Source organism: Diabrotica virgifera, chromosome 2, assembly GCF_917563875.1.
Source record: "Diabrotica virgifera virgifera chromosome 2, PGI_DIABVI_V3a".
Lineage (NCBI taxonomy): Eukaryota > Metazoa > Arthropoda > Insecta > Coleoptera > Chrysomelidae > Diabrotica > Diabrotica virgifera.
Window position 1 is genome coordinate 139,036,639 of NC_065444.1, and position 72,089 is coordinate 139,108,727.

The window sequence follows — 72,089 nt, forward strand, 5'->3', positions numbered from 1 at the left end:
GCATTCAATCTAACATTGGAAGGAATAATCAGGAAAAGCAGAATAAACATGCAAGAAACGATATTTAAAAACGGCCACCAATGCATAGCATTTGCAGATGATCTGACGCTATTAGCAACAAGCAAAAAAGAACTACAAAAGTTAATGAAAAACATAATAACAGAAGCCAAAAAATTCGGACTTAAAATCAATGAAGAAAAGACAAAGTATATGATAATGGGAGAGATCCAAAAAGAAAAAGAGAATAACATCATAGTACAAATAGATGGAGAAAAAACATACTCGTTTAAAAGAGCCAAAGAAATTATTTACCTGGGAGCCAAAATAGATGAAAATGGTCATGAAGAAGGGGAGATAAAGGCAAGAATAGCTAAAGGAAATAAAAAATATGGAGCATTACGCACATTATTGAAATCCAAATACGTATCAAGAAAAACAAAAATAAGAATTTATAAGACTGTTATCAGACCTACAGTAGCATACGCAAGCGAAACATGGGTGCTCAAAAAGTCAGAAACAGACCTGTTAGAAAGATGGGAGAGAAAAATGCAAAGAGCAATATATGGAGGTGTGAAAATAGAAGGTCAGTGGAGAAGAAGAACCAATAAAGAATTGGAAGAACTATATCAAGAGCCAACGATTACGACGACGATCAAAGCACAGAGAATACGATACTTGGGGCACATAGAGAGAATGGGAAGTAAACGAATGCCAAAAATGGTACTTTCACGAAGACCAATACAAAAGAGGAGGAAAGGCAGGCCAAGGAAAAGATGGAAGGACAGTGTATATGAAGATTTGAAGAAAAGTAACATTGAGAGATGAAAAGAACTAGCATTGGACAGAAGGAGATGGAGAGAGGTTGTGAAGGAGTGTATAAAAAGACTGAAGTGTATTTAAATAAAATTTATAAGTTATGTAAGTTATATTAAGTTATTTACTATATTATTTATGTAATCAGAAATGTAAACATTTTAGCCCTAGGCCTACAAGGCCTGTTGCGCTTAATAAATAAATAAAGTTGATTTTTATTTAAATGAATGAGTAATCCGCAAATTTTTTTCGGGAAAATAGCTTAAAACAATGTATATTTTCATATTTTCCAAAAAATTTTACCCGATGCGAATGCCTACTAACTGCCACGGCACCCCATGTTGTATTAATGAAACTTAAAAGCATATTGGAGATTTATAGATGCATTTATTATACAATTCTTGTAGATACAACCTAGCATGAGCACGCTGTGATCTAGGGCCTCCTAACCTCTCCAAACCCCTCTGTCATCCTTCTAACCTCATGGCCTCTACCAACCAAGCCAGCCAGGAACTAACGTGTGGGGTGTTGCCTAATGTAGGAATACCTAACACAACAGCTAGAAATACTTAGTCCTTCCTAACAGCGTAGACATAAATGCACTGGAAACTATTTTCATATTTTGCTCTTTTGTTACCTACCCCCTTCCCTTGTGCAGGTATAAAATGCAATGCAAGGGTCAGAATGACAATGAATGGCCGTTTCCGGATTCCCGAAAATTATTTTACTTATGGTATAAACTCAAATCAAAATGGTATATTCATTTCAACTGAAAACGAAACGAGAATTTCTCATTTTTCTTCACAATAGAATTAAGTTTTAAACTTTTTACCATACAATTAAAACGGTTTAAAAAAAATGAATTAGATAGTTCAGTAGTACCTACTAAAATACATAAATTTTATTAATTATTCTTAACGCGAAGTTGATAATCTATAGGCTCACATATTATTCTTCTTCCTATAGGTACGTACATACAGTATATTATTTTTAGATATTTTAAAAGTATATACAAGTAGGTATGTGTTAAGTATATACTTTTGCATATACTTACGCATATACTAAGAATATTCGATTAAGGTATATTCTAAGAATAAACTTTTACGAACATTCCGAGATACTACGTACCCGAATGTGCTCAGTATATTCGGTGCAGGAATATTCTTTGAGGCACATGCAAAGAACATGAAATTTAGAATGTTTTTTATGGTACATGCTATGCTTGTACTACGCATATACTAAAAAGGATATACTTCGACGAATGTTGGTAGGATATGCTTAGAACATGATGCGAACATCATTGTTATGTGGGCAATATTATTATTAACAGTAAACAGGCATAAATAACATTACACCATACACCAATCAATAATTATTTATTTACACCTTTATAATGTATTGATAACAGATGAGAAAAGTATTTATTGTACAAAATAAAAATATTTTATAGAAATAAATTCCACAAAATTTTGTGAGTTTAGTATACACTCCCATTATTTCCAACAATTATTTTTTTTAGTGAAAGATTAAGTTGATTTGAGCAGTTTTGGGTAGGAATTTTTGTGTTGTAAAGACAACACATATATTACGATTATAGATATTAAAGCTGCTTTTGATTCTATAAATAGAGAAATAATATGGTCAGTAATGGAAGACCTGGAAAGCCCACAAAAGATAATAAGCGTGGCAAAAAGTACATATAAAAGTATATAGAAATGTACTGGCCAAAGTACAAATAAATGGAAACAGATCGCCAATAATAAACCTAAGAAGAGGAATAAAACAAGGGGACAGTCTCAGCCCAGTTTCATTCATATTATAGTAATGGATCGAGTAATGAAGAGTGCTAAAAGAAGGTCAAGGCAAATAGTCAACAATAGGGTATAGGAATTTAGTACCAGTGAAAATGGAAGGATTACTATATGCAGATGACCTAGAAATAATAGCAGACGATAAAGAAAAAATGCAAAAATTAATGAATATATGGGTGGAAGAAATAGAAAATTTGAAAATGGAGGTAAATGTAAAGAAAATCAAGACCATGATAGTAACCCAAAAGAAAAGGGAAGAAATAAACAAAACGTTATTTAGTCGCAAAAATGAAATAATGGAATAAATCTCGACATTTGAATACCTGGGAGTAATAATATCAGAGGATGGACAGGTAGACAAAGAAATCACATACAGGGCGAAAAAAGCAAATAAGATCTACTATGCATTAAATAAAACAATATTTGGAAAGGAAGAAATAGAGAAAGAAATAAAACTAAAGGTATACAATGCAATATACGTACCAACTTTAATATTATGCAAGTGAAACATGGGTAAACAATGCAAAAATAGACAGTACAATAAGCGCAGCGGAGATGAAGCAGTTGAGAAAAATAGCAGGAAAAACAAAATTGGCCAGAATAAGAAATGAGGATATTAGACAAAGGCTAAAACAGCAATCTATAATAACGAAGATCCAAAAAAGAAACTAAATTGGTATGGACACATTAACCAAATGGACCAGGGAAGACTACCAAAGCAGGTGATGGAATCAAAAAGGTATGGTAAAAGAAGGAAAGGAAGGCCAAGAAAAAGCTGATCGATCAGATTATAGAAATTGGGCAGGAAAAACACATAAACAAATGAAAGTTAGCAAGGACCACAAGAAACGGAAGAGATGGATAGAGGATGAAAAGACCTCCGACACCCCTGAGGGGCATAAGGAGTTTCGAGAAAGAAGAATTTTTATTAAGAATTAACTCGAATAAGTCGATAACTCAAAAATGCAAACTTTTCGGTATGGCCATTTTAAACATTTTATTAGTTTTGAGGAATATGTAAAAAATTTAAGATTTGACTTATCCACTTATTCACGGATGGTACAGAACTGTGGTGGTAATTCAATGGCTTCTCCAAATAACGCTTCAACAGGAGTGGATCTCATGGCACCTAGACAAACAATCAATTGAATTCAGCAATTGATCGTTACATTTATTTTCTTTAATAAATTGGTGCCAGCAGATGCATATAAGATGCTGGCATAGTCTATGATCGACCTTATGTATGATCTAAAGAACAGCTCACTAATAAACAATTTAAAAAGCGTTATATTTGTTTTTTTTTCTCTATACCTACCATTAATTCCATCATAAAAGTTAGTACGACTGTTTATTTTATGGCAATTCATTAAATTAAATTAAATATGTACTGCAGTTTAGGCAGGGGAATAGCCACTCTCGTATTAAAATTTCCTTCTGAAGTTCTTACAACCCTTAAACTTTTATATGTTAATACTTTGTTCGCCTCGGAGCCAATTTAGTATTAGTCTGAAAGTTAATCATACATTTTTAACACACAAATAAATATAATATTATCTCTTTTATAAGTATAAATTATAGTATTTAATTTTCTACCCCCCTAGTTATATAATTTTTGCTGAATGTAGATCGGAGAAAACTATAAGTACTTAATAAAAAACAGCATACAAAGTACGTAAATACTCTGAAAAATATTAACTTTACATTTATAAATATATTTATTGTAGAAGAACTATGTTACAAATAATTTAAAATGTAAATATGTATAACCCATGTATACTCCATCTAATTTACTTACCGTTGCACGTCATTCGCGTCATAGCCCGTGACGTCACATGATACCAACACGAAATATTTAGGAGGTAGTTGTGTTCTTTTTTAGAATCACTTTGCCGAGTACACTGGCATTACAGCCACTAGACATATTTTGTTATATACGCGTAGAAATAATACTTAAAGAGTTCTATTAATGATAACTTAAAGAAATACACAATAATATGTTTCATTTAATTTGTATAAATTGATTAAAAATCGTTTTTATGAAGCACATTTGTTAGGAATACACTGTAACTATAATCGAACGAAGGTAATATTTTGGCATAAATTGGTAACATTTATTTGACAGTTGCGGTGATGACACTTCATATTTGTTTATATTCTTTATTATAAGTATTTGTTTCATTATATTTACTGTTTTTATTATGTACTTTAACGTAAGATTATAACTTAATTCGTGTTTTCTATTTCTAAAGTTTTTATTTATTTACATTGAATATTAATTTGTTTTGCTGTATAAACCACGTCCGCAAAAATTCAAAAAATTGTGTAATGTATTTGATTTAAAACGAATTCAAGAATTTTTTGTAATTGGGCAACAATGTCAACTTAGATCTCTAACGTAGATAATGACGTGCAACGGTAAGTAAATTAGACGGACTGTATAACCTTAAAACTGCAACTGTCCTTCATTTGAATACGACCAATCACAGCCCGTAAAATCCGTCCATAACACAAGTCTAGTGGAAACTCAAATCATGCGGACGGTCGATATGTGTCATCCCCTCCATGTCAACCCTCTCAGCGGATTGGCGATTCGGATTAAGATCGCAGCGCCAATGTGGTATCAAATTAAACCAAGCTAAGAGCCGTTGTGAAGTTAGTCGTATATTGATGACAGTTGAGGTTATGGTTTCATCAATGATTTTTCATTGTTTATTGTTTATCCTTGTATTTTATTTTGGATTCATTTGGATTTCGTTTGCTGTTTTTTGTGAACTTTATAAACTTTACCACAATGCAAAGTGATTCTTTAAGGAAATTATTATTGGAAACTCTAGATGTTGGAGAAAGGTAGACGAAACCAAGGTTCATAAATAGACAGGTTGCATGGTAACTTTCCACCAATCAGCGTCGAGAATCTAATGGCGGGAGTGACGTCACCCAGAATGCTGCATTCAAATTCATTCACTTCACTCATTGAAATGAACTCGGAAAGTAGGAATGTATTGAAAATGTGTATATTTAAAAAAAATACGTTTGGATTTTTAATGACTATTTATTTCATATATTCTTTAAAAAAATGTGGTAGATACCTGTAGAGTTACAAAAATCATAGAATATAATTGTAATTAAATATATGCAGTAGAATAGCATTACTACTTAATTAAAGCAGAAGGAGATTCTTTCTTGTGTATATATGGGACTAAATCATTCAAATATCCTAGGTATATTAATAATGGGTTGAATATAATTTACTTTTTTTAAATGATTTTGAGTAGGTATATAATAATTTTGAATTGGGGATAATGCATGTAAAATAGTACATTATTATAAATTCCTCCTAACATGTAAACCATGGTGAAAAAGAGATTTAACTAAAGATTTATGTATCAAAATTAGTAGTTTTTCCCTTAAGTTTAACATAAGAGCATCTGATTACGTTGGGTACTGGATTATAATATCTAAAACTATTAAAAAATTATGATTCCATTCAATATAGGTACCTGTGAAGTTTTACATTAACAGTAAATTATAAAAAAATACAATTTCAGTGCAATAAAGGGAATTTTCCCCATTTTATATATTCATTTAATTTATAATTGTTTATTCAAACTATCTTCAGACAGCTGCAATATTGGTTATAATTTTATATGAAAGAATTACATATAATAGATCTATTATCTATAGACTTAATTAGATATATTGTTCAATAAGTCTAAGCAGATTGTAACCTACACAGATGATGTAAACTTGATGTGAAGAACCGCAAGAGACATTACAGAACTGTAATGTCTCTATACAAGAATGTCCTTTACTATACAATACAGCAGAAAGAAAATCCAGTAAGTAAGTAGGTACTTAATACAACCACATTAAAATGTATCTTAACACTTATAAAAGAGTTTTGGGTTTAAGTTATTATATTAAAAACACTTAATGATATCTATAGATACATTATATCTCAAGATATAAACACAAATTAAAACACTAACGATATTTAATAACCAAATATAGCCTCCAGACCACGTATCACGTATCCTATTATATTTACAAACAATTCGTAAAATTGATCGTCTGGGTGACGTCACGATGACAATATTTCATTTGTCAATGTCAAAGTTACCATACAACCTATGGTATAGGGACCTTGGACGAAACAATTTTTATTTACTGTTAATTTTTCCCTGTTATCAATAATGATGAATTCTGTAAGCGATAACATTATTTCTTTTGTTTTAGATATTTATTGAAGCTGAAAATAATTGGAGATTTAGATCCATATACAGTTCAGTCAGAATTGGATTTTACAGTAAAGTGCATTCCACCAAATTACTATTATAGATATTTATACATATCTGGTGGAGGCTCACAGTTACTACTCTAAGCAGCAGATGAAAGCATACAAAAGCCTTCCAGGCACATAAATATTTTACAGCTGGATTTGTTTTGAAAGCTGGAGTAAAAATTCTTAATGATTTCTATATTATTGTTGGAAAGGTAGGCCTTTATTTTATTTATTCACCATTAAGAAATATATGGGTAACAGTATTAGTGTCTTTTGGATAAATTGGTTCTAAATATTAGATTTATTTACGTTCATACAGTAAAACATCCGTTAACCGAACCCTTTTTAACCGAAACATCGTTTAACCGAAACGTCCATATAAGTAATAAACATAGCTGCAAAACATAATTGTCAAAAGAACAGAAATTGTTTTTTAAAACATTTCAAACATGTTCATTTTCCTTAATTTTATTGTTTTGTTCTATTTTACAATAAAGAAAACATTACGAATTCACCTCATAGTATGTTTTAATACCAACTTTGACCAAGAACTATGTAATTTGATACAAGAAGAGTACAAAAAGCAATGTTATTTTTAACCAAAATTCTTGTTATCCGAAACGCACTTCCCCCAATTATTTCGGTTAACGGAGGTTTTACTGTATATCTGTATGAAACAATATTAAATACTCATTAAACAATATACAAATGTTAGTGATATGTGAAAATATTCCATTTTAGCATCCTATCTTTTAAAATTGGAGGTACATAGTATTCGCATTAGTCATATTTAGAAAAATAGTTTTTTGTGTCTCCTGTACAATTTGGATAAATGGAGTTACACAGTTTACAGATTAGGTTGACGACATGTAATGGCTATGATAGAAAAGATAATCATAAACAGTCATGATTGTTTGTTCTAAAATTATATTATATGAATGTCTGATTTTAAATAAAATATTTTCAATCATTCTAAAGAACGCAAATACTGTAATAAAAATAAATTTTTGTAGTTGAAACAGGCCAAAAAGCTAAAATATTTTTTTTAGATGAAGGGTTCCCAAAAAGCTATTGCTAAATCACTAAATGTTTGGGTGGGGTGATAGCCAGTTATGATGACATAGCAAATGCACATTGTATGTGTATGGCCGGTAATAGTGAAGTTTGCAGCCGAGTATGCCCAAAGCAAGATAGAAGAAGAAGAACCCAATGCATGTACATATGTTAGTGAGCTCGCACACCAAAGCACTATCCTACATCACATATGGCATGAATTGCGAAAAGATATGCACTGAGTGGTCACTCGAAAGTCACCGAAAACCAGATGTGACACTCAGTGCGTATCTTTTCACAATGCATGCCACATGTGATGTACTATATTGCTTTGGTGTGCGAGCTCCCTTACAGCTACACGGTTTGGAGATAGCAACATGTGCATTATCTGATGGAAAAACTAATGAGTCTTGAAACTGTTTGGTCAGAGTGCTTATTGTGCTCTCTAAATGAACTGAAATATAATAAGACGGCTTTGTGATGCAGCGATATGAAAATGGTTATTCATTTTTAATTATAATGTACTTATTCATCATGAGTAATTATGTATTGGTAAAAATAAAACGGGATAATACCCGAAGGTTGGCTGTATACCATCTAGTTAAATAAAATTAACATGAAGTAAAACTCCCTAGTGTAGTCGGTATATTTAATAAAAATTCTAAAAAATTTTTAAAAATCCAAACGGATTACGTTCAAAACGTTTTCGGACTTATCAGTCCATCATCAGTGAACCTAAAAGTAAGTAATCTCACTTAGTAAAATTGAAAAGGGTGAAATTTTGAATGTTAAAAATTGAAAAGTGTGGTTACGATTACTTACTCTCTGTCCTTGCTAAATAGCCACAATGCCAAACACTGGTCAAGATGTATGTTCTAACTACATGGTGAAATCTGATCTACAATTTGGCTTACATTGGATGCCAACGGATTAGTACTAGGTACATGATGCTCTACTCCATTAATTAAGAGATTTTTTTATTATTAGGTCTACATTGAACTACGTTTAAGGGCTATTTATAAACTCGACGTTGACGTTAACGTTGCCGTTCGACGGTGACCTTGACGTTCGACGGTGACTTTGACGTTCGACGGTGACCTTGACGTTCGACGTTCGGGGGTGCATTTATAAACTTTTCGTTGACGGTGCCGTCACAGTATAGGAGGAATCAGTAAAGTCCACTTTACATCAACAATAAATTGGACAAGAAATTGACCAAGTTATTCAAGGCCAAATTTGACGTGTAAAAGCACACTTTGACATCTAAGTTTGTTCGTTATAAACTTCACGTGAAGAAATTGACGAAAAAGAAAATTGTTCTATTTTTTCATTTTATTTGGCGTGAATTCAGTGTCACCAACCTGTGTCCATTTGGCGGGAAGTGGAAGTAGAGCTTTTTGTTTATTATTATTTGTTGAGGTTGAGTCTTTCATGTTCATGACAACCTAAAAATTTTGATTGGAAAATGCATATAAGATAAGGGGGTGGAAAAATGGAAATTAGTGGCTTTTTTTGCAGTTCTGTCTGTTAGTTTTGCGTTTTGCTCTGGCTGGGTCTCTTTTGTTTAAACAATTATGTAAGTATTATAAAAACGTTTTCAATTTTCTGTATTCTTTAGGAAACGAATTATTTATGCATATTATTACCTGTAAATAGTAGTACCTATTTCTTTTGATTTTTAATTGTAAAGAATAGAAAAATTACCATTCATTTTAATTTTTTAGAATCAGCTGAAAGTGGTCTACAAAAAAACCAGGAAGGAAACGTATTATAGCCTTGTTGTGGCTATGAAAGGCAAAAGAAAGATACCTATAAAAAGTGTATTGACTAGTTGGAAGAAACTCCACATTGTCGATGCATAATAAGATATTACTTTATAAACAAATATCAAGACCTAGGAATGGAACCTGGATAATATAGTCATCAAGAATAATTGGATAGCAGGAAGTCATAAGCAACAACAACTTCATAAGTATGAGAATATTGAGGAAATCCAGCTCCTCATATCTACTACTGGACAAACTAGAAGATTGAAGAGGACAAAGCCTTTTGAACTTGTTTGAGTGATAGGTGATAGTGAAAAGCAGAGCGTAGTGCTTGTGTGCCTGTGTATGTTAGAATAGTGCACGATCTTGTTAGATTAGATAAGAGACGCTATGGGGTAAGCTCTTCATTTTAAGGAACAGTAGTAATTTAGGTTAAATTAAAATTGCTCATTGGTCAGTTATGACCAGATTGTAATTCTCTGATGTTTGGCAAAAAGGGCTTAAGTCAGAATTGCACATCAATAATGTTTTGATGATTTCTGGACCATAAAAAAAGTGTTGCAGACTTAAACTGTATGTACCAATAAAAAGAGCCGATTTTTCTGGTCCAGAAATCATCAAAACATTATCGATGTGCAATTCTGACTTAAGCCCTTTTTCCCAAACATCAGAGAATTGCAATGTACAATTCAATACAAATGAATCATCATCGTAGTGATGATTATGGAAAAAAATATATGACAAGATTTTGTGCAATAAAAATGTTTATATTTATCAAGGATGTATTATTTGGTATGGCCACATATACTTCTGGTATATCGTCGGTGATGTGACAATACCTCCTATCTGCTTTTTCATGAATTTTGTAGGAGACGAAAAACCATTTTTAGGGTCATCTCTGTTTTCACATGTAAATTTTGACATGTTTTGTAGTAAATAGATAATTGAATTTACTACAAAACATGTCAAAAAATATCATATGAAAACAGGAGGTGACTGTAAAAAAAGTTTTTAGTCTCTCTTACAAAACGGTTAACCGAGGTGACAGTTAATACAGAGACAGATAATCAAGGTTCCACTGTATAGTGAAATTTGGACACCCGACACCCCATACAAATTTTATGGGGGTTTTGTTCGTTTAAACCCCCCCAAACTTTTGTGTAAGTTACAATTGAATTATTATTGTGGTACTGTTAAACACAATGTTTTTAAAACTTTTTGGCCTCTTAGTACTTTTTTGAAGTCAGTTTTTATCGTAATATTTTGAATATTTGTCAAATCCACCACATATTTGTATATGGTTAAGTACGATTGTAGAGACTAATAATATGAAAATTTATTTATGATTTACATTTTTAGGTATATTTTGAACCATTTTAAAAAGAAGCCATATCTTGATAAAAAGAGCTTTATCGAAAAAATATAAAGAGGTAAAAAAGTTTTAAAAACACAGTGTTTAACTAATGGTACCGCAGAAATAATTTAATTGGAACGTACCCAAAAGTTTGGGGGGGTTAAAGGGAACAAAACCCCCATAAAATTTTTATGGGGTGCACAAATTTCACTATAATTTTTCTTTAAGATGTTACTGCAATAATATTGCTTCATGTCCATTTTCAATAAAAAATCTTTAATAATTTTCGATATATTCGAAAAAATCAATTTTTATTTTGTATCTTCAAAGGGCTGTAACTTTTTTTGTGTGCATATTTGTACTAAGGTAAGTTAGGTTCATTCAAATTATTTTTAGTCCCAGAATATGTGATTTAATTTACGACCAATCTTTTCGGGACACCCTGTATAATAAATGGGATTAGCTGGCTTAAAAATTCATAATCTACGTTCTGTAGAAAATATCCAGTTTTTGGTTTCTTTTTAACTAGATCTTAATATATAACCAAGCATTTTAAGACCTTTTTATTAATTTTTCGATGATATATTCGTGTTTTTAGTTTGTTCAAAATATTCTAGATGATTGTACACTATAATAGATAGCCAACTAAATAAACACAAAAATTTTATTTTTGTTACAGCCTGTATATAAGTTTACCTATATATACAGTGCATTACGCACCACCTTAAAAATTGGGCATTTTTGATGTCTCGAATTTCCTAAACCTGTTGTCCCATCTAAGTGATTTTTTTATAATAATATAGCCTGAGGCTATAGGTTACTGCCTTATGCTTGTCATGCACGGGGAGCTATACTGTAATATATATTATATCACATCGCTCTCTATAGTAATGAGTGAGACTGCACATACGGAACCATTAGTTCCCTGTCTGCAGGCTCACTCATTACTATAGAGAGCGATATGATATAATATACATATATTACAGTATAGCTCCCAGTGCATGACAAGCTTAAGGATGTAACCTATAGCCTGGGCTATATTATAAAAAAATCACTCAGATGGGACAACAGGTTTAGAAAATTCGAGACATCAAAAATGCCCTATTTTTAAGGTGGTGCGTTAATTTCTTGGAGAAGTGTATTGTAATTTAATGTAAATAATGTAATATCCAATAATTGTAATTTAATATAAGATGTAATATAAGTTCCTTAAAAATTTATTTTTTATTTCCCACCATACATTCTCCACAGGTCTAAATATCGATGCTAGACGTCCACCGGAGGTCCTCTCAGGACGTTAGATGGACGTTCGGCAGCAAGACATTGGACCAAACTGGGACGTCCTATGAAGGTCCAATTGACATTCACTGAACGTCCCCTCGGACGTTAGGTGGACGTTTGGCAACGTGGCATTTGGACCAAAATAGGACGTCCTGTTAAGGTCCAAAGTACGTCCCTTCGGACCTTAAGTGGACGTCCAACGGACATTCGGTAGCACGACATTTGGACCAAAATAGGACGTTCCTTGGATGAAAACTGACCTCCCTAAAGTCCGTGAAGGACATCCTTGTGCTATTAGGGATGTATAGTCTCTTTATTCTATTATATTCTACTCTATTTCAAACCTATTCTATATAAGTATCTACACATTACACCTATTATCATCATCATCATTCTCTTTGCCTTATCCCTATGCAGTGTCGGCTTCCCTAATTGCATTTCTCCACACAATTCTATCTTGAGTCATATCAATGTTAATCCCCTTTACCAACATGTCCTGCCTTATCGTCTTCTTTGGTCTTCCTCTCCTACTCCTTCCAGGAATCTGCACTTCAGCTATTCTTCGTATTGGGTGATTAACGTCTCGATGTTGAACATGACCAAACCATCTTAACCCATGCTCTCTCATTTTGGCATCAATTGGTGCCACACCTAGACTTCCCCTAATATACTCATTTCTAATTTTATCCTTCTTTGTCACTCCACTCATCCATCTAAGCATTCTCATTTCCACCACATGCATTCGTTGTTCCGCTTTCTTTTTCACTGCCCAACATTCAGTTCCGTGCATCATAGCCGGTCTTATGGCTGTTTTATAGAATTTTCCCTTCAGCTTCATTGAAATTTTTCTGTCACACAACACACCACTCGCTTCTTTCCACTTCATCCATCCAGCCCTAATTCTACTGCATGCATCTCCATCTATTTCTCCATTACTCTGTAATACCGATAGTAGGTACTTAAAACTATTGCTTTTCACAATCATTTCACCTATTATATTATATTTTACTTTATTCTATACTATATATCTATTCTAATCTATCTATATATTTCATTTAATCTGTTACATTCTACTATATTCTGTTTTAAATCAAATACTTTATTAGTAAGTATCTATTGTATTATATTCTACTCTATTCTATTTCAAGTTTATTCTATACTATATATCTATTCTAATCTATCTCTCTATTTTATTAATCTGTTCTATTCTATTCTGTTTCAAATCAAACACTTTACTCAAACAAAGAAACTAACGACATTCAAAAGCTTCTAATAAAAAAATCATTGCATTGGTACTACTGAAAATATTGACATTTTTACAACATTTATTCCAAGTTCCTTCAATTTTTTTGAGGACAAGAAAATTTTGCTTTCAAGAAATTCACGAGTTTATTGACGTCAAGTTAATAACGAACAAATATGGATGTCAAATTGTGCTTTGAGAACACGTCAAATTTGGCCTTGAATAACTTGGTCAATTTTATTGTTCAATTTATTGTTGATGTAAAGTGCACTTAAGCTCACTCCTCGAAAAATTTGTTCCATGCGCGAAGTCGGCCAAAATTCTGTTTCCCGTGCGCATCCGATAACAGCGTGTTTGATACTCTCTTTCCTTGTCTAAGGTTTGATACGTTTGCTACGATAGGTCGGGATTCACGAAGCGTTAAATACCGCTATGAATTCCAAGATTTCATTGGTTAGAACTACCCACGTGATATCTGTGTTCCTATTGGTCAAATGATTAAGAATGACAGAGCGGGATATTTAAATACCAATATTGTATGCAAAGTGTCGTTTCAAGAAAACAAGTCAGCTGACTGAGGATGATGGATAAATATTAATTTCTTGTTTATCTGACAATTTTTATGATAGAAATAAGTGTGGTAGAAAATCAAAATGTATTGAAAAACGGTATTGATTAAAAAACACTATTTATTCGTTTCTACTAGTCTTCTTTCTAGACTGTACCTAGTCTCATAAAATATTTCTTTTTATCTCATAAAAAATATAAACAATTATTGTATAGTTATAATATGTACCTATTCTTTTTATTTATTTCAGTTGTTCAATACAAACACGGCAGCCCTAGAATAGATCTTATAAATTAAATTATAAATGCATGAAAATTAAAAAGAGATAATTTACATAAAAGTTAATATACTGGATATGGGGAAAAGTAATTTAGGGGAAATTATATGTTATATTATATAATAATTATGATTTTCTTCGGCATTTTGTGAAGTATAGGGCATGTTGTGTCTTGTGTCCTTTTAAAAAGTCTGAAATTTCATTTACATTTGGATTTTTAAATGTATCACGTATTAATATGTTGCTACGATTTTTGTTCCTTTGTGGAGAAAAACCGTTCCTGTGGTTCAATGTTTTTACATATTGAAACCTTTAAAACACTTTCAATTTTTTTTGCAAATTTTTATTAAATTTTTTGTTGCATGTAGGTATATTTGACAAAACAATCTAAACATTGCTGTCACTTAAATTATCTAAATCGGGTGTATGTATTTACAAGCATCGTCAAATCTTCATGATCTTTTTTATTGCAAATTAAATTGATGTTACTTAAATCCTTAAAGTCGTGGTTTCACTATCAAATAATTTGATCAAACAGTTTGAGCAAACTCAGGAAGTGACGTCACAACTGGAGTTTGTTCAAATTATAAAAATCTAGTCGTCACACTATCAGTTTGATCAAAGTTTGTATTGAGAGTTGTGGTAGTAGGTACATATATCAAAACCCACAAGCATTCCAACACTTTAGCGAATAATAAGCCCCAAACTCTCTATTGTAGAAGGGAGTTAGTAACAAACCAAAAAGAAATCAAGTCCTGGTGCGGGAGCACGCCAAATAGAATACTATTTTGCTGACGTCACAAAATAGAATTTCATAATGGGAGAATCGACGGTTGCTATGCAACGTGAGGTCACTAAAATAGAATTCTATTTGGCGTGCTCCCGCACCTGATTAGGAAAAATCTAGAAAACAAACAAGAGTAACTATTGGCTACAAAAGCTGCTGTACAAAAATCAGTGTGCACGCTGAAGAAAGCAACGCAGGAAATGATAACGAAACAATTTTAATGTGTAGCTAGGCCATGACTGATAAACATATACAGGGGCTCACAGCTTAAATGATGCAGTCACTACTCAATAAAGCTAGCTTGTGTCAGTGGCTCAATATTTATTAGAAAAAACTTACATACTGAAAGTAGGTAAGTTAGTATGAGTCTTCTAAAATAGCATAAGCTATGTTTTGGGTTTCAAATATGCAATAATTAACAGCCTTAGCGCCAGTGTATCCTTTTAGATACACACTGTCCTCAACACTGTGTACCGAAAAAGATACACATGGCTCGTTGTGTTCGATCTGTTGTGTCACCTAAAAGGACACACTTTCTTAAGTTTTTATATGTAGAGAATAATGCTATGGCCTGAGCCAATTTCCTGGTATAACTGGGTTTGGCCTTACGACATGAAAAGATAGGTTGTATGTAACTAGAAATTCATATGAAAAATGTTGTCATGTATGGGCCAAAACAACTTGCTCCAACTCATTATGCAGGGAAAGATTCAAGGAAAAAGAAGCATAGGGAGACGCAGAATATCGTGGCTGCGCAACCTGAGAGAATGGTACAGTTGTACATCAAACGAACTTTTCAGAGCAGCCATCTCCAAAGTCCTAATAGCTAAGATGTATTGTCAGAGAAATAGCAAATAATCCCAAAAAAGTGCACCAAATTTGAGAGATGAGGTGGAAAGAGAGTTTGGAAATAGATGTAACCCAGAAACAATTAGAGGGATATTACAAAAGAATAATCTACATAGCTGAACTGCAAGAAATAAATCTTCTATCAGCCAAAGAAATAAGCAACAAGGAGTTTTGTTTTCTTTATTAATATTCTCCTTTAAAAGTTTACATCATTTTAGCTGCTATCAAAATCATACACAAAATAATTAAAAGATTATTGTTATTTAAGTATGGTATATTTGAAACCCAAAACATAGCTTATGCTGTTTTAGAGGACTTGTAGTAACTTACTTTCAGTATGTAATTTTTTTCTAATATTGAGTCACTGACACAAGCTAGTTTTATTGAGTAGCGACTGTATCATTTCAGAATTGAGGCTGTGAGTCACTGTAGGTGCAGTAGAATAATTTTGCTTATAAATATTATCAGTAATAATATTCGCGATTGAAACGGAATATAGAGGGCAGGTCGAATGCAAGAAAACAGGAGCGTCATTTGAAATTTTGATAGGGGGGGGGGGCAAGCATTATATATACAATACATTTATATGCAAACATAATACAAAATTAATCTATTTTTTCTAAATTTCAGTAATTTTCAGGGTCAGGGGGGGGGCAAATGCCCCCCCTGCCCCCTATCAAATGACGCCCCTGCAAGAAAATGGCCGATATAAATGGTATAAACAAACATTCAATTGAGGAATAGAACAATACCGATTTGATTTAAAATATTTTAATGTACTCATAATGCTGAAATTTACTAAAAATTTTTTAATAGTGACCAAATTCCATTCAAATCAACAATTTTCTGGTTTGTTTATACCACTTATAGTAGTTTAAATCTATTCCACCAGAGGTCAGCTACTTTGTTTTTCATCGCGAATTTACATCAAAATAAAAATTCCATCACAGCTGATTGTCATTTGTCTTTATTGCTTAATTCTCTGACCAATACGAACACAGATATCACGTGGGTAGTGCTAACCAATAAAATCGTGGAATTCATAGCGGTTTTTAACGGCTCGTTCGGGATTCGGGATCGTCATCATAGAGTTATATATTAGCATAGAGAGAGTGTCATTCAGAACGAAGTGACGACACCATCTTTTTTATTTGGATTAGTGCTGTTTCACTCTTACGCATAGTAAAGCTGCTACAGTTGTCCTCCTCTTCCGTGCCTATATTCACACTGAATGTCATCATAGATTTCCAATACAATGTGTTAGAAAGAGATGCAGCAAACCAGTCCATGAGATCTTGTCGTCAGGAAGCGCGGAAGGTAGGCTCCCTCTATGTTAATAGGGCTTTTCATCGATTGTCATTTGTTTCGAGCTTCTGTCATATGTTGTATAATCTGTGTATAATACTAATATACACGGATTATACGACATATGACAGTAGCTCGAAACAAATGACTGTGAATGAAAAGCCCTATATATACCTCTATGATCGTCATCTGATTTTCTTTTGTGAATTTTTTGAGGTTGTGTTTGTGAATTGTATTGTTTTGATTAATTTACTACTTTATTTTCATATTAATAATAGGTAGTTATGTATATTAATGTGTGCTGTGAATGTGATATTATTTTCTTAAATCAGTAAAATGGAAATAAAGCAAGCAGAAAACTATTTTTACAACAGAAGGGTGCCGTGGCAGTTAGTAGGCATTCGCATCGGGTAAAATTTTTTGGAAAATATGAAAATATACATTGTTTTAAGCTATTTTCCCGAAAAAAATTTGCGGATTACTCATTCATTTAAATAAAAATCAACTTTACAAATTGGTTTTTTCCATACATAACCTTACTAATTTCAGACATATTTTCCCCAAATAGAAGTGTATATTTTATATTTGTAGGTACTGACCTTTTATTTATATCTTATTAATCCATATTAGTGCGGTATAATTCATTATTTTTATTAGAATACTGGATTATATTGAAAATATTATAATCCAACAAAATTTTAAATTCTCTCTGTCAACATTTTTGCAATCAAGTAATCAAATTCACAACACAAAATCACAAAATGTTTATGACATTTAGATCGACATTCGACAAGGACTGTGCTAGGTTGCCAATTTTTATCGTAAGGTTTTCTGTTTTAAATATTGATGTAATTTAAATAAATCAAAATATCTTTGGAATTTGAAAATTTGTCAAAACAAGATTAGTTGTCATTCACGTTTAGTATCGAAAAATGGATGTAACTTCTTATTTTGATATTAATAATATCACACAAAAAAGTGATTTAGAATTAATCCAACATTTGCAAAGTGTTTGATTAATTAAAAAACAGTTTAAGTGCAAAGAAAGACAGTGTCGCCGTTTATGTACGGTGAGGTCAATGGAGAGATACAAATTAAACTATGTTTATTAGGGTGGGTTGTGATTGCGCGCAGCGGTCAAATACCTCCTGCGGTTCTCTCACTCTATTACCCGTAAGTTAGGTTTGGACCGAAGGGTTAGGTCTTCCTCCTTTCTGACCGCTGCGCGCAATTGCAGTCTGCCCGTTTATTAATTGTAAACTGCCATTTATTATGTAAACTGCCATTACCATTTGCCAGCTGCCAATGTCAACAAAAAAAGAAGAAAATGTCATTGTCAGCTGTCAATGTCAAAAAAAAAGAAAAAAATATCACTGTCAGCTGTCAATGTCAACAAAAAAAAAAGAAGAAACTATCATTACCATTTGTCAGCTGTCAATGTCAACAAAAAAAGAAGAAAATGTCATTGTCAGCTGTCAATGTTAACAAAAAAGAAAAAAATGTCATTGTCAGCTGTCAATGTCAACAAAAAAGAAGAAAATGTCAATGTCAACAAAAAAAAGAAGAAACTGTCATTACCATTTGTCAGCTGTCAATGTCAACAAAAAACGAAGAAACTGTCATTACCATTTGTCAATGTCAACAAAAAACGAAGAAACTGCCATTACCATTTGTCAGCTGTCAATGTCAACAAAAAAAGAAGAAAATGTCATTGTCAGCTGTCAATGTCAACAAAAAAAAATGTCATTGTCAGCTGTCAGTGTTAACAAAAAAATGTCACAGTCAATGTCGACAAAAAAAAAGAAGAAACTGTCATTATCATTTGTCAGCTGTCAATGTCAACAAAAAAACGAAAGAACTGCCATTACCATTTGTCAGCTGTCAATGTCAACAAAAAAAGAAGAAAATGCCATTGTCAGATGTCAATGTCAACAAAAAAAACTGTCATTGCCAGCTGTCATTGTCAACAAAAAAAGAAGAAAATGTCACTGTCAGCTGTCAATGTCAACAAAAAAAAAGAAGAAATTGTCATTACCTTTTGTTAAATATTATAAATGTCATTGTCAGCTGTCAATTTTAACAAAAAAATAAGAAAATGTCATTGTTAGCTGTCAATTTGTAACAAAACATTAAACGCCAACAAAGTTGAAGAAAACTGTATTGTTAAATTTGAATTGTTTAATTACTACATAGTAGGTGGCACTAGCAATAAATATAAAAATTATGTCACACTTTAAAAATCCCTAGATTTCAAAGATAAATCGAGAAAAATCCCTCCTGTACCGATGCCCGTACGGTCCAGGTTTGGTTAGGTTAGGTCCATTTCCCCACAAAAATGCGTCAAAATTTGTTACTTGTAAAACTAAAAATTTTTATAGATTTGGCAACATCCAGCAACGTCACATGTAATTATCAATATGGCGGTCTAAAAAAGTGTATAAAATCCAATTTTCAAAGTCTTTTATTATGAAAACTAATGGATAATCCGCAAAATTTTTTTTTGAGAATAGCTTAAAATAATGTATATTTTCGTATTTTCCAAAAAATTTCTCTCATAGCGGATGCCTACTAACGGCCACGGCACCTGTTGTTATATATTAGCTCAAATCACTGCATTAAATGCGCCATCCTTTCCATTTATTTCGGTAAAATTAACCACCTTATAATACTCAAATGAGTCTGGGAGGAAGCTTTAAAAATTTACAAAATATAGGAAGCAAACAGAAAGTAATTTGTTTATTTTTTATAAATATTACTATCTGTAAACGTTCCATAACTTTTGCTGGAAATAATATGGCTGTTTAAAAATGAATACAATAAACAAGTATAAACGTATAAAATAGTCTCAAAATCCAAGATTAATAACTAAAATATCAATATTTTTCTTTTGTATAACATAAACACACTGCATCAACAAAAACAAACGAGAAAACATAGAAAAAAGTGTTGTGTGATTTGGTAGAATGCGATCTTACTCTTTAAAAAACATGACACGTATTTCAGCGCCATCTCAGCTCCTGGTTAAATGGAAGGATACTACAAATCTGGCCTCCACATAAGTGGTCTGTAGCTTCGACATGATAGGTGTGAAATTCTAAACGTTCTTGTTGTTGATTGGATAGGAAGAGTGGCGTAATCTAGCCTCCATGCTAGGTACATCATAGCCTCCATACGGTACTTCCAATATTTAATATTTTATTCAAGTGGACAATAAAGGTACAACACAAACAACTTTTGTTTCTTAATTATTTATTTATACAATAATGTGACATTTTACATATAAATATGAGTATTTAATTTGGATTAAATATATGTTTACTCGTTGAATTTTTCCACCGTCTGCACACAACACCTGATGGGAGCCATTAGACCTAACAACAAAACGCGAAATAAAATGTGGATTTTAAAACTGTTGGATAAACAGTACCTACAATCAGAAAATCTCTACCTTACAATCAGAAAAACTTACCTTTAAAAAGGTACTCGATTACAAAATATCAAAAAACACGACTGAATATCAGATCAGCTTTTTATGGTTACCCAAACACATCACATAACCGACCATATAAAATAAAGTCCACTTTACATCAACAATAAATTGGACAAGAAATTGACCAAGTTATTCAAGGCCAAATTTGACGTGTAAAAGCACACTTTGACATCTAAGTTTGTTCGTTATAAACTTCACGTGAAGAAATTGACGAAAAAGAAAAATTGTTCTATTTTTTCATTTATTTGGCGTGAATTCAGTGTCACCAACCTGTGTCCATTTGGCGGGAAGTGGAAGTAGAGCTTTTTGTTTATTATTATTTGTTGAGGTTGAGTCTTTCATGTTCATGACAACCTAAAAATTTTGATTGGAAAATGCATATAAGATAAGGGGGTGGGAAAATGGAAATTAGTGGCTTTTTTGCAGTTCTGTCTGTTAGTTTTGCTCTGGCTGGGTCTCTTTTGTTTAAACAATTATGTAAGTATTATAAAAACGTTTTCAATTTTCTGTATTCTTTAGGAAACGAATTATTTATGCATATTATTACCTGTAAATAGTAGTACCTATTTCCTATTTCTTTTGATTTTTAATTGTAAAGAATAGAAAAATTACCATTCATTTTAATTTTTTAGAATCAGCTGAAAGTGGTCTACAAAAAAACCAGGAAGGAAACGTATTATAGCCTTGTTGTGGCTATGAAAGGCAAAAGAAAGATACCTATAAAAAGTGTATTGACTAGTTGGAAGAAACTCCACATTGTCGATGCATAATAAGATATTACTTTATAAACAAATATCAAGACCTAGGAATGGAACCTGGATAATATAGTCATCAAGAAGATAGCAGGAGGTCATGAGCAACAACAACTTCATAAGTATGAGAATATTGAGGAAATCCAGCTCCTCGATATCTACTACTGGACAAACTAGAAGATTGAAGAGGACAAAGCCTTTTGAACTAGTTTGAGTGATAGGTGATAGTGAAAAGCAGAGCGTAGTGCTTGTGTGCCTGTGTATGTTAGAATAGTGCACGATCTTGTTAGATTAGATAAGAGACGCTATAGGGTAAGCTCTTCATTTTAAGGAACAGTAGTAATTTAGGTTAAATTAAAATTGCTCATTGGTCAGTTATGACCAGATTGTAATTCTCTGATGTTTGGCAAAAAGGGCTGAAGTCAGAATTGCACATCAATAATGTTTTGATGATTTCTGGACCATAAAAAAAGTGTTGCAGACTTAAACTGTATGTACCAATAAAAAGAGCCGATTTTTCTGGTCCAGAAATCATCAAAACATTATCGATGTGCAATTCTGACTTAAGCCCTTTTTCCCAAACATCAGAGAATTGCAATGTACAATTCAATACAAATGAATCATCATCGTAGTGATGATTATGGAAAAAAATATATATATATAGAAATATATATATTTTGTGCAATAAAAATGTTTATATTTATCAAGGATGTATTATTTGGTATGGCCACATATACTTCTGGTATATCGTCGGTGATGTGACAATACCTCCTATCTGCTTTTTCATGAATTTTGTAGGAGACGAAAAACCATTTTTAGGGTCATCTGTTTTCACATGTAAATTTTGACATGTTTTGTAGTAAATAGATAATTGAATTTACTACAAAACATGTCAAAAAATATCATATGAAAACAGGAGGTGACTGTAAAAAAAGTTTTTAGTCTCTCTTACAAAATGGTTAACAGTTAATAGAGAGACAGATAATCGAGGTTCCACTGTATAGTGAAATTTGGACACCCGACACCCCATACAAATTTTATGGGGGTTTTGTTCGTTTAAACCCCCCCCCAAACTTTTGTGTAAGTTACAATTGAATTATTATTGTGGTACTATTAAACACAATGTTTTTAAAACTTTTTTGCCTCTTAGTACTTTTTTGAAGTCAGTTTTTATCGTGATATTTTGAATATTTGTCAAATCCACCACATATTTGTATATGGTTAAGTACGATTGTAGAGACTAATAATATGAAAATTTATTTATGATTTACATTTTTAGGTATATTTTGAACCATTTTAAAAAGAAGCCGTATCTTGATAAAAAGAGCTTTATCGAAAAAATAGAAAGAGGTAAAAAAGTTTTAAAAACACAGTGTTTAACTAATGGTACCGCAGAAATAATTTAATTGGAACGTACCCAAAAGTTTGGGGGGGTTAAAGGGAACAAAACCCCCATAAAATTTTTATGGGGTGCACAAATTTCACTATAATTTTTCTTTAAGATGTTACTGCAATAATATTGCTTCATGTCCATTTTCAATAAAAAATCTTTAATAGTTTTCGATATATTCGAAAAAATCGAATTTTCATTTTGTATCTTCAAAGGGCTGTAACTTTTTTTGTGTGCATATTTGTACTAAGGTAAGTTAGGTTCATTCAAATTATTTTTGGTCCCAGAATATGTGATTTAATTTACGACCAATCTTTTCGGGACACCCTGTATAATAAATGGGATTAGCTGGCTTAAAAATTCATAATCTACGTTCTGTAGAAAATATACAGTTTTTGGTTTCTTTTTAACTAGATCTTAATATCTAACCAAGCATTTTAAGACCTTTTTATTATTTTTTCGATGATATATTCATGTTTTTAGTTTGTTCAAAATATTCTAGATGATTGTACACTATAATAGATAGCCAACTAAATAAACACAAAAATTTTATTTTTGCTACAGCCTGTATATAAGTTTACCTATATATACAGTGCATTACGCACCACCTTAAAAATTGGGCATTTTTGATGTCTCGAATTTCCTAAACCTGTTGTCCCATCTAAGTGATTTTTTTATAATAATATAGCCTGAGGCTATAGGTTACTGCCTTATGCTTGTCATGCACGGGGAGCTATACTGTAATATACATTATATCACGTCGCTCTCTATAGTAATGAGTGAGCCTGCACATACGGAACCATTAGTTCCCTGTCTGCAGGCTCACTCATTACTATAGAGAGCGATATGATATAATATACATATATTACAGTATAGCTACCAGTGCATGACAAGCTTAAGGATGTAACCTATAGCCTAGGCTATATTATAAAAAAATCACTCAGATGAGACAACAGGTTTAGAAAATTCGAGACATCAAAAATGCCCTATTTTTAAGGTGGTGCGTTAATTTCTTGGAGAAGTGTATTGTAATTTAATGTAAATAATGTAATATCCAATAATTGTAATTTAATATAAGATGTAATATAAGTTCCTTAAAAATATATTTTTTATTTCCCACCATACATTCTCCACAGGTCTAAATATCGATGCTAGACGTCCACCGGAGGTCCTCTCAGGACGTTAGATGGACGTTCGGCAGCAAGACATTGGACCAAACTGGGACATCCTATGAAGGTCCAATTGACATTCACTGAACGTCCCCTCGGACGTTAGGTGGACGTCCATTGGATGTTTGGCAACGTGGCATTTGGACCAAAATAGGACGTCCTGTTAAGGTCCAATTTACGTCCCCTAGGACGTCCGATTAAGGTCCAATGTACGTCCCTTTGGACCTTAAGTGGACGTCCAACAGACATTCGGTAGCGCGACATTTGGACCAAAATAGGACGTTCCTTGGACGAAAACGGACCTCCCTAAAGTCTGTGAAGGACATCCTTGTGCTATTAGGGATGTATCTATGTAGGTATATAGTATCTTTATTCTATTATATTCTACTCTATTTCAAACCTATTCTATATAAGTATCTACACATTACACCTATTATCATCATCATCATTCTCTTTGCCTTATCCCTATGCAGTGTCGGCTTCCCTAATTGCATTTCTCCACACAATTCTATCTTGAGTCATATCAATGTTAATCCCCTTTACCAACATGTCCTGCCTTATCGTCTTCTTTGGTCTTCCTCTCCTACTCCTTCCAGGAATCTGCACTTCAGCTATTCTTCGTATTGGGTGATTAACGTCTCGATGTTGAACATGACCAAACCATCTTAACCTATGCTCTCTCATTTTGGCATCAATTGGTGCCACACCTAGACTTCCCCTAATATACTCATATCTAATTTTATCCTTCTTTGTCACTCCACTCATCCATCTAAGCATTCTCATTTCCACCACATGCATTCATTGTTCCGCTTTCTTTTTCACTGCCCAACATTCAGTTCCGCGCATCATAGCCGGTCTTGTGGCTGTTTTATAGAATTTTCCCTTCAGCTTCATTGGAATTTTTCTGTCACAACACACCACTCGCTTCTTTCCACTTCATCCATCCAGCCCTAATTCTACTGCATGCATCTCCATCTATTTCTCCATTACTCTGTAATACCGATCCTAGGTACTTAAAACTATTGCTTTTCACAATCATTTCACCTATTATATTATATTTTACTTTATTCTATACTATATATCTATTCTAATCTATCTATATATTTCATTTAATCTGTTACATTCTACTCTATTCTGTTTTAAATCAAATACTTTATTATTAGTAAGTATCTACATATATATTACATCTATTCTATTATATTCTACTCTATTCTATTTCAGTTTATTTTATACTATATATCTATTCTAATCTATCTCTCTATTTTATTTATTTTATTAATCTGTTCTATTCTATTCTGTTTCAAATCAAACACTTTACTCAAACAAAGAAACAAACGACATTCAAAAGCTTCTAATAAAAAAATCATTGCATTGGTACTACTGAAAATATTGACATTTTTACAACATTTATTCCAAGTTCCTTCAATTTTTTTGAGGACAAGAAAATTTTGCTTTCAAGAAATTCACGAATTTATTGGCGTCAAGTTAATAACGAACAAACATGGATGTCAAATTGTGCTTTGAGAACACGTCAAATTTGGCCTTGAATAACTTGGTCAATTTATTGTTCAATTTATTGTTGATGTAAAGTGCACTTAACTGAACGACAACGAACGAACGAACACGAACACTGAACACAGATTCACAGATAGCGCAGGATTTGTCAAAAGTCATGTTCCACCAATCACAATGCCGACATCAGCGCCTCTGACAAAATGGAAGGAAAATAAATACGATTACATGTTTTTTATTAGAGTGCGCGGGGCATGCGAGAAAAACCGTTGTTGACGTATTTCTTTCAAAGTTGGATTTATAGTTTGACGTAGCGTAGACGTAGACGCAACGTAGACGTAAGAAACGGACTGGAGACGGAAGAAAATATTATGTCAATTTATAGATCGACGTAGCGGAATTTTTGCGCATGAGTAGAAAGAGTAAACAATGACTTAATTCTAATTCAACAACATAGCCTATAAATTATACGAACAGTAAACAAACTTTGTGTTTATTTATTTATACTTATACTATTATTTATTATAATATTTATCTGTTTTGTGTGTTACATGGATTAGGAAATAAACGAAAGTATGCTCTTTGGTGCCGCATGCCGTGGGATTTCCAACTATTTTGTTTCATTTCCTGGTCTTTAAATGTTTATTGGATTTACCTATCGTATAATATGTGTGGATAACCACGAATTAGGCTAATAAACAACTAATATTTATCTGAAATATTGAAATGACTATGATATATTTTTATTAAATTAATAACTTAACATCCATTGTATTAACAAATAATTAACAAAATTCGAATATGTTGACAATCAACTTTTTACACAACACAAGGAATGAGGGGGCGGGGCGGGTCCACTTTGAGTGACAGAACAAAATTCTGCCTTATGATTGGCCAGACGGAAGAAACGCACTGTAAAAGATGAAAGTTGGTCATCTCTTATGTTACGTTACGTTTCTCTTACGTTCCGTCAGGCGCTTGCGTTCATCTATAAACACGAGTACACAAAATTCGGTGTTGATCTTTTCCAGTGCGTCTCCGTTGCGTCTACGTCTACGCTACGTCAAACTATAAATCCAACTTTAATGTCATCAAATATGTCATTGATTTGAATACGACCAATCACAGCCCGTAAAATCCGTCCATAACACAAGTCTAGTGGAAACTCAAATCATGCCGACCGTCCTTCTCATGGTGGCGAAAATTGGAAGCTCGTCCCACAAGCGTTGCCAGAGTTGGTACAATTGTACCAATTTGATACAATTAACAACCAAACTTGTGATAGTAAAGTATCTAAAGTAAAAACCTAAAATTTTGTGATATAATAAATTTGCTTCAAATAACATAAAACGACGTTTTTTAAGTTTTTGTACAAAATGTGTTGGTGTAGTACATTTTAGTCAATATTCCAGTCACTCCAGTACATTTACAAAAATTTCTCTGGCAACACCGTCACGTGCGATTGCTTCTATAAATCAAAATAATTATTATTCCGTTAATTTTTTAAAATGCGGTTCTTGTGTTGTTTTTGACTGTCATTGTACATGGAGAAATAGTGGAATGAAATTCTTTCGTTTTCCTACATCCAAATATAGGCAGGATCAAAGAAAAAAATGGATTAGTGCTATTCATAGAGTTAAATATTAGCATAGAGAGAGTGTCATTCAGAGCGAAGTGACGACACCATCTTTTTTATTTGGATTAGTGCTGTTTCACTCTTACGCATAGTAAAGCTGCTACAGTTGTCCTCCTCTTCCGTGCCTATTTCACACTGAATGTCATTATAGATTCTCGATACAATGTGTTAGAAGGAGATGCAGCAAACCAGTCCCTGAGATCTTGTCGTCAGGAAGCGCGGAAGGTAGGCTCCCTCTATGTTAATATATTGGCGAGGAACCGCAAAGTGGGCGACGCCTGGTGGCGAAATTGAAAAGCATCAACTCAAGGAAAACATTGACTTTGCCATTAACTTGTGTACATATTTGCGGTCAGTTTATGTTGTAATTAACAATAATTTCGACTTAAAAAAACTGTTGCAGTGTTCCTCAGTATTCATTCCTATTATACTCTACGTAATGACCTAAATTAACCAATGCCAAATCACACATTTTGTTAATTTAACGTTTGTATTAAACGTAGTATTTTTTAATGTTTAAGCGACTGTAAAATTAAATAAATGAATAAAATGTAGTATATATTATGTACATAGAATGTACATTGTTGTGAAAAATATCCCGACCACTTCGTAATTTCCAGAACACAATTATTATAAAATAAATTCACCTACTTAGTTTCCAAGTTTCCAGTTTTTATTTAATTAAAAATTGTTATATGTCGGTGTAAAATAAACTGTAGTGCACCTATTAATTAAATTAAAAACAAAATTAGAAATCCTAAGATAGATTAATAATTTCTAGAACGCTGTCTGATTATTATCGGGGGCCAGATTTTTTTATGAAAAAAAGGTAAAAACAAATCAGTAGTTAGCATCAAATTTTAATGAATGCATACAGATTAAACATAATTTTGAGTCGTCTTTAACTTATAAGATGTCTTAGTTGCAAAACTTAGTGGTTACTTTGGCAAAACACTCCTGTAAATGATTTTAATTTAACGTTTTAGAACTGTGAATTCAAATGACAAAATGAAATGTTTTCCTAGCGTTGTCGTCCATCTTTGAAATTTTGAGCGCCCTCTGTTGGAATTTAATTTTGCGAATACCTCTATGGTGCTATTCAAAGACAAAAGTATGTTAACCTCACTTTTATCTATTGAATTACAGAATTAAATCATCATCGGTGACCACTAACAGCCCATGGAGAGACAAGAATCTACAGGTCGAGCAAGTCTCGTAAATTTCACGATTGCGAGCCACGCTTCACGCAACCGTGTTTGCGTACTTGTGTTTCGAGTTGCGTGGTCGTGCGGAGTTATATTTACCAAATTTAAATGTTTCTACTTCTTCTCTTCATTTGAATGGCCTTAGCTGCCAGGGCTATCCGGCCAGAAAATGTTTCTACTGATTCATACGCTGTCAAAATTAAATCAATATGGCTACTGGGTGTAAAAGATAAATCAAAATCTTCTATCTGTTCTTAATGAGTTTTAGATAATTTTAGTTGTATTTCTTTGTAATTTTGTGTTGTACAAAGATTAATTTAACATTTTCTCTGGAAGTATTAATTTAGAAAGATAATTATGCTTCATTGGTGTTGTGTTTTGAAGTGTGAAATGCAAAGTAATTGTGAGAAAGTTCACTTTTAAACTGAACTAAATAAGGTATCTGAGAGACAACAATGGTTAAATGCAATACAATGTACAGGTTTTACTAGCGAAATGAAAATTTTCCTGTCCTGTCTGCTGTAATCATTTTATATCTGGTAAGTTACAATTACAACAGTAACGATTTTTGAAGATGTTAACATTTTAATCTTATAGGAAAACCAGCCGACTTAATCGATAATAACAATCTCCAGATTGGGTTCCTTCAATAAATATGGGCTATTAACACAATGAAATAAGTTCCAGAAAATCTAAAATGGAGTGGTATCAAAGGAGAATTAAAGGAAAAAATATTCATATTGAAATTATTTATAAGGCACTGGACTGTCTTAAATTCTACAATAATACTAGGTGGGTAAATGATTTTAGACATTTTTCATTAAGAGTAGATTAAGATTAAGTAGATTTTCATTCAGTAGATTTAAGACTTGTTTACACGGGTAGAGTAATGATGCAAGTACTTGATAGAGTAGAGTAACTCTACCTGTAAAAATGCTCAGCACAGTAGAATAGCTGGTAGAGTGTATAGTTGGAGTTAAAGTAGAGTGACTAGCAACCTATGGCAAAGTAACTACTCTATGACCACCACTACTGCCAAAATGTCTACTCGGCTGCACACTCTACCCATGGAACACGCTCAATTATGGCAGAATAGAGTAGGTAGGAGAGTACATGGGGGCGCTGTCATGCTGGCTGGAATTGTGTTTTGTGTAAATAGTGAAAATGAAGTTCACTGAAGATGAAACTTTAAAACTTGTAGAGCTATAATACAGCGCTTACCAGTGTTTATGGAATTTAGGTAGTGTATACTACAGAAATAAAAGTTTGCAGCAACCTGCGGAGGATGAAATCGTCGAAAGAATGGCAAAGGGGGCTTTGGAGTAAACAAGCTTAAGCAAAAAATTAAGAATTTAAGGTGCACTTATAATCAAGAGTGTTTAAAAATACAAAAATCGGTTTCACTATACTAGCATCAGTACTATACTTGTACTCTCCTCATGTGAATGGTATTAAGCCATTTTTGGTAGAGTACTACTGCTACTCTACTCTCCTCAAAACTCTACCCATGTAAACAAGTCTTTAGAAACAGTGGAAAATGAGGTAGCTAGTAGAGTAGTAGTAGAGTAAAATATACTGGTTTAGCAAATTACAATGTTTTAAGGTAATACAGTAGCGATAAACAGGTAGCCAAAACGTGTTCCAAGATTGTCACTGTAATTTTGAATATTTTTTCGAGGCATTTGGCACACGTATTCGTAAAATAATAAAGAATGGCGGTACAGAGCCCAATTTGAAAAATATATTAATATGTGGAAATTACTCTGTAATTATACAATATTTAAAAAACGAGCCTGTACCGCCATTAAGAAGAACAAAAAAAAATACACTTTCTTCAAATAAACTTTTTTATCCGATGCCTAGATTTTGTGTAATTTTGGAACTACTAATGAAATAAAAAATTTTAGTAGTTCCAAAATAACACAAAATCGGATAAAAAAGTTGTATTTGAAGAAAGTGTATTTTTTTGTTCTTCTTAATGGCGACAAGCTCGTTTTTTTTATATTGTATTTAATTACAGAGTAATTTCCACATATTAATATATTTTTCAAATTGGGCTCTGTACCGCCATTCTTTATTATATTACGAATATGTGTGCCAAATATCTCGAAAAAATATTCAAAATTACAGCCGCAATCTTGGAACACATTTTCGCTACCTGTTGATCGATACTGTTTCCTCTTAAGATAGTTTTAATAGTTATTTATGATATAAGTATTAAAAGTACAATTTTAAGACGCGCATGTGAAAGTTAACTTGAAAAAATAATTTTATTAATGTTTTGACTTCCACATCAGATGTCATTGTCAAAATACAAAATATTCATTATTAGGTTTGTTCTAGCAAACAGTCAAACTAGTCAAAAACCATCAGCAAACAGTTGGTCAGTAAAAGAACATAATACAGTCACCAGTGCGATCCCCTCTAGTCGTGCTGGTCCACTATTCGCTGATGGTTTCAAACTGATGCTAGAACAAACCTATTATTATTATGCATATCATTATCTGTAAATAATATTTCTTCTGATTGTTAATTGTAAAGGATAGAAAAATTACCATTTATTTTATTTTTTTAGAATCAGCTGAGAGAAGTGGTCTACAAAAAACCAGGAAGGAAACGGAATATGTGGCTACGAAAGGCAAAAGAAAGGTTTACAAAGCAAATGTGACACATTTTTTTGAAATATTTAGGAATATCAGTAAATTGCATTAAAAAAATGTATGAAAAGATTTTGTTCAATAAAAATGTTTATATTTATCAAGGATGTATTATTTGGTATGGCCACATATTGTCAGTGATGTAATAATACATCCTATCTGTTTTTTCATGAGTTTTGTAAGAGAGACACTAAAAACTTGTCTTAGGGTCACCTCCTGTTTTCATATGATATTTTTTGACTTGTTTTGTAGTAAATTAAACTATCTATGAACTACAAAACAAGTCAAAACTTACATATGAACATAGGAGGTGACCTTAAAACATGTTTTTCCATCTCTCATACAAAACTCATGAAAAAACAGATAGGAGGTATTGTCACATCAGCAAGGATGTACAGTGATGAGTGCCCTAATAACCGGCAAAATATGGGCAACATATTTAGTTGTGATATAAAAAGAAATGAAACTAGTCGAGCTGGGAAATTTAGCGAAATTAACCTTTAAATTTACGTTATATTGATCCCACCTTTACACATATCGGAGGAGTATGTCAACTAAAACTGTCACTGTGACAGTGGTAGTTTCCAAACTCGTCTGATACATCTGAAGGGGGTACAAAATCAATACAATCTAAATGTATAAGTTAATATGGCTAAATTTCCCAGCTCGACTAGTTTCATGTCTTTTTATCTCACTACTTAATACATCTTTTGTGCTATTTTGCCGGTTATTAGAGCGCTCATCACTGTATTTCTGGTATATCCAGGGAATGTCTACAAAATATATTTTGAATGTCCAGAGAACATTCGTGGACATTCATGGAATGTTCCAATAAGACATTCAGGTAATGTTTAAAATGCTGACACAGGATTTTCCTGGGATGTTCAGGGAACATGTTTTCGTGGATATTCCAGGAATTTTTCAATGTCTGTGTACCTTCTATGGAATATGTTGGTGTTATTACCGCCGCACTCCACTTGCGATTTGTAATCAGGAAGATTGAACACATTGTTTCAAATATAAGTCAATCCATTTGTGACTAAATAATCATGGATTGACTTCTATTTGAAAGAATGTGTTCAATCTTCACAACTACAAACCGCAAGTGGAGTCCGGCGCTTGGGGCTACTTCCTCTTCGGTATTATGTATTATACTACAGAAATCAGGAACTTTCCTTCTAAATATATGTATGCATCTTGGCCATCAAACATATTCTTCCAAACATTTTTTTAAGGGGTTACATAGGTCTTGTGGGTAAAAAAAGTGACTTTTTAAAAAAATTATATCTCAAAAACTAAAATTTATTTTTATTTATAATTGGAACATGTAAAAGTATAGTACTTAAGGTAGGTAGTCTCAAAAAAAGTTTCAGCCAAAAATATTCATTTTTGTAGAGTTTAAGTTTTTTTGCGTTGGCAGCATAACTAAGTCCAGTCTCATCTGAAATCAAAAAGTTTCTTGTAGTTTATACCTCTGGCTAGAATATGAACGAAGGAATTAAAAAAAATTAAATTTGAAGATTTTACATAAGTTTAAACACATTTTTGACCCCAATTTTTCTCATTTTTAAAGTAGTTTTTTTTATAAAACAAAAATGACCTCATCTAATAAAAAATCCTTTGTTCATTCACTAGCCAGAGGTATAAACTACAAGAAACTTTGATTTCAGATGAGACTGGACTTGTTATGCTGCTCACCGCAAAAAAGGGCTGTTGTCGAAAAATTGCAGTCAACTCTACAAAAATCAATATTTTTGGCTAAAATTTTTTTGAGAGTACTATACTTTTACATGTTTCAATTATAAATAAAAATAATTTTTAGTTTCCAAGATATAATTTTTTTAAAAAGTCACTTTTTTACCTGCAAGACAACAACTTAACAAATTGTTGATTTCAAATTGTAGCAGTTGTTTTGCAAAGTATGCTGCCCTCTTGTATTTTCTGTGTTATCTTCAAAAAACACAAAATAAAACAAAAGTTTAACCACCTTCACACTCACACCACAGAATCAAGCAATCAAGTTACACAAATTTTCAAACACCTCACCTGACACAGCGTCTCAAGTACGATTGCGCGAATTGGTAAATATAACTCCGCACGACTACGCAACTGACGCAACTCGAAACACAAGTACGCAAACACGGTTGCGTGAAGCGTGGCTCGCAATCGTGAAATTTACGAGACTTGCTCGATCTGTAGATTCTTGTCACTCTTTTGCACAAAACACATCTTGTGTAACATTTTTCAGAACTACTGTAGAAGCAATTTTTAAGTTTCTTTTAAATGTTTCCATTAGCTGATAAGAAGTGCTTATTAAACACAACAAAACATCTGTTAAGCGACTTTCCATAACGCGTTGGAGTTCTCAGTCACTGCGCACTATGCTGGCTGCAGTTAAAGTATTGGCAGAACATTTTTATAGTGTTGTTGCTTCAATTGAGGAATTCTCTCATCAACAAGAAAATTTATACACCAGAGGTACTGCACATAACCTTATGTCCGCTTTGTGCAATTAAAGGCATAACCGTTAATCAATCATGACCAAAATAGAGGCACTTCGTCTTTATATTGAAGAAAAACGTAATCATATTATAAATAAATTAATACATAGATTTTGCCACGACAAAATATGAGGATGACGACATTCCCACCTAAAAACTAATTCGACGTAGAAAACGAATGGATAGTGAGTTAGCTACACTTCGAGTAGAACTTCAAAAAGATAATATTATGTTAAAATGTTTTGATATTCAATGTTGAACTCGAAACCAGATCAGTCCAATATGGCTTCATTGTTCGAAACTGTGCAGACACACACTTTGCTTTTCCACGAACAGTGAACAGTTGAAATTAGCTGTTTCAACATTTTGTGACTTTTAAAATGAAGAGGTATCAGAAGAACCTCCTGCTAGAAATACCAAGGCTCAGAAGACTTTTAAAAGCGGCCAATATTGCAACATCTAAATGGTTAGCTGTAGACTTTTTAAAATTCATTGTAGAATGGGATTTTATGGAATCTCTCCCAAACTTAATGGTCGTCTTAAAATTGTTTATGGCCATTTTTGTATCGGTTATTGCTTCATATGAGAGAAGTTTTGGGAAGCTAAAATCAATCAAGAATTACTTGCGAGAAACAATGACGTCAACAAGGCTAAATAACCTAGGTTTATTAACTATCGAACGGAGCGGTCAATGTTAGGAATAACTCTGCGAGACAAAATCAAAAACGAAGAAATCAGGAGAAGAATAAAGGTGACTGACGTCATCGAAAGGATAGCCAGGTTGAAGTGGAGATGGGCAGGACACATAGCCAGAACGACAGATGGGCGATGGACGAAGAGGTTACGGGAATGGAGGCCAAGAGAAGACAAGAGAAGCGTCGGTCGATCGCCTACAAGATGGACGGACGACTTAACAAAGCTAAAAAAAACTGGATCAGAGCGGCGCAGGATAGATGGGGTTAGAAATGAGGGGAGGAGGCCTATGTTCAGCAGTGGACTTTTGAGGCTGGATGATGATTAACTATCGAACATGAAGCAACACAAAACATAAATATAGAAAATGTAATTTCAGAGTTTGTCGCTAGTAAAGCTAAAAAAATATTTTAATTCATTCACATAGTGTGAACCAAAGAAGTAAATAAACTTATATAGAACTGCCGGGAACTAGATAGTGGTAGCACAAGATAGGGAGACATGGAGAAACTTAAAAAAGGCCTATGTTCAGCAGTAGACGATAGCGGTTAGACGATGATGATGATGATATACTATTTAACGCAGTTTCGTTAACTATAGGTTTGTTCCAACATGAACTTTTGGACGGTCCAGAAACCGTCACGAAACTACTTGTACCGTTTGTTGTGCGCATGTTCGTAATTGTATCGCCCAGTTATCGTCCCATGACGGTAATCATATATTTGTCATTTTTGTTGGTGATAGCTTGTGTGCTTTTAGTCGATCAAAGGCTCAAAAACTTTAAAGAATTAAATCCTAGTGCGCAAGTCAGTCCAACCAGCACATTATGCATTTGCCCGATTACTGAAATGATCATCACGAAACAGTCACCGAAAGAATACAATTCTTGTTGGAACAGTGGGAAGAACGATCCGATGACGATCATATTTTTGTTGGAACGGATTTTGTTTACTGCGCAGAAGCGTTACCGTTTCGTGACGGTTCTCGGTCGTGTTGGAACAAACCTTATAATTCTTAATTTTTTTATTATTCAAAACATACGTTTATCGGATTTTCGTTGATTTTAACAATCTTTATTTTTAGAATTTGGGGTGACACCATCGATTACCGCCCCGGGTGTCCGCAATCGTACTTGAGACGCTGTGTCAGGTGAGGTGTTTGAAAATTTGTGTAACTTGATTGCTTGATTCTGTGGTGTGAAGGTGGTTAAACTTTTGTTTTATTTTTTTGTTTTGTGTTTTTTGAAGATAACACAGAAAATACAAGAGGGCATCATACTTTGCAAAACAACTGTTACAATTTGAAATCAACAATTTGTTAAGTGTTTGTCTTGCAGGTAAAAAAGTGACTTCTTAAAACAATTATATCTTGGAAACTAAAAATTATTTTTATTTATAATTGAAACATGTAAAAGTATAGTACAGTGGAACCCCGATAAGTCGGCCCCCGATAACCCGGAAGTCCGGCTAACCCGGACCGATTTTCATCAGACAAAAATTTAACAAATAAACAATTTAACAATTTTATCAAATAAAAATGTATGTAGGCCAAATAATATTTCAGAGATAATGTGTATTTGTGTAATTTGAACACATAAGTACAATAGTAAAAATGATTCATGCACACGGCGGCAGCCAGAGCGACCGTCTCAGCTTATCGGAAAGAACAGACACCTGTCTGTATTCCTTTTTCTTTATTTATGTCAAACTGTCTTAGCATTGTTTAAAAAAGACGTGACTATTTAAAAATTCTTGTATTGTGTGTAGTACAGCCTATTAATCACTTCCGTTCTGTAATGTAATCGTGCTTCAGATTGTGTTTGCTTTGTCTACGTAATGGTAACAAAACGTAAAAATGTTGCAGTGACAATGGAAAAGAAACTAGAAAAGGTAGGATTGATAAAGACGAATCTTTAAAATAAATTTATTGCAGCATCATAATATGATATTATGCTACCATAGGTCTGGATCCCGCGTATGAAAAAAAAGTTGATTAATAGCAAGCTAAAAATTTATTAATAGCTTAAGGGTGTCTAGTCGGATAAACTTTGATATATGAGAACACTGGAACAGGGGCAGCTTTAATTGTGGAACAGGTCAAAAATTTGGAACGGTCAGAACACGAAAATGGCACATTTGTTTTGTCCGACAGAACAGACATAAACTCTCCGAACAGAGATTAAACTCTCATGCAAAAATCAGACTGCTATTTATCACCTGTCATAATTCCTGTCATTTGACATATTCTACATGTTCCACTCATTAAAACGCCAATTTGGTGATAAATAGCAGTCTGATTTTTGCATGAGAGTTTAATCTCTGTTCGGAGAGTTTAAGTCTGTTCTGTCGGAAAAAATACATGTGCCGTTTTCGTGGTCTGACCGTTCCAAATTTTTAACCTGTTCCACAGTTAAAACTTCCCCTGTTCCAGTGTTCCCATATATTAATGTTTGTCCGACTAGACACCCTTAAGCTAATAACAAATTTTCAGCTTGCTATTTATCAATTTTTTTTTGTACGCAGGATCCAGACCTACCATATTATGGTGTCGGTACATCTCTACAGTATGACTGAGTTTTTTACCAAGAAATGAACAAAACTCTACACTCTATACAACTATACGTAATTTAGATGTGTACTGTGCATATGTGTTTCATGTTTTTGTAATTGTAATGGAGGTTATTTATTAATTTTTACTATATTCTCCGGCTAACCCGGATTTTCGATAACCCGGATCGGCCGCGGTCCCGATTAATCCGAGTTATCGAGGTTCCACTGTACTCTCAAAAAAATTTTAGCCAAAAATATTCATTTTTGTAGAGTTGACTGCAATTTTTCGACAACAGCCCTTTTTTGCGGTGAGCAGCATAACAAGTCCAGTCTCATCTGAAATCAAAGTTTCTTGTAGTTTATACCTCTGGCTAGTGAATGAACAAAGGATTTTTTTATTAGATGAGGTCATTTTTGTTTTATAAAAAAAATTACTTTAAAAATGAGAAAAATTGGGGTCAAAAATGTGTTTAAACTTATGTAAAATCTTCAAATTTCATTTTTTTTAATTCCTTCGTTCATATTCTAGCCAGAGGTATAAACTACAAGAAACTTTTTGATTTCAGATGAGACTGGACTTAGTTATGCTGCCAAGGCAAAAAAACTTAAACTCTACAAAAATGAATATTTTTGGCTAAAACTTTTTTTGAGACTACCTTAAGTACTATACTTTTACATGTTCCAATTATAAATAAAAATAAATTTTAGTTTTCGAGATATAATTTTTTTAAAAAGTCACTTTTTTTACCCACAAGACTTATGTAACCCCTTAAAAAAATGTTTGGAAGAATATGTTTGATGGCCAAGATGCATACATATATTTAGAAGGAAAGTTCCTGATTTCTGTAGTATAATACATAATACCGAAGAGGAAGTAGCCCTAAGCGCCGGACTCCACTTGCGATTTGTAGTTGTGAAGATTGAACACATTCTTTCAAATAGAAGTCAATCCATGATTATTTAGTCACAAATGGATTGACTTGTATTTGAAACAATGTGTTCAATCTTCCTGATTACAAATCGCAAGTGGAGTGCGGCGGTAATAACACCAAAATATTCCATAGAAGGTACACAGACATTGAAAAATTCCTGGAATATCCCCGAAAACATGTTCCCTGAACATCCCAGGAAAATCCTGTGTCAGCATTTTAAACATTACCTGAATGTCTTATTGGAACATTCCATGAATGTCCACGAATGTTCTCTGGACATTCAAAATATATTTTGTAGACATTCCCTGGATATACCAGAAATACAGTGATGAGCGCTCTAATAACCGGCAAAATAGCACAAAAGATGTATTAAGTAGTGAGATAAAAAGATATGAAACTAGTCGAGCTGGGAAATTTAGCGATATTAACTTATACATTTAGATTGTATTGATTGTGTACCACCTTCAGACGTATCAGACGAGTTTGGAAACTACCACTGTCACAGTGACAGTTTTAGTTGACATACTCCTCCGATATGTGTAAAGGTGGGATCAATATAACGTAAATTTAAAGGTTAATTTCGCTAAATTTCCCAGCTCGACTAGTTTCATTTCTTTTTATCTCACAACTAAATATGTTGCCCATATTTTGCCGGTTATTAGGGCACTCATCACTGTACATCCTTGCTGATGTGACAATACCTCCTATCTGTTTTTTCATGAGTTTTGTATGAGAGATGGAAAAACATGTTTTAAGGTCACCTCCAGTGTTCATATGTAAGTTTTGACTTGTTTTGTAGTTCATAGATAGTTTAATTTACTACAAAACAAGTCAAAAAATATCATATGAAAACAGGAGGTGACCCTAAGACAAGTTTTTAGTCTCTCTTACAAAACTTATGAAAAAACAGATAGGATGTATTATTACATCACTGACGATATGTGGCCATACCAAATAATACATCCTTGATAAATATATACATTTTTATTGAACAAAATCTTTTCATACATTTTTTTAATGCAATTTACCGATATTGCTAAATATTTCAAAAAAATGTGCCACATTTGCTTTGTAAACCTTTCTTTTGCCTTTCGTAGCCACATATTCCGTTTCCTTCCTGGTTTTTTGTAGACCACTTCTCTCAGCTGATTCTAAAAAAAATAAAATAAATGGTAATTTTTCTATCCTTTACAATTAACAATCAGAAGAAATATTATTTACAGATAATGATATGCATAATAATAATAGGTTTGTTCTAGCATCAGTTTGAAACCATCAGCGAATAGTGGACCAGCGCGAGTAGAGGGGATCGCACTGGTGACTGTATTATGTTCTTTTACTGACCAACTGTTTGCTGATGGTTTTTGACTAGTTTGACTGTTTGCTAGAACAAACCTAATAATAATGAATATTTTGTATTTTGACAATGACATCTGATGTGGAAGTCAAAACATTAATAAAATTATTTTTTCAAGTTAACTTTCACATGCGCGTCTTAAAATTGTACTTTTAATACTTATATAAATAACTATTAAAACTATCTTAAGAGGAAACAGTATCGATCAACAGGTAGCGAAAATGTGTTCCAAGATTGTGGCTGTAATTTTGAATATTTTTTCGAGATATTTGGCACACATATTCGTAAAGAGCGCTTTACAGCTTGCAATTCTACATGCAAGACGCAAGAAAGTTGCCTAAAGGCATGCGCAGTATGTCGTCAGTTGACTATTGCATGCAACTTCTTGCAATTGCGCGATAATCGGTTTGGTGCCATTTTTTCTGCAAGTTTTCATGCAAGTCTAGGGGAATTTGATTTTTCCACAATATCAAATGTCATTGACGACACGGATTCACGAATACATGCCGATCAGCTGTTTTCTGTTTGTGAAATATATCAACGATGGAAATGAATGAATAATGAAATGGCACTTTCTGAGATTCTATAATTATTGTAAATTGTATATTAAGCTACGGAAGCTCTCTCTCCTCTAGCTAAGTACATTAGGATAATAATTAATTTGTGTTTCGCAGAAATAGTATTTCGAAATATAGATTTCTTTGTAATTGTTCAATTTTTCCCAAGGGTTTATTAAAATGTACATTCATTCCTAGAAAATTAGAGTCATTTTCATCATCTACTTGGATAAATTCTGTTGGAGATACATTATTACCCCTCTTCTTGTTCAACTAAGATCTTACTCACCAGCTCCGATCTCGGTGTTCTAAATTAGTGACTAAAAGGCTGGCTGCAGTAATAATAATACTTAAAGTTGCTGCTACCGCCTTTTTCCTTTTATATTTGGTTATTTCTGATAGTCTTGGCATTTCGAAATTTACCAAGTTAAATAAACAGCAATAAAGTAATTAAAAAAAACAAAAGTTTATAAGTTAGGTTAAGGGTAAAATTTCAAATTGCATGCAAGCCGGGTTGCAAGCTGTAAAAGACCATGCAATTGACTTGCATGAAAGTCTTGCATGCAAGAGTATTGCAGCAAGTTTTCTTGCAAGCTGTAAAGCGGTCTTAAAGAGCGCTTTACAGCTTGCAATTCTACATGCAAGACGCAAGAAAGTTGCCTAAAGGCATGCGCAGTATGTCGTCAGTTGACTATTGCATGCAACTTCTTGCAATTGCGCGATAATCGGTTTGGTGCCATTTTTTCTGCAAGTTTTCATGCAAGTCTAGGGGAATTTGATTTTTCCACAATATCAAATGTCATTGACGACACGGATTCACGAATACATGCCGATCAGCTGTTTTCTGTTTGTGAAATATATCAACGATGGAAATGAATGAATAATGAAATGGCACTTTCTGAGATTCTATAATTATTGTAAATTGTATATTAAGCTACGGAAGCTCTCTCTCCTCTAGCTAAGTACCTTAGGATAATAATTAATTTGTGTTTCGCAGAAATAGAATTTCGAAATATAGATTTCTTTGTAATTGTTCAATTTTTCCCAAGGGTTTATTAAAATGTACATTCATTCCTAGAAAATTAGAGTCATTTTCATCATCTACTTGGATAAATTCTGTTGGAGATACATTATTACCCCTCTTCTTGTTCAACTAAGATCTTACTCACCAGCTCCGATCTCGGTGTTCTAAATTAGTGACTAAAAGGCTGGCTGCAGTAATAATAATACTTAAAGTTGCTGCTACCGCCTTTTTCCTTTTATATTTGGTTATTTCTGATAGTCTTGGCATTTCGAAATTTACCAAGTTAAATAAACAGCAATAAAGTAATTAAAAAAAACAAAAGTTTATAAGTTAGGTTAAGGGTAAAATTTCAAATTGCATGCAAGCCGGGTTGCAAGCTGTAAAAGACCATGCAATTGACTTGCATGAAAGTCTTGCATGCAAGAGTATTGCAGCAAGTTTTCTTGCAAGCTGTAAAGCGGTCTTAATATAAAAAGAATGGCGGTACAGAGCCCAATTTGAAAAATATATTAATATGTGGAAATTACTCTGTAATTAAATACAATATAAAAAAAACGAGCTTGTACCGCCATTAAGAAGAACAAAAAAAAATACACTTTCTTCAAATACAACTTTTTTATCCGATTTTGTGTTATTTTGGAACTACTAAAATTTTTTATTTCATTAGTAGTTCCAAAATTACACAAAATCTAGGCATCGGATAAAAAAGTTTTTTGAAGAAAGTGTATTTTTTTGTTCTTCTTAATGGCGGTACAGGCTGGTTTTTTAAATATTGTATAATTACAGAGTAATTTCCACATATTAATATATTTTTCAAATTGGGCTCTGTACCGCCATTCTTTATTATTTTACGAATACGTGTGCCAAATGCCTCGAAAAAATATTCAAAATTACAGTGACAATCTTGGAACACGTTTTGGCTACCTGTTTATCGCTACTGTATTACCTTAAAACATTGTAATTTGCTAAACCAGTATATTTTACTCTACTACTACTCTACTAGCTACCTCATTTTCCACTGTTTCTAAAGACTTGTTTACATGGGTAGAGTTTTGAGGAGAGTAGAGTAGCGGTAGTACTCTACCAAAAATGGCTTGATACCATTCACATGAGGAGAGTACAAGTATAGTACTGATGCTAGTATAGTGAAACCGATTTTTGTATTTTTAAACACTCTTGATTATAAGTGCACCTTAAATTCTTAATTTTTTGCTTAAGCTCGTTTACTCCAAAGCCCCCTTTGCCATTCTTTCGACGATTTCATCCTCCACAGCTTGCTGCAAACTTTTATTTCTGTAGTATACACTACCTAAATTCCATAAACACTGGTATTCGCCGTATTATAGCAATACAAGTTTTAAAGTTTCATCTTCGGTGAACTTCATTTTCACTATTTACACAAAACACAATTCCAGCCAGAATGACAGCGCCCCCATGTACTCTCCTACCTACTCTATTCTGCCATAATTGAGCGTGTTCCATGGGTAGAGTGTACAGCCGAGTAGACATTTTGGCAGTAGTGGTGGTCATAGAGTAGTTACTTTGCCATAGGTTGCTAGTCACTCTACTTTAACTCCAACTATACACTCTACCAGCTATTCTACTGTGCTGAGCATTTTTACAGGTAGAGTTACTCTACTCTATCAAGTACTTGCATTATTACTCTACCCGTGTAAACAAGTCTTAAATCTACTGAATGAAAATCTACTTAGTCTTAATCTACTCTTAATGAAAAATGTCTAAAATCATTTACCCACCTAGTATTATTGTAGAATTTAAGACAGTCCAGTGCCTTATAAATAATTTCAATATGAATATTTTTTCCTTTAATTCTCCTTTGATACCACTCCATTTTAGATTATGGGGAACGTATTTCATTGTGTTTATAGCCCATATTTATTGAAGGAACCCAATCTGGAGATTGTCATTATCGATTAAGTCGGCTGGTTTTCCTATAAGATTAAAATGTTAACATCTTCAAAAATCGTTACTGTTGTAATTGTAACTTACCAGATATAAAATGATTACAGCAGACAGGACAGGAAAATTTTCATTTCGCTAGTAAAACCTGTACATTGTATTGCATTTAACCATTGTTGTCTCTCAGATACCTTATTTAGTTCAGTTTAAAAGTGAACTTTATCTTGACTTTATCACAATTACTTTGCATTTCACACTTCAAAACACAACACCAATGAAGCATATTATCTTTCTAAATTAATACTTCCGGAGAAAATGTTAAATTAATCTTTGTACAACACAAAATTACAAAGAAATACAACTAAAATTATCTAAAACTCATTAAGAACAGATAGAATAAGATTTATCTTTTACACCCAGTAGCCATATATATTATTATGAATCAGTAGAAACGATTATATTCAAATTTGGTAAATATAACTCCGCACGACCACGCAACTCGAAACACAAGTACGCAAACACGGTTGCGTGAAGCGTGACTCGCAATCGTGAAATTTACGAGACTTGCTCGACCTGTAGATTCTTGTAAAAGAGTGCTGTCCACATAAATTAATTAAATGATCAATAGATCCGAAGAAAATGGCATTTATTAAAATGGCCTAAAGAGAGTTTACTGTATGTACTTTATGAACTGTAAAACGTGTATTAATATGAAAGCGATACTTTATGCACGGCTGTAGAAAAAAGTAATTTAATAATAATGTTTACCAGTATTTAACCAGTTTATTTAATAAAAGTATTGCCACCAGTAATAAACAGGTAACATCTAAGGTGATCTTTAAATTCTTGTAATTCAAGATAATTTCTGGATTTATTGGAACTTTAAAATAGATTTAGAGAATTTGGTTTAAGAGGCTACAGTAGCGAGCAACAGGTAGCAGCAAACGCGTTCCAATATTGCGGCTCTAATTTTGAATATTTTGTCGAGATATTTGGCACACACATTCGTAATATAATAAAGAATGGCGGTACAGAGCCCAATTTTAGAAATATGTTAGTACGTGGAAATTACTCTATAACTAAATTGAATATTGAAAAAAGGAGCCTGTACCGCCATTAAGAAGAAAAAAATAATAAACTTCCTTCAAATAAACTTTTTTATCGCATGCCTAGATTTTGTGTAATCTTGGAACTACTAAAATTTTTTATTTCTAACAAGAAATCGAACATATTATAACTAAATAACTAATTAGGCAACATAGAGAAATTATCAGTGTAATTTTAACAAACCTGCGTCAGATTTTCTCTAATTTGTTCTGTCATCTTTATTGATATCAGTCCAGTGCAGTAGTGTGTTAATTTAAGAATTCGTTATAGTTGTTTCATAGGAAAATAGTGTTTATTGATAGTTATTTATTATATTTTTGTTGTTGTTGTATAAGTTGTTGGCCTGTTTGAAATAATAGATTGTTGTTAATTGTGTTTTAGTTCAGTTCTATGTAGGTAGGTAAGTATATTTTACGTAAAAACATTTCGAATTCTAATGCGAGTATAAAGATTTAGGAGGATATTTTATTTTTAACATATTATCAATAGTTTAACGAAATGGGAAAAGTTAATCAAACGACAAATAAAGCGAATAATTCCAAGAAAAAGTCCATTAAAAGCCGTGCCAAAATTATGAGAACATCGAAATTGGAGCCACCACAAATTTTAACAATGTAAGTACCTATGAGAAGTAATGTACTGTTGTCATACATAAAAAAAGTGTGAAAAGTTGTTTCCCATGAAAATGAAATTCGTAATAAATCTATGTTTAGGTACAGAAATCCTGACTACAGTACAAATGCCAATTTTTTTTAGGTAGATATTCATAGTCCTGTCGCCAAGGGGGTACAACGGCCTCCTTTATTCAGATGGTCTTACCCAAGATTTTTTTATGCATCTTGACCCGTAGAACACGAATTTGTTGGGTAACAGTTGATCCGGATGTCGATAAGATTTTTATAAACAAAGAACTTGAGGAATTACATAACAGCGATTTCTCGCAAAACAAAACATTTTTTTTGTATTTTTTGGGTCATTCTAAGCAAAAACTGTTCTGACAAGTTTTTTCGTAGGATGCATAGTTTTCGAGATAAACGCGGTTGAACTTAAAATCGAAAAATTGCAATTTTTGAACCCGAAAAAATTTATTTTTGCTAAAGGTGATACAGTAGCGATCAACAGGTAGCAAAAACGCGTTCCAAGATTGCGGCTGTAATTTTGATTATTTTTTCGAGATATTTGGCACACGTATTCGTAATAAAATAAAGAATGGCGGTACAGGGCCCAATTTGAAAAATATATTAATATGTGGAAATTACTCTGTAATTAAATACAATATTAAAAAAACGAGCCTGTACCGCCATTAAGAAGAACAAAAAAATACAATTTCTTCAAATAAACTTTTTTATCCGATGCCTAGATTTTGTGTAATTTTGGAACTACTAAAATTTTTTATTTCATTAGTAGTTCCAAAATGACACAAAATCTAGGCATCGGATAAAAAAATTGAAGAAAGTGTATTTTTATAAAAAGTGCAGGAGCTAACAATGCCGAGGAAGATCTATCAGGCTGCATCTCACTTCCCGCCTGTTCAGCACGGTAAAATTCCAACAAAGCTTAGTTCCGAATACTCAGATTACGAGTAGAACTAATCAAAATAATAAATAATCATTCCATGAAGTACGACTTAACCTGGTAGATTTCCCTCGGCCATCTTAGCTCCGGCAATTCGTTGGCTTGCAAATTTTAGAAGCCACAAGCCACGATTGGTTTAACCAGAAGACTAGTTCTAAGTTTTATTTTATTTTTGATATTGTTAATATTAGAAGTAAAACTTTCGTTCGTCTTTAGCAGATACCGCCACGGCATTCATGCCATCATTTCGTTGTGAACCGATAACGGTAGCCCGAATTTTAGTAGTTCAAAGAGAATGAAATATGCACCTCTGATGGGACCCTAAGAAGGGTTAAAGGGTGTTCTAGAGTACCTTTGGCGCTCTATGAACTAAATAAAATAAGACTGCTCTCGTTTCGCTTCACAATGAAATTATTATTTATTATTATTTTTTCGTACAAATACCTATGTTAACATAAAATTTTCACCCATTTGGGTTTATTTTTATAAATATTTATTTACTAATAACAAAATTGTTTTCGGTTACTTCCATTTAGCGCGCCTATGAGTTGAATTGTCAATAATATTAATCTTACATAATGTCAAAGATTACCAATGTTGCCAAAGTTTATGATACTATCTCCCGAAGTTATATTTTATTGCTACCTGTTGATCGCTACTGTTTACTCTTAAACTGGTTTTTTGGAACTGTTTAACTATAGGTTTGTTCCAACACGACCGAGAACCGTCACGAAACGGTAATGCTCCTGCGCAGTAAACAAAATCCGTTCCAACAAAAATATGATCGTCATCGGATCGTCCTTCCCACTGTTCCAACAAGAATTGTGATCTTTCGGTGACGTCCCTCAAGTTAGCAGAACAAAGTCAGCAGAACACAGTTATTCTTGTACCATAATTAAGTGCTAATTTAATGCTAATTTAATGTTCCAAGAAAAAATTTATTGCTCTTCTTCTTTAAAAGTTATCGCATGTTCTGCTAACTTGAGACTCAAGTTAGCAGAACAAAGTCAGCAGAACACAGTTATTCTTATACCATAATTAAGTGCTAATTTAATGCTAATTTAATGTTCCAAGAAAATATTTATTGCTCTTCTTCTTTAAAAGTTATCGCATGTTCTGCTAACTTGAGACTCAAGTTAGCAGAACAAAGTCAGCAGAACACAGTTATTCTTATACCATAATTAAGTGCTAATTTAATGCTAATTTAATGTTCCAAGAAAAAATGTATTGCTCTTCTTCTTTAAAAGTTATCGCATGTTCTGCTAACTTGAGACTCAAGCTAGCAGAACAAAGTCAGCAGAACACAGTTATTCTTATAACATAATTAAGTGTTAATTTAATGCTAATTTAATGTTCCAAGAAAAAATTTATTGCTCTTCTTCTTTAAAAGTTATCGCATGTTCTGCTAACTTGAGACTCAAGTTAGCAGAACAAAGTCAGCAGAACACAGTTATTCTTATACCATAATTAAGTGTTAATTTAATGCTAATTTAATGTTCCAAGAAAAAATTTATTGCTCTTCTTCTTTAAAAGTTATCGCATGTTCTGTTAACTTGAGACTCAAGCTAGCAGAACACTAGGTCAAAAATTTGATAAATAATTTATAATTGAATGCCAAAGTATTCTCTGAATTAAATGCTAATTTAATGTTCAAAGAAAAAATTTATTGCTCTTCTTCTTTAAAAGTTATCGCATGTTCTGCTAACTTGAGACTCAAGTTAGCAGAACAAAGTCAGCAGAACACAGTTATTCTTATACCATAATTAAGTGTTAATTTAATGCTAATTTAATGTTCCAAGAAAAAATTTATTGCTCTTCTTCTTTAAAAGTTATCGCATGTTCTGTTAACTTGAGACCCAAGCTAGCAGAACACTAGGTCAAAAATTTGAAAAATCATTTATAATTGAATGCCAAAGTATTCTCAGAATTAAATGCTAATTTAGTGTTCCAAGAAAAAATTTATTGCTCTTCTTCTTTAAAAGTTATCGCATGTTCTGCTAATTTGATAATCAAGCTAGCAGAACACTAGGTCAAAAATTTGATAAATGAAAGTCTAAATTATTATCGAGGGCCGAAAATCCCTTAGAATAAATAAGAAGTGTCTTTTCAACGAGATAATTGGAACTAATAATCACACCACAATTTCTCTTAGTTTGTCGCCCCTGTAACTTATTAAAATAAACATTATAGAAGTTTTCAGGGAATTTCGGCCCTCGTTAAGACTGTAATCTTTCATTCTGTGTTTAAATTTTTCAAAAATACTTATTAGTTTTCTCAGGATTCGAAAAAAATGAATCCCCATTTTAATAGCATTGCAGCCAAAAATACGTACCCATCCCCTTAATGAAATTGATTTATCTCTGAAATATAAATAAACATACCAGTTTTCGGATTTCTAAATATTTTTTTAATTTTTTTTGGAAACTCAAAAAAGAAAAAATTTTAAATCGATTTTTCTAGAAAACGGTGTATTCTATCGACTTAAAACTAGAGTACCTTTTAGTTGTAGAATATCTCACAATTTAATAATCCAGAGTCAAACATGCTCCAAAATTAAAGATAAAAAAATTATGCGATAAAATATCTATTGCCCACCCAAAACGGACGGCTATGACCGGTACTAGTAATTCGTAATGCATGGAATGGATTTATCTCTGGAAGATAAATATGTGTACCAATTTTTATTTTTGTCAATAAAAGCGTTCTGGAGTTATTTAAGGAAAACTAATTAGGGAGACAGGAATCTCCTGTCTTCTTTTGTGGGTAGAGTTTCTGGACACCCTGTATACAGGGTGTCCAAAAAAGTTCAGAAAAGTTATCGTTTTTGTAAATAAATAGTAGTGTTCTGGAGATATTTAAGAAAAACTAATTCCATACGCCATCTTCCAAGAATCTCCAGTCTTCGCTTGTCGGGAGAGTTTCTGGATAACCTGTATACAGTGATGAGCGCACTAATAACCGACAAAATAACGCAAAAGATGGAAAACATATTAAGTTGTGAGATAAAAAGAAATGAACCTAGTGGAAGTGTTAAATTAAGCGATAGTAACTTATAGATTGACATTATATTAATTGTTTCCCACCTTTAGACGTATAGGACGAATTTGAGAAATGCCACTGGCACAGTGACAGTTTTAGTTGACATACTCCTATGATACTTATAAAGGTGGGAAACAATCAATATAATGTCAATTTATATGTTACTATCGCTAAATATAACAATTCTGCTAGTTTTATTTTTTTTTATCTCACCATTTAATATGTTTCCATCTTTTGCGCTATTTTGCCGGTTATTAGCACGCTCATCACTGTATAGCCTAGTTAGGCTGGCAATGTGTTATATTTTCTCGACTCTACTTTACGGGATAGAAGCATGGACACTTAACGCGTCGACTACTAAAAATTTGGAAGCATTTGAACTGTGGGTGTCTAGAAGAATCCTGAAGACATCATGGACCGAGCATGTAACAAATAACGAAGCCATGGGAAGAGGCAACAAAGGAATGGAAATATTAGAAACAACATACTTCCGTCGTGGATATGGCACGTAAAAAAGAAGACCAGAGTATTCTCTGAATTAAATGCAAATTTAATGTTCCAAGAAAAAATGTATTGCTCTTTTTTAAAAGTTATCGCATATTCTGCTAACTTGAATTCAAGCTAGCAGTAGTTCAACTTTAACATTGAACAGTAGTTCAATACTTATGGATAAATCATCAAATAATTGAATACCACAGTATTCTCTAAACTTCTAAACTAAATGCAAATGAATTGTTCCAACAATAAATTGAATTCTCTTTTTTTTTCGGAAAACAAATTTAATTCCACTAGTGCTATCTAATACCTAGAGTTACGTTGTTATTCTTTGAAGGGGTCAAACCTTACTGGGGCTGTATTGTACAAATTCGTTTACAGCTTTGTTTAACTCTTTATGGCATGAGATTTTATAGAATTTCTAGACACTTGCTGCAAGGAAACAATCAATTATATGTACAAAATGGATCTTACCCTCACATTTCAAGAAACAGATGATAAACATTCGCGTTTGGTCGGACGAAGCCATGGGAATTTTACCAATATTTACCAAAAGCAGATGCGATTAGAAACTCTATAACCATTCTTCTTCAATGCACAATTGAAGTTTTTTTACCATTATTATTCGTCAATATTGCTTCAATAATATTGACCGTGACCGCCTTTCTGACAATTCAAAAATCTTAGCGATTATCAACGGTTGGGACTGTAACGTTGTCGATAATAATAAAAAAATATCATTTTACAATGACTTCCGACTCAGCAATAAAAAAAGGATTTCGGTACCACTATTAATAGGTCTGGATCCCGCGTATGAAAAAAAAGTTGATTAATAGCAAGCTGAAAATTTGTTAATAGCTTAAGGGTGTCTAGTCGGTCAAACTTTGATATGTGGGAACACTGGAACAGGGGAAGTTTTAATTGTGGAACAGGTTAAAAATTTGGAAAGGTCAGACCACGAAAACGGCACATGTATTTTGACAGGTCTTGTGACATTTCATTTTAATGTATCTTCTCAGTAGCATAAACCTTACCATAATTATTTGCACAGGGTGACCAAAAAAACTAATTTTAATGTAAATTAATTCACACATTGAGAAGAATGGATGTAATTTATTTAATTCATAATACATTTTAATGCTGTCAGAAAATATAAAAACATATTTATATGACAAACAAACACTGCTTTTCGCTTAAATTAAATGCTCAAACTGCCAACAGACAGGTGGGTGCAAGCTTTAACGTTGAATTTAAGCGGAAGCGATGTTTATTTGTGAAATAAACATTTTTTTTCTATTTTCTGACAGTAGTACAATTTGTTCCGATATAAATAAATTACATACATTCTTCTTTTTGTGTAAATTTATTTAATTCACAAGTGTTTTATTGGCCAACCTGTATAAGTAATTATGGTAAGGTTTATATTACTGAAAAGATAATTGAGTAACCTTTCATACGAGCTATCACACGACCCCTATTTTCATTTTTAACTACTGTGCTGCTAGCTTAAAATCATGTTAGCAGAAGGTGCGATAGCTTTTTAAAAAATATAGCAATACATTTTTTCGTTGCACATTCAATTTGCATTTAAGTAAGAGAATACTCTGCCATTCAATTATAAATGATTTATCAATTTTTGAACTACTGTTCTGCTAGCTAGATTATCATGTTAGCAGACAATTTGATAATTTTTATAGAAGAACAGCAATACATTTTTTTTGAAACATTAAATTTGCATTTACGTCAGAGAATACCCTGGCATTTAATTATAAATGATTTATCAATTTTTGAACTACTGCTCGGCTAGCTAGATTATCAAGTTAGCAGAACCTGCGATAACTTTTAAAGAAGAAGAGCAATAAATTTTTTCTTGGAACATTAAATTAGCATTTAATTCAGAGAATACTTTGGTATTCAATTATAAATGATTTATCAAATTTTTGACCTAGTGTTCTGCTAGCTTGAGTCTCAAGTTAGCAGAACATGCGATAACTTTTAAAGAAGAAGAGCAATAATTTTTTTTTTGGAACATTAAATTAGCATTAAATTAGCACTTAATTATGGTATAAGAATAACTGTGTTCGCTGACTTTGTTCTGCTAGCTTGAGTTTCAAGTTAGCAGAACATGCGATAACTTTTAAAGAAGAAGAGCAATAAATTTTTTCTTGGAACATTAAATTAGCATTAAATTAGCACTTAATTATGGTATAAGAATAACTGTGTTCTGCTGACTTTGTTCTGCTAACTTGAGTCTCAAGTTAGCAGAACATGCGATAACTTTTAAAGAAGAAGAGCAATAAATTTTTTCTTGGAACATTAAATTAGCATTAAATTAGCACTTAATTATGGTATAAGAATAACTGTGTTCTGCTGACTTTGTTCTGCTAACTTAAGGGACGTCTTTCGGTGACGGTTTCGTGATGATCATTTCAGTAATCGGGCAAATGCATAATGTGCTGGTTGGACTGACTTGCGCACTAGGACTTAATTCTTTAAAGTTTTTGAGCCTTTGATCGACTAAAAGCACACAAGCTGTCACCAATAAAAATGACAAATATATGATTACCGTCATGGGACGATAACTGGGCGATACAATTACGAACATGCGCACAACAAACGGTACAAGTAGTTTCGTGACGGTTTCTGGACCGTCCAAAAGTTCATGTTGGAACAAACCTTTTGTATTACTAAACCGAACATACCCGTGTGACAGACGGGATGTCAACTGTCAAGGTTAATGTCAACCATTAAAATAATGGGGGCTATGCTGTATCCTTTACGTAAAGTGATTACGTACATGTGTAAAGTTCAGAATTACGTACATCAGATTACAGTCGTCAAAACATAAGTGTATAAAGTGGTATGATGTATGAAAAAAATTACGTATCATGTTATTTAGGGTTCTGTCATGTCCTGACTGTCAGTTAATTCATGTTAACCCAACTTTTTGCTTGTTTTTAAGTTTAATGTTTATATTTTGAAAAGATGAATTTTGTAAATCGGTTATTTATGTACTTAAATGCTGTGGCAGAAAGACATAATTTAAATCTAGAGTGACTTCAGTTACGAGATGGATTACGAGACAACCAGTAATCCGTTTTTATGAGATATTTCAGTGCCAAAAACTATTACTGTGATATAAAATTAAATAAAACATTGTAATTACTACTAGATTAACAATCTTATATTTTTATGTTTAGTGATAATGTTTAAAATTTAATGGACTAAGCTCATGTTGTAAGTTTTTATGCTTCTTTAATACAATGCTTTTTTGTCTTAATTTCATTGTATTTACTGAGAAAAGAATTATAAATTTATTTTAGACTTGATGAAACAAATAAATTTTGCGAAAGCTTGATATTAATACATTCACTGACACAACTGCATATGAAGTCACTCCTTAAGAAGATGTGATTACATGTGAAGTGTGTCCGTTAATGTGTCTACAGAGTTTTTTTTTTATTCTGCCCCGTAACTTAATGACTGCAACCTCAAAATACAGATAACAGACACTAAGAATTCAGCTTTTTCACCCATTTAGTGAAGATGTTTTGTTTACAAATCAACATTATCAGTTTATCTATATTTCTGTATGCTATACCGCTATACCTACTAGAGGTGTATGCTAGCTTGGGAAAAGATCACTACAGGAGCAATGCAACCAATTTGTGACAATAATGTCAGAAGATCCTAACGATTCCAGAGCAACAACTAACACATCCAAGGAGGAAGCTACAGCTACCTGAGGAAAGGAATGTTTCAAACAATCAATGTTTAGAGTTTTTCAAACAAGGAAAGGTTAACGTAGACCTATTCTAACTTGGCTATACTGTACTGATGATAGCTAATGAGTCAGAGACATGTGTCTGTCTTCACATAGTATATCTTAAACATACTGTATTTTTTCCATCCTTGTTGTGAGACGTGCTGATATATACTTCCTACTTGATTTTACTGTCAACTCGCACTGACCATGAGGAAGTGGCTCAAGCACTTCAAAAAATAAAGGAATCAGGATATTCCTGGGGAAATGTGGAAGCCATTAGAAGAGGCAGGAATAAGTTGGCTAATACGTTTATTTAATAGAATTATGGAAGTTGGACAAATGCTAAACGAATGGAGAAGCAGTATATTTGTACCCATTTATAAAAACAAAAAAAAATACAATAATGAACAAACTACAGTCATAAAACTACTTAGACACTTCATGAAAATATGGGAGAGGCACAGTAAGTACTCGGTTCTTATTTATACTCATTAGTTTTGGATCGGTAAACAAGGGAACTGCATAGACCTGGATAATGCGTACCAAAAAAAAGTTGATTAAAATAGCTAGCTGAAAATTATTTGTTAATAGATTAACAGTGTCTAGTCAGACAAACTTTGATGCATGGGAACAGGGGAAGTATTAATTGTGGAATAAGTTAAAAATTTGGAACGTCAGACTTTGAAAACGTTTTATGTATTTTGTCGGACAGAACTTCCAATTGATTTGTTTCCATTTCATTACTCTCATGCAAAAATCAGACTGGTGTTTATCACCAACTGGGCATTTTAATGAGTGGAACAAGAAGAACATGTCAAATGACAGGAATCATGTTGGTTAGTAATATCAGTCTGATTTTTGCATGAGAGTTTAATGAAAGGGTAACAAATCAATTGGATGTTCTGTCTGACAAAATACAAGGGAGTTTTAGTAATCTACGTTCCAAATTTTTAAACTGTTCCACAATTAAAACTTCCAGTGTTTGCGTACATCAAAGTTTGTCCGACTAGACACCGTTAAGCTATAGGGCTTTTCATTCACAGTCATTTGTTTTGAGCTTCTGTCATATGCCGTATAATCCGTGTATAGGGCTTTTCATCGATTGTCATTTGTTTCGAGCTTCTGTCATGTGTCATATTATATTAATATATCTACATCATATGTCTTTGGTTTTTATCATTGGTATATGCCAATAACGTATGATGTAGATATATTAATATTATGAGACACAGGACAGAAGCTCGAAACAAATGACTGTGAATGAAAAGCCCTATATTAATATTATATATAACATGACAGGAACTCGAAACAAATGACAATTGATGAAAAGCCCTATTAGCAAATTTTCAGCTTGCTGTTAATCAACTTTTTTTGATACGTGGGATCCAGGCTTAGCAGGGTAAGGGTGCACTCACTAAGGAGACCAAAGGATGGTATCCTCGCCTAGAACAGAGTATCCTACTACTCTTCATTTTCGTGAACGATCTCATCGCATTTAACATAATGCATCGGGTGATCCATGATATGGTAGGAGGGATACCAGGGAGTGAGGGTTGGCGCTTCGTTGTGAGCACAACTTTACATTCCCTGGTACTTGTATCTTGATGATGTATGTACTGTTAGTAATTAGTAGGAAATAGTGAAAGCTACTTAGAACAAAACCAAAAATTCATTTTATGATATAATATATTGAAGTACTAAACAACTAAAAAATCACTTAAAAATTAAACACTAAACCAATTAAACTAAAAATCAAATACAAGTCTATCACACAAACAACTTGGTTTCACAAATAAAAATAACAATATTTATTAATATAACATAAACATTTTCACATAACCAAACTAAACGGCAAGTAATTTTTGTTTAGAAAAGTTTAAAATTACGTTTACGCGTGCGTTTACCTAAAAGAAATTACATACGAAGGTAGGCAACCCCTTGGATAACATTGATACAGCATACCGATTTTACACACAAGATTACAGTCTGTAATTTGAGTTTACCGTACGTAATCACTTTACGTAATGGATACAGCATAGCCCCCATTATCTGTTAAAATATAAGTTTGTATTTGGGTTTCAATAAATGATTATAAAGCTTATCCAATTATTAAAATATCCTAGTATATGTGGATACATTAATTTTAAACATGGCACAGTCACACATACATGGACCTGTAAAATTGGCTCCAGATTTCGACTTGCAGGGGCAGAATGCCGCTACCACATGGAAGTTTTGGAAAATCTCATTTGAAGATTATCTAGTAGCCACAGGGAAAGATCAGTCTGCCGATAATATAAAGCTGGCAATCCTCAGAAATATAATAGGAGCCGAGTCCGCTAGAATAATGTGCACAATTGCAATCCCCGATGGAACTGCTGAGCCCTACAAATACATGATGGAACAGCTAGAGGTATATGTTAATCCAAGAGCCAATGAAGTGTTTGAAAGATACAAGTTTTTAAGCAGAAACCAAAAAGAGGGCGAATCTTTTGAGCATTACCTCACTGAAGTAAAGCACCTGGTGAAATCTTGTAATTTTAATGTAACAGACCCAGATGAAACAACTGAGGAGAAAGCTCTAAGAGACAGAATTGTCATGGGCATTCGTGATACAGTCACAAGAGAAGCTCTACTAAGAATCGACAAGCTAAAGTTAAACAAAGCCATAGAAATTTGCCGTGCAAGTGAAATCAGTAAGAACCAGGACAAAATGTTTGCAGAAGAGAGCATCGCAGAAATTCATGCTATCAAGAGGTTTCCCAAGGATAAACATACAAGCAGAAAACAGCAAGACAAATTTAAATGTAGGCGCTGTCAAACAATGCATGGGCCAAGGAAGTGTCCAGCGTTTGGAAAATCATGTTCACGGTGTGGAATCTTGAACCACTTTGCAGTTGCTTGTAGAGTAAGAAATGTAGAGAATGTGGACAACCAAGAGAAATCTGACAGTGATAGTGATAGTAGTTCTAGTTTAGTGATAAATAATGTTAATGTTTCAGATCAGTTACGGGACCTTTGGGATGAGATTGTTGAAGTAGAGAATTCCAAATTTAAAGTAAAGCTAGACACAGGGGCTGACATTTCAGTAATACCAAACAAAATTTTTAAAAGGATTAACAAGCAGTTTAAGGTATGTAAAAATAAATTTATTGTAAAGGGTTTTGAAGGCACTCAGGCAAAAACTATTGGTATTGTAAGCCTTCATTGTAAGTATAAGAACAAAAATATATATGAAAACTTTGTAATTGTTGAAGGAGCTAACAAAATTTTGCTAGGTGGGCAGGCTTGTGTTGATCTTGGTCTTTTAAAACGAATAAATAGGGTAAATATTAAAAAATGTAACAACAATGTTGAGAAAGATCAATTCATAGCAGATCATCATGAAATATTTTCTGGCTATGGAAGATTTGAAGGGAAATTTAAGATAACTACTACAAAAAATTTCGAAGCAGTCAGTTATCCACCTACAAAGGTTCCATTCGCCATAAAAGATGCTCTAAAAAACGAGCTTGAGAGGCTAGTGCAGAGGAAAGCCATAGTAAAAGTGGATGAGATAGACCCTCGTGCCAGCATAAACCGTATAGTAATTGTTGAAAAAAGTAATGGTACATTGAGATTATGTCTAGATCCACAAAACCTTAATGGTCAAATTATACGAAAACCACAACCAGTCAAGACCATTGAAGAAGTGTGCTCCAATATGATTGGGAAAAAAATATTCACTGTATTTGATTTGGCTGAAGGGTACCACCACTTAGAATTAGATGAGAACTCCTCTTGGAAATGTAGTTTTGCTACACCTTTTGGTATCTACAGATATGTGGTTCTGCCTTATGGGCTTTCAAACTCCCAAGACTTATTCCAGGAACAAGTTGAAAGAAATTTTGGAGACTTAGAAAATGTTCAGATCTTACATGACGACATGATAGTAGTTGGCCGAGATAAAGAGGAACATGATAAAGCAGTTGCACAAGTGATAAAAAGAGCCAAAGAAACCGGTGCCAAATTCAATAAAGAAAAATTTCAATACTGCCAGAGGCAAGTAAAATTTATGGGACAAGTATTCTCAGAGAAAGGTATGGAAAAGATCCAGATAGGATTGAATCTCTTTGTAAATTGGAAAGACCAAAAGACAAAACTGAACTTCAAAGAATAATTGGAAGCTTTAATTATGTTAGAAAATACATCCCGAACATGGCAGAGCATATTAAACCTTTATGTGAACTTTTAAAATCTGACATAGAATTTAAATGGCTCCCATTACAACAAAAGTGTTTTGAAAACTTAAAAGAAATAATTACTAAATCTCCTGCATTAACGCCATTTGACCCAAAGAGGAAGATTATACTACAATGTGATGCCTCCAAGAATGGATTAGGTTGCTGTATGTTCCAAGAACATGAGAATAAAATTTTAAAACTGGTAGCTTGCGCTTCTCGAAATATGAATGATCACGAAGTGAACTACAGCCAAACAGAGAAAGAACTTTTATCAATTCATTATGGCACCCAAAAGTTCCATGATTTCATTTATAAATCTATTGTTGATGTACAGACAGACCATAAACCAATTATATCTATTATGGCAAAACCTATATGTAAAATTGGATCTGTGAGATTACAACGATTAAGGTTGAAACTTCTGAAGTATTCCTTGAATACACTATATGTTTCAGGTAAAAATATCCATTTCGCAGACATGTTGTCACGTGCTAGTTTAAAAGTGCAGGAAAACGACCCTGAAATGATTGAAATGGTACATTCTGTGAGCAAACATCTACCAATGAGTATTGAGAAACGATCTGAATTAAGAGAATTCACGAGTAAGGATGAAACATTTTCAAAAATTTTTGACTACTACTTCAATGGATGGCCAAAAGAGAATATGCTACCAGCAAATTGCAGACCATATTACAAGCTAAAAGATAGCATCTTCGTTGAAGCTGGTATAGTCTTTCTTGAGGACAAAATTATAGTTCCTACAGCTCTGAGAAAGAATTACATGACAATAATGCATAAAGGACACCTAGGTATAAGCAAAACCATAAATAAGGCAAGAAAAATATTTTATTGGCCCCACCTTAACGACATCACAACATTCATAAAAGAATGTAGGACATGTGAAAAGTACTTACCCAAGAATTTCAAGGAACCCATGTTACCTCATTCTGTACCTAAGTTACGATTTAATAAAGTTGCCTCTGATATAGTGGAGTTCGGAGCTAAATACTATCTTATAACTATGACTATCTTTCCCATTGGATAGATCTTGCCATTTTAAAAGATAAGACTTCAAATTCTGTAATCAGTGCATTCCAAGATCTGTTCAGTAAATTTGGATACCCACAGTTTTTAATTGCTGACAACTTACCCTTTGTGTCACAGAAATGTTTGAATTATTACCGTGAAAAAGATATAACTATTGCAACATGTACTCCAGAGTGGCACCAAAGTATTGGTCTTGCAGAAAAGGCTGTCAGCATCTCAAAACAAATATTAAGGAAAAGTGTAGAAACACTGATTTTCGTGAATCTGTAATGGAATATAACAATACAGGAATAATTGCACTGCATGCCTCTCTGGCCCAGATTCTTCAAAGCAGGACTTTACGGACTCAACTACCCATAACTAGTAAACAATTAGAACCTCAGATACAGAAAACAACATATGGATTGCTGTGCAAACAACAAGGGAAGGTGAAAATACATTATGATAAAACAGCACGTAAAGCAGTAACTGAGTTTAAAAAGGGTGATAAGGTAGTAGTGAAAAGTAGAAGGGATGAAATATGGCACAAAGCAGTGGTTATTGAAAAAGCTAAGGAACCAAGATCATACTGGGTCAGAAAAGAGTATAACAATAGAATAGTTAGGCGCAATACAAACCAAATGAAACACTCGATAACAAAATCCCAGGCTAGTGAGCTGCTACTAGAACCTGAGTTTTACCCTGACTTAGCTCAAGCCGATAATCTATATGCCCAAAAGCAAAACATTGTCGTAAGACATAAACAAAATAATTTACATAAACAGAACAATGTAAACACACACCCAAATGGCAGTGACATAACAAAAAATAAACAGAATCATGACCACCATCACGATCCTCACAGTACTGCCAACTTAGGAATTATTAAGCCCCCAAAAACATCTATAAATACTTCAAACAATCTTAGCCCCAAAAGGACCAATAGCTCAAAATCAGGTCGTCTAATCAAACCCCCCATAGAATGGACCTTTGAGGGGAAGGTGTTTAACTATGTATTACTAAACCGAACATACCCGTGAGACAGACGGGATGTCAACTGTCAAGGTTAATGTCAACCATTAAAATATTATCTGTTAAAATATAAGTTTGTATTTGGGTTTCAATAAATGATTATAAAGCTTATCCAATTATTAAAATATCCTAGTATATGTGGATACATTAATTTTAAACAGGAACTAAATATTAGAGAAGTGTAAAAAGAAACTTTTACTGATGTAGTTACTATTTTTCATTTAAATCAAATTGTTACAGCTTTGTGTAGGTATTCCTTTATATTCAAATGTATACTTAGTTAGAAAAATGGGTGTTACTATGCGGTCTACCGTCGTGTTTCTGCTACAGCTTGCGGTCTACCGAGAGAATTGGTGTATAAGCTTTAATATTACTATGCCGATAAAAAATGTTTAGAAATCATTTTGTATTTTTGTGTATTTTTTAAAAACATGTAGAGTTTGTGTAAGCTTTTATAGGTCTAAAGTTAATAATTTTCGAAATATTTAAAATGGCATGAGAGTTTTACCAGTATAGTGTCATTTTTAAATAATTTAAATCTTTGACATAGGTATATTAATATAATATACAATGTGAACACTATTTGCACATAAAATTTTGTTTTCATTTTTTTAAATGGTACACTCTGTATATTAGTATTGCATTTTGTAGTAAATATTACAGGCTTTCTTTTCATATCAGGTTGTATGTACCTAGCATGTTTCGTTTTGTAGATATTTAAAAAAGAACTATATATTTTACGTTTTTGCGGATTTTTTATTACTAAACAAATACATTAAAATATCATATTTTACAAAATATCATATTTTAAATTAAATAAACAACAAATTTTAAAGTCTATCTTGGTAATTTTTCTACCCTAGCAGGTAGTGGCATCAGCAATCCGATCGCTGCCAATACATTGGACGCAGTGTGAAAAATTAATCCGATGCGTACGATGCTGACCTGTGGACGCTTGCCTTTACCTATGGTCGAAAGTCCGTGAGAACTTCTATAACATTTATTTTAAGGTACTAGTACACTTTAGAAGACCAAAAATAAGCATTTTTTCAAGATTTTTTTTCTCAGAACCTTTATTGAAAATGAACATAAAACTTTTTACATATTAATATCTAACTCTTAGAGAATCCAAAAAATATATCTGTTTTTATTTATGCACGTACACTAACATTGTAGAGGGCGCTAAATTTGAGTCCCCGAAAAAAAGTAGTTCCGATGGCGGACAGTTAATCTCAGGATTGGGATCACTAAAACAAAAAAATCGTACGGCATTTGAAAAAGGAAGGTTTCTTACGTGACAATTTACCACCGTTACTAAAAAATTTCGCAAAAAATAAGATTTTACGGTAAAAAATTTTGCGAAGAAATCGCCCGTTTTTCTTTAGTTTTTCATGATTAAAAAATATATATTTTTTATTTTTTGGTCAAATTGTGGTAAATTGTCACGTTAGAAACCTTCCTTTTTCAAATGCAGTACGATTTTTTTGTTTCAGATATCCCAATCCTGAGATTAACTGTCCTCCATCATTTTTCGAGGCCTCGACTTTTGCGCCCTCTACAATATTATCAGTATGTGCATAAATGAAAAAATATATATTTTTGTACTCTCTAATAGTTAGATATTAGTATGTAAAAAGTTTTGTCTTCATTTTTAATAAGGGTTCTGAGAAAAAAATTCTTAAAAAAAAATGATTAGTTTTGGTCGTCTAAGGGCATAGATATATAATACTCTAGATTGAGCCTTACGATCTTAAAATGGGTGACGGTTGCGACAGAGATAAATGAGCCTATTTGGTCGGTAGTCTCTTTCTAATTCAAGGGGAGTATCGACGACGTCACTATCCTACTCTGTCGTCGAGTATTTTAGATGATTTGACAGTTCGAGCGGATGGCGACGAGAACTGGTCGTTTGTCTTCGGACGTGGATAATCCTGGTTCGAATCCCATACCAATCTTTACTTTTTTTATTTTTTATTTAATCCATATTGCGTTTATTAGATATTTTACATCTCTAAAGTAAATCTATGCAAAGAAATATATAACAAATAAGAAAAACTGTGTAGGTACCTATAGATTTTTAAAAATATAAAAGCCAATGTTATTTTTTTAATAAGTTAATTGTAGAATAGTATAAAGTAACTATTAAAAATATTCGTAAAAAATTACCAATAATTAATATCAACATAATGTACCATCGATTTATTAATTGAATCGGTCATTTCAAAAACAACATGAGTCACATATATTCCTAATTTTACAGAAGAGCAAAGAAAACTAACTATATAGTCGAAAAATGGGTGAAATGGATGACATCAAAATTCAGAGTTATATTGTAGTTTTGTTCCTAATAATTGTACTGAACTGGTGTCATTTTTGCACACAACGTTTATCTTAAAGGAGTCTATACCTCTCAAAAAGTTAGTTTCTGAAAATTGTGGACTTTGCTGTTTTTGAAATGACCGATTCAATTATAAGTAATTAGACATTATTTTTATTTATGAAACTATTGTTACAATTTTTTAAAAAAGTAGAAGCAAAACAAACATTCACATCATTCGAATAAGGACGAATTTATATTAATAACGAATGACTTTTATTTTACTATGCAGTTCACAAATTATGTATTCCAATATTAACTTACTATAAATACATTTATTATCTGCTAGATTTACTTAGGTCCATTTTTCAGATGTAAAAATATCTAATAAACGCAATATTGATTAAATAAAAATAAAAAAAGTAAAGATTGGTATGGGATTCGAACCACGATTATCCACGTCCAAAGACCATTTCCCGTCTCCAACTGTCAACACATATTACTCGATAAAGTGGGATATTCACGTCGTCGATATTCCCCTTAAATTAAAAAGAGACTACCGACCAAATAGGCTCATTTATCTCTGTCGCAACCGTCACCCATTTTAAGATCGCAGGGCGCAATCTAGAGTATTATATATCTATGTCTAAGGGCCGGTATTTCCAACCTCACTTAAACAAAAGCTTACTATAAGCCTTTGCTTAAGCTTAGATGCCTGTATTTCCACTTCAATTTGAGGCTTAAGCCTAGGCTTAAGCCAAATAATTTTAAGCTCGCGCGGGAGTTGGTTTAAGCCTTTGCTTAAAATTTGTTTTTTGTTTTTGAGGTTATTTCTATAGATTATTAATTAGAAAGTTATTTTGAAAACCAACTTTTGAGTAATAACGTTATTATTAGATTATTAAATAATAATCTATTAATTTATTAATCGTAATAACGATTATTAAAATTCTTACTACTTTTGGAAGGTGTAGGCACATGAAAATTATTTATTTCTACAATGCTTGGTAGGTATATTTATTTACAAAAATAAACTTACATTCGAATTTGACATTTTAAGGAATATATCCAATAAACAAAATTACAAAGACGGATCTATTGCTTATGCAAAATAACAATAAACATATAATCAGAGAAAATATAGACAATAAACTAACAACACTGTACCATGTATTACACAAAATTATGTGAAGTAATTGACATTGATACAGATGATAATATAAAATTAAACGTCACCAGTAGTGGTTTTTGTAGAGTCAGCTCAGTATGTAACCACTTATACGTTTCCTTCAGAAACGTAATCGGTACTTGAGACAGAACCTCTTTGGGGAGAATGACAGGATATCAAGATGGGGGTAGAAGTTAGGTTAATGATACGGATTGTCGCTTTGAAATATAATTGTAATAAAGTGCTAAATAAAGATTGTCTCAATAATTCTACATGGTGGCAGCGAACTTGCAAATACTCCGAGGAATATTTGGCAAGTAGAACCTTCTTCGAAGAGCAGAAATAGAGTTAAATAATTCCAGGGATGGCAGAGAATCAAGCAGGAAGCCATGTGCTTGCCAACATGGCAACAGTATCAGCTCCTTCTGAGTTTAATTTCTCCCTTCCAGGATCATGGAATCAGTGGAAAAAGAGGTTAGAAAGATATATGTCGGTTAGTGGTTTTATAAACAAACCAGAAGCTGAAAAAATTGATATGCTAGTGTATCTAATGGGGGCAGAAGCAGAGGAAATTATAACTCAATTTAATCTAACACCCGCACAGCAAGTATATAGTATTATTATCGAAAAGTTTGACGCTCATTTTATACCCCAAAAGAACGTAATATTTGAACGATTCAAGTTCAACACACGTAGTCAACAGCCAGGGGAGTCGGTGGATGCCTATATCACTGCACTTCATAGCCTGGCAGAGCATTGTAGTTATGGGGCTCTAAAAGATGAGTTAATAAGAGACCGCATAGTAGTAGGAGTTTTAGATGTAAAAGTAAGTGAGAGGTTACAACTCCACTGGTCACAATCACAAGCAGAACCAAATAAATATGGACAACAGAACACATGGGGGAAATCCAACAAAAACTACAAATGTACATACTGTAGTGTACCAAGCTGCAACAGCCGAGAAAGATGTCCAGCAAAAGATAGTCGTTGTCGATTATGTGGAAAGAAAGGACATTGGCAAGCTAGATGTAGATCCGGCAGGAATGTAAGAGTAGTTGAAGGTCAAAACTGTGCTGAAAGTGAGGTAGGAATAGAAAATGAAATGGAAAACTTACAGGTAAATAACTTTGATTTTCATCTAGGACACATTTACACTAATGATAAAGATCAGTGGTTTGCAAAAGTTTTAGTTGACAATAAATATGTTATGCCTTTTCTTGTTGATACAGGTGCTGATGTAAGTTGTGTCTCTAGAAATATGTTGTCTGATTTCTACAAAAATAAAATGTATGTTTGCCAGGAGTCCATAGGGGGCCCTGATAATAAAAAACTAGAAATTGAGGGTAAAATTGATGTTAATTTGACTTATAATGACAATATGTGTTCAGAATCTTTATATGTTGTAAAAAATCTAAAGGTGCCTATCCTTGGTCGGCCTGGAATTATAAAATTAAAAATGCTTAATATTAATAAAAATAGTTCACGTTATATTAATAACTTAGTATCTAAAAATATAAATGCATTTGGGGCAGAATCAGAGACCTACAGTGCTAGCAAGTACTCATTAGAAACGATAGCTGAGTCATTTCAAGGAATATTTGATGATATTGGGGAATTTAAAACAGAAATGAAACTTGAGCTAAAATCTAATGTTCAGCCATTTGCTCAGTCAGTACCACGAGTAGTTCCATTACCACTCATGCCCAAGTTAAAAGTTGAGTTAGACCGTCTACTTCAGTTGGGTATAATAAAACCAATTGAAGAACATACCAGGTGGGTAAGTCCTATTGTTTGTGTACCAAAGGGTGACTCTGTTAGGTTGTGCGGAGATTACACAAAACTTAACCAAAGTGTATTAAGAGCTTATTTCCCACTTCCAAAAATAGAGCATACTTTGGCTCAACTGAAAAATTCAATATTTTCTAAGCTCGACACAACTAGTGGTTACTTCCAAATTAAACTGAAACCAGAAAGCCAATTGCTAACTACATTCATCACACCATTTGGTCGATACTTTTTTACACGTCTTCCCTTTGGAATTTCATGTTCTCCAGAATATTTTGCACTTAGGTTTTCTAAGATTCTTTCAGGTATGAAAGGGGTAGTCTTTTATATGGATGATATTTTAATCCATGCTAGTTCAGTCAAAGAACATGACGAAATTTTAAACCAAGTTCTAATAAAATTACACAGTGAAGGTATAACCCTTAATAAAAACAAATGTGTCATTGCTGCTAAGTCAGTCAAGTACTTGGGGCATATCATCACTACTTCTGGGGTTAAAATAGATCCTGAACGGGTCAGAGCAATTAGAGAATTCCCAGAACCAGAAAATAAAACAGAACTTTTAAGATTATTAGGTATGATTAATTTTGCTGGTAAATATATTAAAAACAAATCTGAAATTTTAGAACCTTTAACATCTCTTCTAAAAAAGGACTCAGTATTCTTATGGGGACCTGCTCAAATTCAAGCTCTAAATACTCTAAAAAAATGTTTAGAAAGTTCCCCAAATTTATCATATTTTGATGCGAACAAAACTATTGTTGTAAATTCAGACTCTAGTTGTTTTGGTATAGGAACTTGTCTGATGCAAGAAAATCTAGATAAATCTCGCGAAATAGTGACATTTTCATCTCGATTATTAAGTCAAGTAGAGGGTCGATACGCGCAGATAGAAAAAGAAGCCCTGGCAATTACGTGGGCAGCTGAAAAGTTTGCTGATTATATAACAGGGGTCAAAGATTTGATTTTTGAAACAGACTCAAAACCCCTTGTTCAAATTTTACAGACGAAAAATGTGGATGAATTATCTCCTAGGTTGCAGAGGTTTCGGATGAGATTAATGCGTTACAATTATAAAGTAGTTTACATCCCAGGAAAACAGTTGGTTGTGTCAGACGCACTAAGTCGAAGTCCCATAAAAAATTCTGTACCTAGTAATGATGAGTTGACAGGTATGGAAGTCGAGGGATATGTTAAATCTGTAATCCGTAATTTACCCATAAAAGATCGGTTTATAAAGCAAATAATCGAGGAACAAAGCAATGACCCTGTTTTACAAATAATAAAACAATATACGTTGACTTCATGGCCAGAAAAGTCTAAAATTCCCGTGCATGTTTTGCCATATTTTCAATTCAGATATGATATATCATTTTGTGAAAATTTGTTATTAAAAAGTTCTCGAATTATTATACCAGCAGCTTTACAACTTAAATGTCTAGAATATATTCACACAGGTCATCTGGGGGTAGTCAAGTGCAGGGACAGGGCTAAATCTACAGTGTGGTGGATCGGGCTGTCTTCTCAAATAGAAAAAATGATTAGAAATTGTCCCAATTGTGTGGAAAATCGTGAAAATATAAAAGAAACTTTTTACAAAGAAGAATCATGTACACGACCTTGGGAAAAGATAGCGCTAGATCTTTTTAAACTGGATAAATGGTTCTTGATTGTCGTGGACTACTACTCCAGATATTTTGAAATATTTGAGCTCAGTTCCATAACTGAAATTGTTATTATAAATCACTTGAAAGGTTTATTCTCTACATATGGTATTCCCAATATTGTGCGTAGTGACAATGGACCACAATTTTCAACATTATTTAAGAAATTTGCTTCAAATTATAATTTTATTCATGTAACTAGTAGCCCATACTTTGCACAGAGCAATGGATAAGTTGAACGGGCAGTTAAGACTGCTAAAGAACTAATCAAAAAGAATAGTGAAGATATATTTTTAGCGCTCTTAGCCTATAGGGCTACACCTTTAAGGTGTGGACTTTCACCAGCAGAACTGTTTTTCTCTAGAAAATTAAGAACTAATCTACCACAGTTGTCATTAAATTTGGAACAATCGGTTGTTAAGGGGGGAGTGTCATTAAGAGAAAGGGAAAATAAGGAAAAACAAGCAGATAATTATAATAGTAGACACCGAGCCAAGGATATGCAACCTTTATATGTGGGCGATTCTGTCTGGATTATTAATATTAGGCAATATGGAAAGGTAATTGAAATTTGTGAAGAACCACGCTCTTATGTTGTTCAAACTAATAGTGGTCAATTCAGACGTAACAGATGGCATTTGGTCCAGGCACCTTACTATACTCCTGATACCAGTAACCAGTTAGTTCCTAAGAAATTTGTTGACGGCAGCGACTTAGCAACTCCAGGCTTCTCCCACAAAGAAAAGGAGAATGAGAATATAAATAATTCCTCTGATACTTTAGAGACTATACATGGGAGTCAGAGTTGTGGAGTCGATGCTTCACCAAATAAAAGTGATGTCCAAAGTGAACACTTACCTGTACAGGAACCTGATCTGTTATTGAGGCCTAAAAGGAACATTAAAAAGCCAATTTACTTGTCCGACTATAGTTGTTAAGTTATGTATATTATGTTATGTTATGTATTCATTCTTTATTTGCTGGGGTCCTGGAATTCTCATAGAGAGCTCTGTGGCTTACCTCATTTAAAAAGAGGAGAATGTAGAGTCAGCTCAGTATGTAACCACTTATACGTTTCCTTCAGAAACGTAATCGGTACTTGAGACAGAACCTCTTTGGGGAGAATGACAGGATGTCAAGATGGGGGTAGAAGTTAGGTTAATGATACGGATTGTCGCTTTGAAATATAATTGTAATAAAGTGCTAAATAAAGATTGTCTCAATAATTCTACAGTTTTTACCTCAGAACAGTTAGTTTTGGCATTTTGACGTATTCAGAGGTACCAAATCAATTAACTTTACAGTTAAGCATCAGTTTAGTTAAGGAAATGATGGAAATACGGCACCCGGCTTAAGCTTCTCCTTAACTTTTGACACAGGCTTAGCTAAGCAAAAGCTTAAGTAGCTATTGAAATACCGGCCCTAAAGTGTACTAGTACCTTAATAAGTCACAGGGGTGAAAAAAATTAGTCTGATATTTAATTTTAAATATATCATTCAAAGAAACTTTTTGTTTATTGTAAGGGACTTTCTGCCCTCGGCAATAATGTATACTTTTATTCTGCGCTTAAATTTTTTAAAAATACCTATTAGTTTTCTCAGGATCCAAAAAAAATAAATGCGTTTCAAAAGAATTCGACCGAAATTTTGGGCCTACGCTCTCAAAAAGGATTAAAGTATTATACATTTTTGTACTGTTTGAATTTATTACGCGACGATCCACTGTTTTAAAGATTGGTTGAACGTTGCCAGTTGTATGGTCCTCACTATGTGTATCGTAAGTTATTCAACAGGGCGTAGAATATACATGGTTAGAAAATATACGCCAAAGTCAGCGCCTCTATGCGGAAAATGTTTGAACTAAAAATTGATGTGGACCATACAAAATGAGGTCCCACTTTTTTTTGTAAAAAAACAGTGTTTGCTATCAGTACATGTCTACGAAAAAGTCTTACATTGATTGACAAAGTGAGGTCCGTATACTGGAGCTCACTTTGTATAGGACCTCACTTCAATCGCAGTTTCTTTTGATATGTGGCTCACTTCATACGCTGGGAGTATATATATATATATATATATATATATATATATATATATATATATATATATATATACACACAAAGGAAAGGATCAATGGGAAAGCAGCTGAATAATGGAGCCAAGAGTACTCTTTTTTTCAAATATCAAATATTTCGGTATTTATTTGATACCATCATCAGTGATAGCTAAAAGATTGTTTTGGTGAGCTACATTACAAAATATAAATTGAAAATTTCGACTTACAAAATTGAGAATGTGGCTATGTTGTTAAAAAATATGTAGAAAAGCCTCCAGAGGGGAAACATGTTGTGATTTAAAAATTATTGTCAATAAAACACAAAAAACATCTGAACAACAAAAAACTGTAACAATACACATTTGAATAAATTAATTAAAACCAATAAAAAATTTTTTAAATATTAAAATCTAAACATTGGAAAACAGACATTAAGTAGGTACAACTTGTACTTTTTTTGTACATGAAAAAATTTTTAAATTCAACTAATCTGGCGGTAATATATTTCATGTTCCATGGTATAAAACAAGTGATAGCCGACAACGACAAACTTCAAGTCAAGTAAATATGACATTCCAAGTTTTGTATTTTATTTACCCTAACCTAACCCTACTTCTCACTGTAAATATAGATAAATTTCACATGTGGATATTTGAAAATATGAAATATAACATGAAATGGAACAAAACAACAAAACCAATAGCTTTCAGCAGTTTATTAATCAGAAACTGCAGTGTTATAATGTAGTTTTTTTGCATAGAACTCTTTATCTAAGTGAAGCAAATGTGAGTAAATTTCACTTAAGTGGCTGATGTCTGATTTTTTGTTGATAGTCTCCTCAGTCTCAGAAATAAAAGCCATCTCAAGAAACAACCTTTTAAAATAATTGTTTTCCACTGCTAGAACTTTGGATTCTGTGTAGTTCATTATATGATTGTTTTGATGGACATGCATGGACAAACTGCATCTGTCTGGGTATCTTTTAGAATCACTTATATGTGATGTGATCCGATCCCTCAATCGTCTCGAAGAATGGCCTATATATTGCAAATTGCAATTTTTGCAAGGGATGCTGTACACTATATTTGACATATTTTCTTTTAAGGTTTTATCCTTGAGTTTGGAGAAAACTGAATTTATTGTTAAAGCTGTTTTGGAAGCAAACTTAAAATCACCAACAGAATTAAAAATTCTTGTCAATTTAGGTGTGACATTGTGTATGTATGGTAGCGTATAATATTTAGTTGACATAGTTGTGACCGATGCAGTATCCCCTTCCTGTTCAACAGGAGCAGTGTCCACCGAAGAGATGTCTTGTGCAGTGTTTTTTTTTTTTTGTTATGGACGGTGTGCTAAACAGGATTTTCTTTAGAAGAGTTGGTGGATAGCCATTGTCTAGGAATAATTGGTATAGAAGTTTGAGGTTTTTTTGTTGTAGAGATATATCTGAAATTTGTATGACCCTACATTTATCCCTGTCTTATCTTTCAAACTAAGTTTTTTAAAAAAATATGTGGATGACCTAATATTAGCTATCCCTAAGGATTCTACAGAAGAACTACTTTTTGTTTTTAACAGCTATGACCCACACATTCAGTTTACTATTGAAGTAGAAGATCAATCTAATTCTGTCCCATTTTTGGATACCAAGTTGATACGATCAAATGACAACAAAATCTTGGTAGATTGGTACAGAAAATCTATGGCCTCAGGAAGGTTCTTAAACTATATGTCCTACCACAAACATTCTATTAAATTAAATCTAGTACAACAAATGAAATGTAGGGTCATACAAATTTCAGATATATCTCTACAACAAAAAAACCTCAAACTTCTATACCAATTATTCCTAGACAATGGCTATCCACCAACTCTTCTAAAGAAAATCCTGTTTAGCACACCGTCCATAACAAAAAAAAAAAAACACTGCACAAGACATCTCTTCGGTGGACACTGCTCCTGTTGAACAGGAAGGGGATACTGCATCGGTCACAACTATGTCAACTAAATATTATACGCTACCATACATACACAATGTCACACCTAAATTGACAAGAATTTTTAATTCTGTTGGTGATTTTAAGTTTGCTTCCAAAACAGCCTTAACAATAAATTCAGTTTTCTCCAAACTCAAGGATAAAACCTTAAGAAAATATGTCAAATATAGTGTACAGCATCCCTTGCAAAAATTGCAATTTGCAATATATAGGCCATTCTTCGAGACGATTGAGGGATCAGATCACATCACATATAAGTGATTCTAAAAGATACCCAGACAGATGCAGTTTGTCCATGCATGTCCATCAAAACAATCATATAATGAACTACACAGAATCCAAAGTCCTAGCAGTGGAAAACAATTATTTTAAAAGGTTGTTTCTTGAGATGGCTTTTATTTCTGAGACTGAGGAGACTATCAACAAAAAATCAGACATCAGCCACTTAAGTGAAATTTACTCACATTTGCTTTACTTAGATAAAGAGTTCTATGCAAAAAACCTACATTATAACACTGCAGTTTCTGATTAATAAACTGCTGAAAGCTATTGGTTTTGTTGTTTTGTTCCATTTCATGTTATATTTCATATTTTCAAATATCCACATGTGAAATTTATCTATATTTACAGTGAGAAGTAGGGTTAGGTTAGGGTAAATAAAATACAAAACTTGGAATGTCATATTTACTTGACTTGAAGTTTGTCGTTGTCGGCTATCACTTGTTTTATACCATGGAACATGAAATATATTACCGCCAGATTAGTTGAATTTAAAAATTTTTTCATGTACAAAAAAAGTACAAGTTGTACCTACTTAATGTCTGTTTTCCAATGTTTAGATTTTAATATTCAAAAAATTTTTATTGGTTTTAATTAATTTATTCAAATGTGTATTGTTACAGTTTTTTGTTGTTCAGATGTTTTTTGTGTTTTATTGACAATAATTTTTAAATCACAACATGTTTCCCCTCTGGAGGCTTTTCTACATATTTTTTAACAACATAGCCACATTCTCAATTTTGTAAGTCGAAATTTTCAATTTATATTTTGTAATGTAGCTCACCAAAACAATCTTTTAGCTATCACTGATGATGGTATCAAATAAATACCGAAATATTTGATGTTTGAAAAAAGAGTACTCTTGGCTCCATTATTCAGCTGCTTTCCCATTGATCCTTTCCTTTGTGTATTCAATTGTTCAGCTGTGATCAAAACTTGGATAGATATATATATATATATATATATATATATATATATATATATATATATATATATTGTTATATTTCTATTTGATATGAAAATTAAATTTTGATAATTATAAACAGAATTCAATTTAATATAAAATATTTTCAATTTTCTCAACCACGGGCATATAAATTTAGAACAACCTGTATACAACAAATTGTTACATTTAATTTTAAGAAGTGATTAGAAGAAGCATACGAAACTCGGGACAATGCGCTTAGAATAAACAAAGTGAATGGCGCGTACCATTATCGTTGTTCGCGGAAGGTTCGATCATTAGCCTATGCTAAATAAAACTCAGTTGAAATAGATAATAGTTCATTATCGTTTTTCGCGGAAGGTTCGATCATTAGCCTATGCTAAATAAGACTCAGTTGCAGTAGATAATAGGTCATTAAATTTTGTAAATAGTAGAAAGTAATTTTAGAATGGGAATTAACTATTTTTTTTTAAATCCATTAAGCATATTTAGAAAGATTAAAAATTGGTTTTGAGGAATACTGCGAATGAGAGTTGGTGGTGGAAGGTTGATTTGTGAATCTGGAAGGGATATTTAGAAAGTAGGGGAATGAATGAAAAGTAGAGATCAGAATGTTTTGAGCTGTCGAGAAGTGAAGTCCAGTAGTAGACGGTAGTGTACGGAGAGTGAGAAAGCCGGTGTAGTTCCGTGAGTGTGGAGATCTATCGTGGAACGAGAGGTAGGCCAGGTTGAGAGTAAAGAACCTCCTTGAGCCAAGAGTGTCCCGGTAGCTGATTGCACTTTCGAAAAAGGTAGAACACAGCATCACGACAGAAGCAGGAACGAGAGCTATACGAGCTAATCTTCAAAGGAGAACATTACTGAAAGCCAGGACGAGGTTT

At 32.9% G+C, this 72,089-nt stretch overlaps 6 long non-coding RNA genes across 6 annotated transcripts; 5 read left to right on the top strand and 1 right to left on the bottom strand.

The window, feature by feature from the left end:
- Positions 1-5,183: 5,183 nt before the first annotated feature.
- LOC126880234 (uncharacterized) lies at positions 5,184-8,575 on the top strand. Its single transcript, XR_007696510.1, has 3 exons — positions 5,184-5,471; positions 6,861-7,118; positions 7,956-8,575. It is a non-coding gene; the product is annotated as an uncharacterized LOC126880234 (long non-coding RNA).
- Positions 8,576-9,135: 560 nt separating this feature from the next.
- On the top strand, positions 9,136-10,499 carry LOC126880233 (uncharacterized). The gene is made up of 2 exons (XR_007696508.1): positions 9,136-9,535; positions 9,684-10,499. It is a non-coding gene; the product is annotated as an uncharacterized LOC126880233 (long non-coding RNA).
- A 267-nt stretch (positions 10,500-10,766) lies between these two features.
- LOC126880232 (uncharacterized) lies at positions 10,767-24,122 on the top strand. The gene is made up of 2 exons (XR_007696507.1): positions 10,767-11,445; positions 23,273-24,122. It is a non-coding gene; the product is annotated as an uncharacterized LOC126880232 (long non-coding RNA).
- Positions 20,622-20,977, bottom strand: LOC126880235 (uncharacterized). The gene is made up of 2 exons (XR_007696511.1): positions 20,859-20,977; positions 20,622-20,760 (listed from the first exon to the last, which is right to left on the bottom strand). It is a non-coding gene; the product is annotated as an uncharacterized LOC126880235 (long non-coding RNA).
- On the top strand, positions 21,129-22,334 carry LOC126880236 (uncharacterized). The gene is made up of 2 exons (XR_007696512.1): positions 21,129-21,356; positions 21,512-22,334. It is a non-coding gene; the product is annotated as an uncharacterized LOC126880236 (long non-coding RNA).
- A 4,404-nt stretch (positions 24,123-28,526) lies between the features above and the next one.
- On the top strand, positions 28,527-31,323 carry LOC126880231 (uncharacterized). Its single transcript, XR_007696506.1, has 3 exons — positions 28,527-29,082; positions 29,141-29,335; positions 31,119-31,323. It is a non-coding gene; the product is annotated as an uncharacterized LOC126880231 (long non-coding RNA).
- Positions 31,324-72,089: the final 40,766 nt, after the last annotated feature.